We start from the raw sequence: 60,948 nt of genomic DNA, 5'->3' as shown, positions 1-60,948 counted from the left end.
GTGTGCATGAATCCTTAGAACATGAAAAATACTGAAGCAACAAGTCATCCACTGCCATCCACTTCTGCGGATCAGTTGCTAGGTAACCCAATCACGTGACACTCCAATGGGTTGAGACAAGCTAGTGACATAATTTACAAGCCTTATGATTTTTTTTGCATATTTGCAAAAACAGATGACACGTGGACCGATTTTGCATAGATTCTCATAGTCAAGTGTGAAGTGACATTTTACATTGTGTATATAGTTTTTATTCATTTAAAGTAAACCTGTTGTGAGTGGGTCAAGATGACCCAATTTATTATAGTACTATGTGCCAAAAAAATACAATCTGCTCTAAAGAAAACACACAAATTAAACACAAAAAACATACATAAAGAAATACAGATCCAAATCTCTGATTCAGTCCATTTAACATTAAAGTCGGTGCTTGCTCACATGCTTAAATTATTGTTGTCATTGATATAAAACGTCTTCTTCCCTTTTATGGTTACTTTGGTTATTTCATTTCAAATGTGCTGGAGAAGGTGATGTAGTCATAGTAAAAATTATTTGATAATGGTGATCTGCTCAACAGAAAGCTCAAAAAGCTTAATAGAGTCTTCATGATTTTCTTTTACATTTTTCTACGAGGCTCCTAGGTACTGATGGAAGTACAAGCCAAACAGGCTAGTGACAATTTGACACACTGAGACCCACCAGGTCAGAAAACCAAAAAGCCCACGAAAGAAAATAGACGAGAAGATGTTTCGAAAAGCACCCAGTGCCCCTATTATCTGCTCGACGGCAATCTGAACATCCTCAGAGTCTTCCTCTTCTTCAGAAGATGCAATGGGCGGTGCAGTAGTGGGCTCTACCACTGGGGTAAAGCCAACTGGCTCTGGGAACAGACCCCAAGAATAATCACCTGCAAATATACACATAATTATAAAACACTTACACTTTGTAACATGAAAGACAATCCTTTACAATACCCAAATTAAAATATTTTTTTGTTACTCAATCCCTCTTACTCAAGCACAAAACAGTGGAAAAATAAACACATTATGCTACAGAGAATTATACACAATCCTAAATGTGTATAAGAAGAGCAGTATGACCCGCAGAGAGCGTAGTATACTGCTCAACGATTCACAAAGAAAAATCTATGAAAAAATGTACTAGACATTTAATAAAGTCATCAGCTAAAAAGCCAGAGGACTACCATATGTAAGTGACCAGAAGAGAGTAAAGGGGAAGAAAAAAAAGAGAAAAAGGTAGAGACAGAAAGAAGAAGAAGAAGAAAAAAAGGGGGGGATTATATATAACCCTTCGTGTTCATATGGTTTACTGTATTAGCACTGTACTAATTATTATAGCACTGAATTGTGGTAATGAACCATGCAAATGCCCTGTGATCTAGTTTTTAGAAGTCATAAACACACAGTGAACTACCTTCGGAAGGTACAGTATATGTATGAGATATGCACTAAACCTAACACTATGGCTTGGACATAGCAAGTGAGCATAGTGCAGTTGCTTTGTCAGATTCTACTCTTGAAAAGTGAACGCTGCACTGCGAGTGGATACTATGGGCCATTTCAAAACTCTGATCCTATACATCCATGCAGCAGGTTCACCACTATGTATGACTATCGGAAAGCTCTAAAGCACTTGATAACATTCACTGATTGATCATTTCCCTCAATTACTTTTTAGATCAAAGTTGTTATATCCATGGCAAAATGATGTAAAAATTTTGGGCTGCTACTCAGTGGACCTATCTGATGTAACATATGTACAATGTAACATTGAGGTTACCTAATCTAACATATTTTACAACTGTTGTAGTTTCTGGTGCATTAGCAACTGATCAGTAAAGGGGTCCGTGGGATTTGGCTCCCAAGATCTAATAGATGTCCTGTCTTTAGGGTCAGGCAGCGCACAGTGGAAGACTAAAATCCTTCTCTCCTGGTGACCAAGGGAACAGCTCACGTGAAAGTGTAGACATCCAAGCATCACAGCACATAATAAATGGCTTTACCTGCACATACATATACATATATAATGTTCAGAATCATTTAGAATGTGACCTACCCATAGATTTCAGCAGAAGAACACAGTGAAGGGTAAAAATAATTGGAGCCAGGTACTGCAGGGCCACCACTGTAAGGTAACAAAAGATGCGGGAAATCTGTGCAAGAACAAAAGCAACAGAATGAAGTCACATTTATTAAAATTCACATTTTTCAGATGCTACATTGGGTGCAAATCAATCTTCAGTCAGTAATTACAGACCTCAAAAGAGTATGCTCTTCCTAAGGAAGTAATATAGGCTACTGTTCATGCCCAATGGAGAGATTTAGCCTTTGTTCTAAGGTCCCCAATAGCAAATTTATATTCACTTTCTTCTGGTTGTCTGTTGGCTACTTACTTTACGCTGAATCTCCAACATGGAAATCCGCCCAGCCTCCCTTTTCATTTGCTCAACCCAACGACTGGCTATTCCTAGATATGCTTGTAAATGGAAGCGGGTCAGGGAGAGGCGAAGGAGACATAAAATTACAATGATCCAGAGACGGAAAGTATTGTACGTGGAATGTGACATACTGGAAACATAAAAGACAGAATTTTTATTGTTAGTTATAAGCCTAAAAGAAAAGAACAAAATTTAGTGCACCGGCCATTATTTAATTCATCATTAGGCCTCATTCACACATGAAGGGATTTATAAAGATTTCATAGTAAACAAAATTGAAATTAAAAAAAATTTAAGCGAATCACAGGAATAAGAAAAGTCAGATTACTTTTTTGTGACTTATATTGCTGCGTTTGGGGGTACAGTTTAAGTTGTGTAATGCAAGGTGGGTGAAGAATCTGCATTAAGAAATCTCAGCCATAACAGACCTGTCATGGATTCAAAACCTGCAACATTAAAGGGATATTCCAGGAATCAGTATAATTCATATACAAATGGGTCCTTAAAATATAACCTAATATGTAATAAGTTGTTATTTAAAATTGTGCTCCCCTTAGCAGAAAAATGCTGCTGACATAGACTGTAATGAAGAATTAAAATGCTACTGGCCCTTTAATCAGTCCGTTAATTTCCTCCGCGCGGTCCGTTAAAGAGCAGACACAGGACAGAAGATGGCCGCTGGTCACATGTCTACATCACATGTCCTGCACCTGCCTGGGCAGGTCATGTGATCACCACTACGTTTGGCTGTAGTCGGTTGGTTGCAGTGCATCCAGTATGGCCAGTGTTGTGGTGATGGCAGTTACACATCATTACTATGGTAACAGTGCAAGAAAACCTGTTAGATCATCACTGGGAGCAGTTCATAAGAGGGAGGAGGAGTTACTGAGGACTAAAGGATCTTGGGACTTGTAGTTTCCAATGGCGGCCATCTTGGTGATAACTTTGGAGAGAGGCCATAAAATTTTGTGAATCATAAAATCAAACTATTTAAGCTCAATTTTGTGACTAATGACATTAAGTTTTGTTATAGACATGTATTTATAGCATCATGGGTTTTTGTATCAGATGTTCATATTCCCTGAATACCCCTTTAACATTTTAAGCTGCAGTTATTTTATGCAGTGTGTGGATGGGTTTTGCTCAAATCCCATCCACTATTCTGTGACTGTAACCTGTTGCCATTACGGCGTGTTAGAAAACGTATCATCGAACCAAAGTTCTCAGAAAAGCTGCAGATGCCAAAAAAGTGTTTAGAGAAAGAAAGAGCATTAAGAGCATGCAACATTTGTTTAATAAAAATTACAAAAAAACTGTAGCAGAAGGGGATTTTGGAAACCCTTTTCCTGCTGTAACTAGACAACACAGAACCACGTGTGAATGTAACCCAAATGTATACTATAAAGTAAAGGTGTGAAGGATATCATATATAAGTTGACAAAATTATATTACAAATGGATATCAGATAAGCAGTCACTCGGTCTTAAAATTTAGTGAAAAGGAAAAACAAAACTAACACACTTTAGTTTAACTCTGAGCACTTTTAGATTTGTGTTTACTTACAGCTGAACGGTGTCTTTACCCATTGGTGCATTCAAAAGGAAGTCTCTGGTGATTGGGCGGATCCACAATACCACCACTATGACAGGGGGCAGAAAACTGGCATGAAGTAGAAGCCTGCATAAAATAGGTCATATCACATGTCAATAATGAATTTTCTACTGTATTCAGACACATTTTCCAACATTTCCATAACATAGCAGCTGTGTATATACTATATTAGCATAATCCTGCACATTTTTACTATTTGTCTGGACATTCCAGTAATTGTTTATAGCCATGTAAGAATAAGACCCCTCCATTCTCCTCCAGCTTACAGTATTTACCGCATATACTCGAGTATAAGCCGACCCGAGTATAAGCCGAGACCCCTAATTTTACCATCAAAAACCGGGAAAACCTATTGACTCGAGTATAAGCCGAGGTAGGGAAATGCATTGGTCACAGACCCCCCAGTATGTAGCCAGCCTGCCCCCAGTAGTATACAGCACAGCCCCCAGTAGTATACAGCACAGCCCAGCCTGCCCCCAGTAGTATACAGCCTGCCCAGCATTAAAAAAAAACAAAAAAAACTAAACTTATATACTCACCCTCCGGTGGCCCCGACGTGCAGCATTGCTCCCTGATGTCCGAGCGGGTCCTTTTCTGGCTTCCGCGCCCGTCTTCTTGCTTCTCTAACTTCGTGCTGGGCGCCACCATTGTTCTCCCCCGGACGGCGCCTAGTATGACGCGCCACTGCTGACGTCATACTAGGCGCCGCCTGGAAGAAAAACATGGCGGCGCCCGGCACGAAGTTAGAGAAGCAAGAATACGGGCGCGGAAGCCAGAAGAGGACCCGAGCGGACATCGGGGGAGCAGCGCTGCACGTCGGGGCCATCAGAGGGTGAGTATATAAGTTTATTATTTTTAAAATATTTTTTAAGTATATATATTAAGTATAGGGGACGTTTTTCAGCACATTTTTTGTGCTGAAAAACACGGCTTATACACGAGTATATACGGTACCTTCCATAGCAGGACATAATTTAACTACAGAATGGATATATAGAGATATATATATATATATATATATACATACACACACACACACACACAGGATGGAAAATATATCTAATATAATGAAATATACTTACTGGAGCATTGGCCTATCTGCTGCCATCTTGAGAGCATCCAGGTGAGTCTGAGCCAAACGTAGGCCAGGAAATGTCAGACAAGCCCCAAGGAATGAGCATAGTGCCACAAGTGCAATTTTGAAACCCAGTTTAATAAAGGGAACTCTACAAAAATAACACACAAGGACATGATACACAACTTACATACTTATTGAAAATTAACATACAATAAAAAAAACAAATGATTTAATATTAAATGTAAAGGGACTGGAGTTCAGTTTTTTGTAAGATACATAACAGAGGTGCAATGGAGCTTCTGGGACCCAATGCAAAATCTGTAGCAGCCCTCCTTCAGACTATAGTATATAGTTATAGCACTGGTCTGTTTATATGGGGAAAAAAACAGTAGTCAACCCCCAAGGTTCTTGAGCCTGCACCTACTCAACTTATACCCCAAAGAGAGAAAATTTCGTAGGGAAACCTATGACCTACTGACATTTCACTTGTTTTGTTGTAGATTTGAGGTACTTTCTAAAAAGTTTTAGAATTAAATAGGATTAGGGTTTTGTTTCTGTAGAATCTGTGCAACTTTTTTACATGTCGGCCAGGGGCGTCGCTAAGTCAAAAGATCTGGGGCTTGAGGCCCGGATCTTTTGGCAGAAGCCTCAAATCTCTGCAGGTCAGCATGACATCTGCCCCGCTGCCCGGCACAGATCATGATGAGAACGTGTGCACTCATTGCTCTTCCCTGCTGGTCCTAGCCTCTGGGAGAAATTAGAATAATACTCCCTGATTCACAAAGAAAAATCTATGGAAAAATGTACTAGAAATGTAATAAAGTCCTCAGCTAAAAAGGACCTGCAGGACCTGTGACGATGTCATGATCACATGACCGGCATGGTGAACGTAATGCACAGTTGCACACCAGTGAGGTAAAGAGGAAATGTAATAGCAGCTACGGGAAGGGGGAGAACATGGGGGGCTGTGTGGGGCACATTACTCACTGGGGGCAGCTGTGTGGGGCACATTACTCACTGGGGGTAGCTATGTGGGGCACATTACTCACTGGGGGAAAACTGTGTGGGGTGCGTTCCAATATGGCACTAGGACGGGCCTCGGTTGGATCTCATTTGGGTTTCCAGTGAAACATGTGTGATCGGTAACAAGCACCTGGTTTTGTTTTGGGCCTGGGAACCGAGAGGAACATAAGACGTGGTGATGGCTAATGGAGAAGATGGAGGACACGTCACCTGTATAGGGATTTCTCCTGTAGCTGTATATCCCCTCAATAAATATGTTATTGGCACAACCACATGTGAGGGGGTTAAGTACAGGGGGAATTACACATGCATTGGGGCCCGTGCCCCGGACCTTTTAAGACCCTAGCAACGCCCCTGGCGGCCAGACACAGTGTATTTCCAACATGTCCCACAAGAAAAATCTGAAAATTGGAGCAGGTTGTACACTGCATACCATAAGAAATGGAAACTGTTAATCTTCTAAACTGTTGTAATCATTGCCATGTGCAATATGTGGAAACTGAAAAACCTGTTGTATCCAGGTGTTATATATAAATAGAAAGATTATTTTCTGGAGGGAAAACATACATATAATAGATCTAACATATCATGAGAAAGTCTCAGCCAATTACTGCTAAAGTCTAAAAGTGTAGAGAAAAGATGGTTATGTCGACAAATATTATCATGCCATTTTATATTGGGCTGATACAACTTCCTCCATTAGTAATGGATATGTCATCATTGAAAACTGTGAAGTGAAGATAAGCCTTATAATGTTCCCAAGATTTCACAGCTCTTGAAAACTGTGCATTTTAAACATACTGCAAAGTATGTTAATAAAATATAGTAAGAAAATGGTAAAACAAAATAACTTACGATAACTGCCAGCCTTGCTGTTTTAGTAAAATGTCCAAATTGTGGCAGATGCTATTGATACCTGAAAAATGATACACAATGAGAGTGGGCTTTGCTCCGTCTTCATTATTGTGCATTTAAAAGGACATGGCTGTTATCTTATGAAAGACATGAAACAACTAAGGAAAGTTAGATAAAAAGATACAACACAAAACAATAAGATACAATGGTGAACACAAATGTACTATTTAGGCAGCAGTGTTAAGTAAGCGTAGACTACAGGAGATAAATGAATGTGCTACCTGGTTCCAGCCCAAACTCCAGATACTCTTCTCTTATGATCATCACTATCATGGCAATGAGCATGAAGAAAAAGGCAAAAGTCAAGCAGACAGAGCGCTCTCCCCCCTCTTCTGAACGGAAGTAGTGCTTCATCATGGTAAAGAGGATTTTGCTATGGTGTTTTTTCACTAAGGAAATTTAAATCTTAAAGATGCAAATCCCATTACATAAATTACTGTACAAAGCTCCCTTAGTAGTCAAGATCCCATTCCCCAAACCCTCTTCATTACCCCTTAAAGGATACATAGAGAAAATGACAGTCATCAGACACCACAGAACACCAATGTTGATTTCATTCTGGGCATCCACTAAACAGTAGTAGCCTTCGGTGAACAGGTAGATGATAGTTGAATATAATGAAAAGTCTATGAACCACTGGTATTCCAGGAAATATCGTAGAACTGCAAAATAAAATAACAAATTTGATGCCATTATATACTTGGAGGATGTATATAATACTAACAACCTGTCACTCAATATTACTATGACATTTTAGTGAGTGAAATGCTATCATAAGAGAACTTCTGTAACACTTCCCAAACAGCTTTCACCACAGCTGATGTAATAACCAATGCAGGTTTCGAAAGGGACAGAAGTACTAGGGATAAATAAGTTTGGATTAATGACAACCACACATGAGGACAATAAAATGTCTCACTTATCATGTAGTATGATAATGTTAGTGGATGCCTCTCTTAACCTGCAAACTTATACCTGATCAACAAAATTGTGGAGAAGTGTCTGATAGCAAGAGGTCTATATTTTAGGATCCCCAGGTATTAGGAGACCTAGGACCAACAAGAGAATGGTAATGTTCTGTATGAATTGAGTGCTAGTGAGCGTGCCTAAACCATTAACTTCTATGGGAAAGCAGTTTGGGAAGCCCCACACAAGAAAATGGAGCACTGGCCAAGCATGCACATCAGCGCTCCATTTATATGTTGCACCCGAAGACCTGGATTTTCCTGCCTGCAGCAGACGGAGCCTAAGGAATTACTTTTTTCCCATCATCCGAACAAGGTATGTGTCTAAATAGTGGGAAAACCCTGATAAGGGTGTCCCCAACAGCTAGTTATCAGACAATACATATGCATTATGTACCCACCTTTCCTGTGTAAAAGAAATCCCATTAGCGTTCACCACACATTATACAGTAGGACAAAACCAGTATTTTGTACAACCTGCCTAAACATACTAAAAGCCATTGTGGCACAGTACAAGTGACTTCAATTATATTGCATGGGAAAGGCTGGTAATCCATTCCTTCTGGACACACGTCATGAGTACCTTAAATGATGGGACAGGGGCTTTTGATCCTACATCACTAGAAATGTCAACAAAATGGGGCAGGTTTTACACTGTTTGAGATTCAGGTAACATAAATTAGATCTAAAAAGGTGCCAGTGGCTGATGCTGGAGAATGTGGCACATCTTTCAACTGTCTATTCCAATGTCTTGTTTATCCCACCTATTTGTTTGATTACTTTGTGGCACAATTTCGACACACATTATTGTATCCCCAGTGATTCCCTTTCCAGATAGGTCACACCGGTGTCCTTCCAATCACGATGCCTCCCTGCTTCTCTATAGACAAATACTTGGCACATTAGGGGACTTTTGATCCCATAGTCTGCCAAGTGCTGAGGGTCCCAGAGGTTGGATCCCAATAACAGAAACTTATCCACCATCACATAATTAATGGATCAATGTCTTTAGCAGCACAACCACTTTAATAAATGTGGTGCCAGGCATGTATACCACTCTCCAGACATTCTTATGTGCAATTTCCTCAGTTATGTTGCAATGTACGGGTTGGTCCGCAACATCTACCATGGATCATTTTATTGTTGGTTTTGTAATGCTGCTTTGGTCTACATTTTTATCTTTATTTTTTTTCTGATTAGAACCAAACAAGATTTGAGAGGGGAAAATAATGCAATAGACAAATAACACATCCAAATAATGATACTTTAGAAAAGAGAGGGAAAGTGGATGTGCAAACAAGATAAATTTTATTATTTCATCAATATACAAAGATAAAAACATTTAAAAACCCAAGAAATGGGAAAAAGAACACAATGGTCTCTCCTCAGAAATATTTCATATATGTACAACCAACAATGGATAACAAAGCTGCTAAATATAAAGGTGTAAAAATATGCACAAAATCACATGTAATAATAAGGTGCAAAGTGCCTAGACTGAATACATACAACGGTTCTTGGACTGTGTGCTGTGTGGTGTACAAGACAAGTAGAGACAGTGTCTCAATGCAAGGTGTTTACATATTATGAGATCAAAAAACGAAACAAAACATGGATAAAGTGCTGCGTGCAAAAAATAGCAGCTAGTGGTGTAGATACACAATTCAAGTAGATACAATAAAGCAGTACATCACATTATATTACCTAATGTAGAGCATGAAGAGGAGAGACCACAAACGCCCCACGCGTATCGCCCGTCTGGCGGGCTTCCTCAGGGGATAAGGAAAGGGAAATCAACCCAGCTATTTAAATCATCCAGTCCCGCCCCCCAGCGGTGTATGGATGTCCTACCATACCGCCCCTTTTAGTGTTAGAACACATCAAAGTATGATTCATAATTCATGGTGAGTCTAAAAAGGTACTGTATCAGAGGGTTTCCCCTGCCGATTTGTAAGTTTGTTAGGTTAATCTGATGTGTGAGCCAGGTTCCAAGCCATAGCAGTGCGGCATAAACTACTTCCGGGTCAAGGAGGTCAGAGATCCTGAGTCAAGTATGCATGTGTTGCCAAGCAACGGGGACAGACCCCGTGCTAAGTTTGAAGATCCGATCCGTACAACAGAAAAAAAGGAAGATATGACTCAGATGGAGTTGTAACGATCGAACAGAGTGTGTATATAAATGAACTATAGACACATAGACGCATGATCGTAGCAAAGTCTAACACTTGCGCTGTCTAGAAGATACCAAGGCAGCGTAATGCATATAATGCCAAACTGTATGTATAATCTAGAGTACAAAGATGACGGCGAGAGATCCAGATATGTGTCAATTGCGGCGGCGCACAGAGCTCTGGCAATCAACCGGGCGACACAATGTCTGCAATATCAAATTATGAATACATGCAATCTATGGTATAGAGGTAGCAGGAAAAAAAAAAAAGAAAAAAAAAAGTAAAACAAAAAAGTAAACAAAAAAGTAAACAAAAAAGTAAACAAAAATGTAAACAAAAAAATTTAGCATGTGTCAATTTATAAATGCGAAAGTTAATTGAAGCGGCGCATAATACAAACAAAAAATAAGGAAATGTAAAAATGAAACGGCGCACAGTGCATATACATATGGTACGGCGCAAAATTCAAATACATGTAATGCGGCGCAAATACAAATATGAATGATGCAAAGAAGGCAAAAATTGGCATACGTAAGAACACAATTATCGATATCTATCTATTAAGTAGAGTGCAGACTGCAAATGCGGCGTATCGCCTATTGGACTAATCTTTGCAGGTATCTATATATACAATCAAAATGGTGTAGAAGAACCCAGTATTGGATGTCTGTCCATTAATTAAGGTACAGATTGGAATTGCAATTGGATGTCGCCGATTAGACCTATCGTTGTAGATAACTGCGTATGTAGTCCAAATAGTGCGCGCTGGAAATACATTATCTGAGAATCATCAAAGTAGCATCGTGTATAAAGTATACCGCTATCCATACAGTCCTTAGATATATATACATGAATATATGATGCAAGTCACTAAGGACAAACCAAGCAGCGCTACACAGTATATAGAAAGTAAGTAATCTAGTACAAGAACTGTAGTGTGGGCAGTAGCAGGACCTAAAGGTAAGTATCACTAGTCTCAGGACGCTATCCTGGTAGGGGGCGGTATGGCAAGGACATCCACCACAGGGTGGGGTGAGGGGGAGAAGGAGAGTGGAAAAATATTCAACAATTATCAGCTAGTAATATAGTACACAATTATCAATTTTTATCCTTATTATATATCAAGGTCACCAAATGGATGAATATTAGGCAGCAAGAGATGGTAGCGGGCAGGAATGATGCATAACAGACTGTTATATGCAGCAGTACATTGATATAAGGGCTAAAGAAAAATAGGAGTCCAACTTGTGGGAGTATACAGACATTGATTAGAGCGAAGGGATCGGATCCAATAGCACCTGTGGGTGCATCGATAGCATATCTTGAAAGAGTATTGGTTATGGTCCCTCTATTGGAGCAGCAGACTGTGAATCTGAGAGTTAGGCAGATAAAAGTGATCTCATCATGCGTGCTGTGAAAAAAGGTTAACACCTATATAAAAAAGAAAAGGCAAAACGCAAATTAGTGATACAATGCAAGTGAGAGTATTAGGGGGCCCAAATACAAACTAGACTTTAAGGGGTCCAGGACAGTGACCAAACCAGTGAGAGACTGGATAAAGAGCTAGAAATAGCTGAGTGAAATACACCGAAAAGGTGAAGAAATAAGGAATGCTGTGTCCAACTGATAGAAGAAGGGATAACCAAACAAGATAGAAATAAGGTGATAAAAAAGGCATATAAAGAATGGAATGGTGTTCCAACTATTTTTTATAATGACCTGTAAACAGTAGTTCTTCGTTCAGGCCTTGTGGAGCAACAGTATCCAAGATATAGATCCATCTCGATTCGCTTCGGAGAAGTTGTGGCACTAGGCTTCCACCTCGAACATTTTGTGAGATTTTCTCAAGACCCAAGACACGCAGATCCTGTGTTCGACATCTATGAAAGTGGAGAAAATGGGCCGCTACTGAAGTGAGGGTCTTTCCTTTTTGTAAATCGGAGGCCGCTGTATTGATGGTGGACAGATGTTGTTGGCATCTCCTACGCAATTCTTGTGTGGTTTGACCCACATAGAGTTTTGGACAGGGACAGAGTAGTACATAGACCACTCCCTTGGTTTTACAATGTATGTAATCCCGAATTTTAAAGTTTCCATGATGCGTGGGGTCCTGAAATACAGAGGTTTGTATTATGTGTGGACATATCGAGCAGCCCCCGCATGGAGATGATCCTGTGAAACGGACTCCCCTCCCCAATGTGGTAGTGGGGCGCTGGAAATGACTGTTTGTGAGAGTGTCCCTCAAGTTGCGAGCACGTCGAGCCGTAAGTAACGGTTTGTCCGTGAGGAATGGGGCCAATCTCACGTCACTTTTTAAAATCCCCCAGTTTTTGTTCAGGATGTCATACAGGTCACCCCATTGGTTGTTGAATGTAGTGACTAACCTTGGTCTAGAGTCCATTGTCCGAGACTTGGTTTGAAGGAGGTCCTTTCGCTCACTCAATTTAGCTCTGGTAAAGGCTCCGGAGATTATTTTCCGAGGATATCCGCGTTCTTGGAATCTGTGGGTCAACTCCTGTGCGTGCCTCCTAAAATCTGATTGGTCGCTGCAGTTTCGCTTGAGTCTAAGAAATTGTCCCGTGGGGATTCCGTTCTTGAGGTGTCGAGGATGGAAGCTAGAAAAATGCAACAAGTTGTTAGTCGCAGTTTGTTTGCGAAAGAGGGAGGTAGTCAGAGTCGGATGGTTATAGGAAATGGAGATATCTAAGAAGTCGACTGTCGTTGTGGATAGGGTGGATGTTAACTTGATGTTCCAGGGGTTGTTGTTTAATTCTGATATAAATCCAACACAATCCTCTGAGGAGCCGGTCCAAAGGAGGAGAATGTCGTCAATGTATCGAAACCAGCCCGACACCTTGGTCTTGTAGGCGTCCAGGCGGTAGACGACATTCTCCTCCCACCATCCTAAAAATAAATTGGCATAAGAAGGGGCACATTTTGCCCCCATAGCCGTGCCTGATGTTTGTTTGAAATACGTCCGGTCAAAGATAAAGTAATTCTGGTGTAACACCAGATACAGAAGATCCAGCAAAAAGGAATCATGCCTTCTGTCCGAAGACCACTGTTTATCAAGAAAGAAAGTTACTGCTTCAAGACCTACCTTGTGGTCTATGATGGTATATAAAGCTTCCACATCCAATGTGACAAGTAGAGTAGGCGTAGAAGATCTGAAGTTTTCCAATTGCTGGATCAGATGTGTTGTGTCACGGACGTAAGATTCCAACCTAAAAACCAAGGGTTGCAGGTAAAAGTCGAGGTAGGAACATAGCTTCTCATTGAGGCCACCTATACCTGAGACAATGGGTCGTCCCGGTGGCTTCTCCAAAGATTTATGGACTTTGGGAAGCATATAAAAGGTGGGGATTATAGGTTTTTCAGTTGTAAGAAATTTTCGCTCACCCTTGTTGATGATACCTACCCGAAATGCCGCTGTTAGGAGTCGATCTATTTTATCTTTGAAAATTTGGGTGGGGTCCGAAGGTAAGGTGGTATAGAAGTTCGGGTTACTGAGTTGCCTTCGTGCTTCCTCCAGGTAGAGCTCAACCGGCCAAATTACAATATTGCCCCCTTTATCCGCCTCCTTGATCAAAAACTCTTTTTGTTTCTTCAAATTTGCAAGAGCAGAGCGTTCTGTCGGGGAAAGATTTTCTCCTTTGTTATTGTCAATTTGTAATGTCTTAATGTCACGCAGAGTAAGTTCATAGAAAATGTTCAGTGCAGGGAACAGTCTGAAGCTGGGAGTGCTTTGTGACGGGGTACGTGTGGTGAACTTTCTCTTACCTGAGTCATTAGACGCTTCCTCAAGTAGGTCCAATAAATCCCTAAAAGTTTGTCGGTCACCCTCTGGGAGAGAATCGACCAAGTCCGGTTGGTGATATAACAGCTTGAAAGCTAGTTGCCTGCAAAATAAATAAACATCTTTGGTGACCTCGAATTTATTAAGTTTATTCATGGGTGAGAAAGAAAGGCCCTTTCGTAGAACTGAAAGTTCAATGTCAGAAAGATTGTACGATGACAAATTGATAACTTGTAGGCCAGTTGACTCACCCTCTCTGGACTCCTTCTTTCCTCGTCTCGTTTTCTCGCGTTTGTAACTGGGGGACCAATCTCGGTGTCTGGGACCTCTCTTTCTAGCATTGTGACTTGATGTAGAGGCATCATCCTGTGAATTCTCAGATTCACTATTTTCAGAGGACTGCGTGTCAATCAGGTTGGTCCCCCCTATGGCATGGCTGCGTGGTGCTGGCGGGTAGTGGCGTCTCTTGTTGCCCCTGTGGGTCCAATGGTAGGCCCTCCCTCTTTCATAGTCCTTCTTGTCCCTTTGTAGTTTATTCTGTTTTGTGAGTATGATGTTTTTCTCGTATCCCTCGATCATTTCCTTCAGTTTTTTGCGAAAGGGTTCTACTAGGGAGGTTGTATCAAAGGAGATTAGGCGAGATTCCAGTTTTTTGATGAGCTCGCGTTGCTGATTTAATAGACCACGATCATGGTCCAGGAGCATGTTTACCAGTATAAGTGAGCATTGAGAGAGGCCCCTTTCCCAATTACTCTTCTCGTCCAAGTCCACCTCCCAGGAAGGGAAAATCTGTGTTCTGAGCCCCCTGGGGAAAATCTTCAACCTGAGATATTCTTCAAGGCTTCGGATATTCCACCAGAGTCTAGTGATTGATTTGTGTGCATTAATCAATTCACTGGAGAGTTTAGAAAAATCGTCATTGGCGATCGAGTCGTTTGAATCGCTGAAAATACTTGTAAATTGGCTGTTCCAAGCCATCTCGCGTGCCTGTAGGTCCATTCCTGACCCCTTGTTCCCAGTCCTGCTGCCTATAATACAGATCTAGAGAATATATATGTGACCCAACAAAAAATGATAACAATAATGAACCCCAGGAAATACAGAGTAAGGATAGAGCTCTGTAAGAAGATTTGAACCAAACAAGATTTGAGAGGGGAAAATAATGCAATAGACAAATAACACATCCAAATAATGATACTTTAGAAAAGAGAGGGAAAGTGGATGTGCAAACAAGATAAATTTTATTATTTCATCAATATACAAAGATAAAAACATTTAAAAACCCAAGAAATGGGAAAAAGAACACAATGGTCTCTCCTCAGAAATATTTCATATATGTACAACCAACAATGGATAACAAAGCTGCTAAATATAAAGGTGTAAAAATATGCACAAAATCACATGTAATAATAAGGTGCAAAGTGCCTAGACTGAATACATACAACGGTTCTTGGACTGTGTGCTGTGTGGTGTACAAGACAAGTAGAGACAGTGTCTCAATGCAAGGTGTTTACATATTATGAGATCAAAAAACGAAACAAAACATGGATAAAGTGCTGCGTGCAAAAAATAGCAGCTAGTGGTGTAGATACACAATTCAAGTAGATACAATAAAGCAGTACATCACATTATATTACCTAATGTAGAGCATGAAGAGGAGAGACCACAAACGCCCCACGCGTATCGCCCGTCTGGCGGGCTTCCTCAGGGGATAAGGAAAGGGAAATCAACCCAGCTATTTAAATCATCCAGTCCCGCCCCCCAGCGGTGTATGGATGTCCTACCATACCGCCCCTTTTAGTGTTAGAACACATCAAAGTATGATTCATAATTCATGGTGAGTCTAAAAAGGTACTGTATCAGAGGGTTTCCCCTGCCGATTTGTAAGTTTGTTAGGTTAATCTGATGTGTGAGCCAGGTTCCAAGCCATAGCAGTGCGGCATAAACTACTTCCGGGTCAAGGAGGTCAGAGATCCTGAGTCAAGTATGCATGTGTTGCCAAGCAACGGGGACAGACCCCGTGCTAAGTTTGAAGATCCGATCCGTACAACAGAAAAAAAGGAAGATATGACTCAGATGGAGTTGTAACGATCGAACAGAGTGTGTATATAAATGAACTATAGACACATAGACGCATGATCGTAGCAAAGTCTAACACTTGCGCTGTCTAGAAGATACCAAGGCAGCGTAATGCATATAATGCCAAACTGTATGTATAATCTAGAGTACAAAGATGACGGCGAGAGATCCAGATATGTGTCAATTGCGGCGGCGCACAGAGCTCTGGCAATCAACCGGGCGACACAATGTCTGCAATATCAAATTATGAATACATGCAATCTATGGTATAGAGGTAGCAGGAAAAAAAAAAAAGAAAAAAAAAAAGTAAAACAAAAAAGTAAACAAAAAAGTAAACAAAAAAGTAAACAAAAATGTAAACAAAAAAATTTAGCATGTGTCAATTTATAAATGCGAAAGTTAATTGAAGCGGCGCATAATACAAACAAAAAATAAGGAAATGTAAAAATGAAACGGCGCACAGTGCATATACATATGGTACGGCGCAAAATTCAAATACATGTAATGCGGCGCAAATACAAATATGAATGATGCAAAGAAGGCAAAAATTGGCATACGTAAGAACACAATTATCGATATCTATCTATTAAGTAGAGTGCAGACTGCAAATGCGGCGTATCGCCTATTGGACTAATCTTTGCAGGTATCTATATATACAATCAAAATGGTGTAGAAGAACCCAGTATTGGATGTCTGTCCATTAATTAAGGTACAGATTGGAATTGCAATTGGATGTCGCCGATTAGACCTATCGTTGTAGATAACTGCGTATGTAGTCCAAATAGTGCGCGCTGGAAATACATTATCTGAGAATCATCAAAGTAGCATCGTGTATAAAGTATACCGCTATCCATACAGTCCTTAGATATATATACATGAATATATGATGCAAGTCACTAAGGACAAACCAAGCAGCGCTACACAGTATATAGAAAGTAAGTAATCTAGTACAAGAACTGTAGTGTGGGCAGTAGCAGGACCTAAAGGTAAGTATCACTAGTCTCAGGACGCTATCCTGGTAGGGGGCGGTATGGCAAGGACATCCACCACAGGGTGGGGTGAGGGGGAGAAGGAGAGTGGAAAAATATTCAACAATTATCAGCTAGTAATATAGTACACAATTATCAATTTTTATCCTTATTATATATCAAGGTCACCAAATGGATGAATATTAGGCAGCAAGAGATGGTAGCGGGCAGGAATGATGCATAACAGACTGTTATATGCAGCAGTACATTGATATAAGGGCTAAAGAAAAATAGGAGTCCAACTTGTGGGAGTATACAGACATTGATTAGAGCGAAGGGATCGGATCCAATAGCACCTGTGGGTGCATCGATAGCATATCTTGAAAGAGTATTGGTTATGGTCCCTCTATTGGAGCAGCAGACTGTGAATCTGAGAGTTAGGCAGATAAAAGTGATCTCATCATGCGTGCTGTGAAAAAAGGTTAACACCTATATAAAAAAGAAAAGGCAAAACGCAAATTAGTGATACAATGCAAGTGAGAGTATTAGGGGGCCCAAATACAAACTAGACTTTAAGGGGTCCAGGACAGTGACCAAACCAGTGAGAGACTGGATAAAGAGCTAGAAATAGCTGAGTGAAATACACCGAAAAGGTGAAGAAATAAGGAATGCTGTGTCCAACTGATAGAAGAAGGGATAACCAAACAAGATAGAAATAAGGTGATAAAAAAGGCATATAAAGAATGGAATGGTGTTCCAACTATTTTTTATAATGACCTGTAAACAGTAGTTCTTCGTTCAGGCCTTGTGGAGCAACAGTATCCAAGATATAGATCCATCTCGATTCGCTTCGGAGAAGTTGTGGCACTAGGCTTCCACCTCGAACATTTTGTGAGATTTTCTCAAGACCCAAGACACGCAGATCCTGTGTTCGACATCTATGAAAGTGGAGAAAATGGGCCGCTACTGAAGTGAGGGTCTTTCCTTTTTGTAAATCGGAGGCCGCTGTATTGATGGTGGACAGATGTTGTTGGCATCTCCTACGCAATTCTTGTGTGGTTTGACCCACATAGAGTTTTGGACAGGGACAGAGTAGTACATAGACCACTCCCTTGGTTTTACAATGTATGTAATCCCGAATTTTAAAGTTTCCATGATGCGTGGGGTCCTGAAATACAGAGGTTTGTATTATGTGTGGACATATCGAGCAGCCCCCGCATGGAGATGATCCTGTGAAACGGACTCCCCTCCCCAATGTGGTAGTGGGGCGCTGGAAATGACTGTTTGTGAGAGTGTCCCTCAAGTTGCGAGCACGTCGAGCCGTAAGTAACGGTTTGTCCGTGAGGAATGGGGCCAATCTCACGTCACTTTTTAAAATCCCCCAGTTTTTGTTCAGGATGTCATACAGGTCACCCCATTGGTTGTTGAATGTAGTGACTAACCTTGGTCTAGAGTCCATTGTCCGAGACTTGGTTTGAAGGAGGTCCTTTCGCTCACTCAATTTAGCTCTGGTAAAGGCTCCGGAGATTATTTTCCGAGGATATCCGCGTTCTTGGAATCTGTGGGTCAACTCCTGTGCGTGCCTCCTAAAATCTGATTGGTCGCTGCAGTTTCGCTTGAGTCTAAGAAATTGTCCCGTGGGGATTCCGTTCTTGAGGTGTCGAGGATGGAAGCTAGAAAAATGCAACAAGTTGTTAGTCGCAGTTTGTTTGCGAAAGAGGGAGGTAGTCAGAGTCGGATGGTTATAGGAAATGGAGATATCTAAGAAGTCGACTGTCGTTGTGGATAGGGTGGATGTTAACTTGATGTTCCAGGGGTTGTTGTTTAATTCTGATATAAATCCAACACAATCCTCTGAGGAGCCGGTCCAAAGGAGGAGAATGTCGTCAATGTATCGAAACCAGCCCGACACCTTGGTCTTGTAGGCGTCCAGGCGGTAGACGACATTCTCCTCCCACCATCCTAAAAATAAATTGGCATAAGAAGGGGCACATTTTGCCCCCATAGCCGTGCCTGATGTTTGTTTGAAATACGTCCGGTCAAAGATAAAGTAATTCTGGTGTAACACCAGATACAGAAGATCCAGCAAAAAGGAATCATGCCTTCTGTCCGAAGACCACTGTTTATCAAGAAAGAAAGTTACTGCTTCAAGACCTACCTTGTGGTCTATGATGGTATATAAAGCTTCCACATCCAATGTGACAAGTAGAGTAGGCGTAGAAGATCTGAAGTTTTCCAATTGCTGGATCAGATGTGTTGTGTCACGGACGTAAGATTCCAACCTAAAAACCAAGGGTTGCAGGTAAAAGTCGAGGTAGGAACATAGCTTCTCATTGAGGCCACCTATACCTGAGACAATGGGTCGTCCCGGTGGCTTCTCCAAAGATTTATGGACTTTGGGAAGCATATAAAAGGTGGGGATTATAGGTTTTTCAGTTGTAAGAAATTTTCGCTCACCCTTGTTGATGATACCTACCCGAAATGCCGCTGTTAGGAGTCGATCTATTTTATCTTTGAAAATTTGGGTGGGGTCCGAAGGTAAGGTGGTATAGAAGTTCGGGTTACTGAGTTGCCTTCGTGCTTCCTCCAGGTAGAGCTCAACCGGCCAAATTACAATATTGCCCCCTTTATCCGCCTCCTTGATCAAAAACTCTTTTTGTTTCTTCAAATTTGCAAGAGCAGAGCGTTCTGTCGGGGAAAGATTTTCTCCTTTGTTATTGTCAATTTGTAATGTCTTAATGTCACGCAGAGTAAGTTCATAGAAAATGTTCAGTGCAGGGAACAGTCTGAAGCTGGGAGTGCTTTGTGACGGGGTACGTGTGGTGAACTTTCTCTTACCTGAGTCATTAGACGCTTCCTCAAGTAGGTCCAATAAATCCCTAAAAGTTTGTCGGTCACCCTCTGGGAGAGAATCGACCAAGTCCGGTTGGTGATATAACAGCTTGAAAGCTAGTTGCCTGCAAAATAAATAAACATCTTTGGTGACCTCGAATTTATTAAGTTTATTCATGGGTGAGAAAGAAAGGCCCTTTCGTAGAACTGAAAGTTCAATGTCAGAAAGATTGTACGATGACAAATTGATAACTTGTAGGCCAGTTGACTCACCCTCTCTGGACTCCTTCTTTCCTCGTCTCGTTTTCTCGCGTTTGTAACTGGGGGACCAATCTCGGTGTCTGGGACCTCTCTTTCTAGCATTGTGACTTGATGTAGAGGCATCATCCTGTGAATTCTCAGATTCACTATTTTCAGAGGACTGCGTGTCAATCAGGTTGGTCCCCCCTATGGCATGGCTGCGTGGTGCTGGCGGGTAGTGGCGTCTCTTGTTGCCCCTGTGGGTCCAATGGTAGGCCCTCCCTCTTTCATAGTCCTTCTTGTCCCTTTGTAGTTTATTCTGTTTTGTGAGTATGATGTTTTTCTCGTATCCCTCGATCATTTCCTTCAGTTTTTTGCGAAAGGGTTCTACTAGGGAGGTTGTATCAAAGGAGATTAGGCGAGATTCCAGTTTTTTGATGAGCTCGCGTTGCTGATTTAATAGACCACGATCATGGTCCAGGAGCATGTTTACCAGTATAAGTGAGCATTGAGAGAGGCCCCTTTCCCAATTACTCTTCTCGTCCAAGTCCACCTCCCAGGAAGGGAAAATCTGTGTTCTGAGCCCCCTGGGGAAAATCTTCAACCTGAGATATTCTTCAAGGCTTCGGATATTCCACCAGAGTCTAGTGATTGATTTGTGTGCATTAATCAATTCACTGGAGAGTTTAGAAAAATCGTCATTGGCGATCGAGTCGTTTGAATCGCTGAAAATACTTGTAAATTGGCTGTTCCAAGCCATCTCGCGTGCCTGTAGGTCCATTCCTGACCCCTTGTTCCCAGTCCTGCTGCCTATAATACAGATCTAGAGAATATATATGTGACCCAACAAAAAATGATAACAATAATGAACCCCAGGAAATACAGAGTAAGGATAGAGCTCTGTAAGAAGATTTGAACCAAACAAGATTTGAGAGGGGAAAATAATGCAATAGACAAATAACACATCCAAATAATGATACTTTAGAAAAGAGAGGGAAAGTGGATGCGTCCTGAGACTAGTGATACTTACCTTTAGGTCCTGCTACTGCCCACACTACAGTTCTTGTACTAGATTACTTACTTTCTATATACTGTGTAGCGCTGCTTGGTTTGTCCTTAGTGACTTGCATCATATATTCATGTATATATATCTAAGGACTGTATGGATAGCGGTATACTTTATACACGATGCTACTTTGATGATTCTCAGATAATGTATTTCCAGCGCGCACTATTTGGACTACATACGCAGTTATCTACAACGATAGGTCTAATCGGCGACATCCAATTGCAATTCCAATCTGTACCTTAATTAATGGACAGACATCCAATACTGGGTTCTTCTACACCATTTTGATTGTATATATAGATACCTGCAAAGATTAGTCCAATAGGCGATACGCCGCATTTGCAGTCTGCACTCTACTTAATAGATAGATATCGATAATTGTGTTCTTACGTATGCCAATTTTTGCCTTCTTTGCATCATTCATATTTGTATTTGCGCCGCATTACATGTATTTGAATTTTGCGCCGTACCATATGTATATGCACTGTGCGCCGTTTCATTTTTACATTTCCTTATTTTTTGTTTGTATTATGCGCCGCTTCAATTAACTTTCGCATTTATAAATTGACACATGCTAAATTTTTTTGTTTACATTTTTGTTTACTTTTTTGTTTACTTTTTTGTTTACTTTTTTGTTTTACTTTTTTTTTTTCTTTTTTTTTTTCCTGCTACCTCTATACCATAGATTGCATGTATTCATAATTTGATATTGCAGACATTGTGTCGCCCGGTTGATTGCCAGAGCTCTGTGCGCCGCCGCAATTGACACATATCTGGATCTCTCGCCGTCATCTTTGTACTCTAGATTATACATACAGTTTGGCATTATATGCATTACGCTGCCTTGGTATCTTCTAGACAGCGCAAGTGTTAGACTTTGCTACGATCATGCGTCTATGTGTCTATAGTTCATTTATATACACACTCTGTTCGATCGTTACAACTCCATCTGAGTCATATCTTCCTTTTTTTCTGTTGTACGGATCGGATCTTCAAACTTAGCACGGGGTCTGTCCCCGTTGCTTGGCAACACATGCATACTTGACTCAGGATCTCTGACCTCCTTGACCCGGAAGTAGTTTATGCCGCACTGCTATGGCTTGGAACCTGGCTCACACATCAGATTAACCTAACAAACTTACAAATCGGCAGGGGAAACCCTCTGATACAGTACCTTTTTAGACTCACCATGAATTATGAATCATACTTTGATGTGTTCTAACACTAAAAGGGGCGGTATGGTAGGACATCCATACACCGCTGGGGGGCGGGACTGGATGATTTAAATAGCTGGGTTGATTTCCCTTTCCTTATCCCCTGAGGAAGCCCGCCAGACGGGCGATACGCGTGGGGCGTTTGTGGTCTCTCCTCTTCATGCTCTACATTAGGTAATATAATGTGATGTACTGCTTTATTGTATCTACTTGAATTGTGTATCTACACCACTAGCTGCTATTTTTTGCACGCAGCACTTTATCCATGTTTTGTTTCGTTTTTTGATCTCATAATATGTAAACACCTTGCATTGAGACACTGTCTCTACTTGTCTTGTACACCACACAGCACACAGTCCAAGAACCGTTGTATGTATTCAGTCTAGGCACTTTGCACCTTATTATTATATGTGATTTTGTGCATATTTTTACACCTTTATATTTAGCAGCTTTGTTATCCATTGTTGGTTGTACATATATGAAATATTTCTGAGGAGAGACCATTGTGTTCTTTTTCCCATTTCTTGGGTTTTTAAATGTTTTTATCTTTGTATATTGATGAAATAATAAAATTTATCTTGTTTGCACATCCACTTTCCCTCTCTTTTCTAAAGTATCATTATTTGGATGTGTTATTTGTCTATTGCATTATTTTCCCCTCTCAAATCTTGTTTGGTTCAAATCTTCTTACAGAGCTCTATCCTTACTCTGTATTTCCTGGGGTTCATTATTGTTATCATTTTTTGTTGGGTCACATATATATTCTCTAGATCTGTATTATAGGCAGCAGGACTGGGAACAAGGGGTCAGGAATGGACCTACAGGCACGCGAGATGGCTTGGAACAGCCAATTTACAAGTATTTTCAGCGATTCAAACGACTCGATCGCCAATGACGATTTTTCTAAACTCTCCAGTGAATTGATTAATGCACACAAATCAATCACTAGACTCTGGTGGAATATCCGAAGCCTTGAAGAATATCTCAGGTTGAAGATTTTCCCCAGGGGGCTCAGAACACAGATTTTCCCTTCCTGGGAGGTGGACTTGGACGAGAAGAGTAATTGGGAAAGGGGCCTCTCTCAATGCTCACTTATACTGGTAAACATGCTCCTGGACCATGATCGTGGTCTATTAAATCAGCAACGCGAGCTCATCAAAAAACTGGAATCTCGCCTAATCTCCTTTGATACAACCTCCCTAGTAGAACCCTTTCGCAAAAAACTGAAGGAAATGATCGAGGGATACGAGAAAAACATCATACTCACAAAACAGAATAAACTACAAAGGGACAAGAAGGACTATGAAAGAGGGAGGGCCTACCATTGGACCCACAGGGGCAACAAGAGACGCCACTACCCGCCAGCACCACGCAGCCATGCCATAGGGGGGACCAACCTGATTGACACGCAGTCCTCTGAAAATAGTGAATCTGAGAATTCACAGGATGATGCCTCTACATCAAGTCACAATGCTAGAAAGAGAGGTCCCAGACACCGAGATTGGTCCCCCAGTTACAAACGCGAGAAAACGAGACGAGGAAAGAAGGAGTCCAGAGAGGGTGAGTCAACTGGCCTACAAGTTATCAATTTGTCATCGTACAATCTTTCTGACATTGAACTTTCAGTTCTACGAAAGGGCCTTTCTTTCTCACCCATGAATAAACTTAATAAATTCGAGGTCACCAAAGATGTTTATTTATTTTGCAGGCAACTAGCTTTCAAGCTGTTATATCACCAACCGGACTTGGTCGATTCTCTCCCAGAGGGTGACCGACAAACTTTTAGGGATTTATTGGACCTACTTGAGGAAGCGTCTAATGACTCAGGTAAGAGAAAGTTCACCACACGTACCCCGTCACAAAGCACTCCCAGCTTCAGACTGTTCCCTGCACTGAACATTTTCTATGAACTTACTCTGCGTGACATTAAGACATTACAAATTGACAATAACAAAGGAGAAAATCTTTCCCCGACAGAACGCTCTGCTCTTGCAAATTTGAAGAAACAAAAAGAGTTTTTGATCAAGGAGGCGGATAAAGGGGGCAATATTGTAATTTGGCCGGTTGAGCTCTACCTGGAGGAAGCACGAAGGCAACTCAGTAACCCGAACTTCTATACCACCTTACCTTCGGACCCCACCCAAATTTTCAAAGATAAAATAGATCGACTCCTAACAGCGGCATTTCGGGTAGGTATCATCAACAAGGGTGAGCGAAAATTTCTTACAACTGAAAAACCTATAATCCCCACCTTTTATATGCTTCCCAAAGTCCATAAATCTTTGGAGAAGCCACCGGGACGACCCATTGTCTCAGGTATAGGTGGCCTCAATGAGAAGCTATGTTCCTACCTCGACTTTTACCTGCAACCCTTGGTTTTTAGGTTGGAATCTTACGTCCGTGACACAACACATCTGATCCAGCAATTGGAAAACTTCAGATCTTCTACGCCTACTCTACTTGTCACATTGGATGTGGAAGCTTTATATACCATCATAGACCACAAGGTAGGTCTTGAAGCAGTAACTTTCTTTCTTGATAAACAGTGGTCTTCGGACAGAAGGCATGATTCCTTTTTGCTGGATCTTCTGTATCTGGTGTTACACCAGAATTACTTTATCTTTGACCGGACGTATTTCAAACAAACATCAGGCACGGCTATGGGGGCAAAATGTGCCCCTTCTTATGCCAATTTATTTTTAGGATGGTGGGAGGAGAATGTCGTCTACCGCCTGGACGCCTACAAGACCAAGGTGTCGGGCTGGTTTCGATACATTGACGACATTCTCCTCCTTTGGACCGGCTCCTCAGAGGATTGTGTTGGATTTATATCAGAATTAAACAACAACCCCTGGAACATCAAGTTAACATCCACCCTATCCACAACGACAGTCGACTTCTTAGATATCTCCATTTCCTATAACCATCCGACTCTGACTACCTCCCTCTTTCGCAAACAAACTGCGACTAACAACTTGTTGCATTTTTCTAGCTTCCATCCTCGACACCTCAAGAACGGAATCCCCACGGGACAATTTCTTAGACTCAAGCGAAACTGCAGCGACCAATCAGATTTTAGGAGGCACGCACAGGAGTTGACCCACAGATTCCAAGAACGCGGATATCCTCGGAAAATAATCTCCGGAGCCTTTACCAGAGCTAAATTGAGTGAGCGAAAGGACCTCCTTCAAACCAAGTCTCGGACAATGGACTCTAGACCAAGGTTAGTCACTACATTCAACAACCAATGGGGTGACCTGTATGACATCCTGAACAAAAACTGGGGGATTTTAAAAAGTGACGTGAGATTGGCCCCATTCCTCACGGACAAACCGTTACTTACGGCTCGACGTGCTCGCAACTTGAGGGACACTCTCACAAACAGTCATTTCCAGCGCCCCACTACCACATTGGGGAGGGGAGTCCGTTTCACAGGATCATCTCCATGCGGGGGCTGCTCGATATGTCCACACATAATACAAACCTCTGTATTTCAGGACCCCACGCATCATGGAAACTTTAAAATTCGGGATTACATACATTGTAAAACCAAGGGAGTGGTCTATGTACTACTCTGTCCCTGTCCAAAACTCTATGTGGGTCAAACCACACAAGAATTGCGTAGGAGATGCCAACAACATCTGTCCACCATCAATACAGCGGCCTCCGATTTACAAAAAGGAAAGACCCTCACTTCAGTAGCGGCCCATTTTCTCCACTTTCATAGATGTCGAACACAGGATCTGCGTGTCTTGGGTCTTGAGAAAATCTCACAAAATGTTCGAGGTGGAAGCCTAGTGCCACAACTTCTCCGAAGCGAATCGAGATGGATCTATATCTTGGATACTGTTGCTCCACAAGGCCTGAACGAAGAACTACTGTTTACAGGTCATTATAAAAAATAGTTGGAACACCATTCCATTCTTTATATGCCTTTTTTATCACCTTATTTCTATCTTGTTTGGTTATCCCTTCTTCTATCAGTTGGACACAGCATTCCTTATTTCTTCACCTTTTCGGTGTATTTCACTCAGCTATTTCTAGCTCTTTATCCAGTCTCTCACTGGTTTGGTCACTGTCCTGGACCCCTTAAAGTCTAGTTTGTATTTGGGCCCCCTAATACTCTCACTTGCATTGTATCACTAATTTGCGTTTTGCCTTTTCTTTTTTATATAGGTGTTAACCTTTTTTCACAGCACGCATGATGAGATCACTTTTATCTGCCTAACTCTCAGATTCACAGTCTGCTGCTCCAATAGAGGGACCATAACCAATACTCTTTCAAGATATGCTATCGATGCACCCACAGGTGCTATTGGATCCGATCCCTTCGCTCTAATCAATGTCTGTATACTCCCACAAGTTGGACTCCTATTTTTCTTTAGCCCTTATATCAATGTACTGCTGCATATAACAGTCTGTTATGCATCATTCCTGCCCGCTACCATCTCTTGCTGCCTAATATTCATCCATTTGGTGACCTTGATATATAATAAGGATAAAAATTGATAATTGTGTACTATATTACTAGCTGATAATTGTTGAATATTTTTCCACTCTCCTTCTCCCCCTCACCCCACCCTGTGGTGGATGTCCTTGCCATACCGCCCCCTACCAGGATAGCGTCCTGAGACTAGTGATACTTACCTTTAGGTCCTGCTACTGCCCACACTACAGTTCTTGTACTAGATTACTTACTTTCTATATACTGTGTAGCGCTGCTTGGTTTGTCCTTAGTGACTTGCATCATATATTCATGTATATATATCTAAGGACTGTATGGATAGCGGTATACTTTATACACGATGCTACTTTGATGATTCTCAGATAATGTATTTCCAGCGCGCACTATTTGGACTACATACGCAGTTATCTACAACGATAGGTCTAATCGGCGACATCCAATTGCAATTCCAATCTGTACCTTAATTAATGGACAGACATCCAATACTGGGTTCTTCTACACCATTTTGATTGTATATATAGATACCTGCAAAGATTAGTCCAATAGGCGATACGCCGCATTTGCAGTCTGCACTCTACTTAATAGATAGATATCGATAATTGTGTTCTTACGTATGCCAATTTTTGCCTTCTTTGCATCATTCATATTTGTATTTGCGCCGCATTACATGTATTTGAATTTTGCGCCGTACCATATGTATATGCACTGTGCGCCGTTTCATTTTTACATTTCCTTATTTTTTGTTTGTATTATGCGCCGCTTCAATTAACTTTCGCATTTATAAATTGACACATGCTAAATTTTTTTGTTTACATTTTTGTTTACTTTTTTGTTTACTTTTTTGTTTACTTTTTTGTTTTACTTTTTTTTTTTTTTTTTTCTTTTTTTTTTTTTCCTGCTACCTCTATACCATAGATTGCATGTATTCATAATTTGATATTGCAGACATTGTGTCGCCCGGTTGATTGCCAGAGCTCTGTGCGCCGCCGCAATTGACACATATCTGGATCTCTCGCCGTCATCTTTGTACTCTAGATTATACATACAGTTTGGCATTATATGCATTACGCTGCCTTGGTATCTTCTAGACAGCGCAAGTGTTAGACTTTGCTACGATCATGCGTCTATGTGTCTATAGTTCATTTATATACACACTCTGTTCGATCGTTACAACTCCATCTGAGTCATATCTTCCTTTTTTTCTGTTGTACGGATCGGATCTTCAAACTTAGCACGGGGTCTGTCCCCGTTGCTTGGCAACACATGCATACTTGACTCAGGATCTCTGACCTCCTTGACCCGGAAGTAGTTTATGCCGCACTGCTATGGCTTGGAACCTGGCTCACACATCAGATTAACCTAACAAACTTACAAATCGGCAGGGGAAACCCTCTGATACAGTACCTTTTTAGACTCACCATGAATTATGAATCATACTTTGATGTGTTCTAACACTAAAAGGGGCGGTATGGTAGGACATCCATACACCGCTGGGGGGCGGGACTGGATGATTTAAATAGCTGGGTTGATTTCCCTTTCCTTATCCCCTGAGGAAGCCCGCCAGACGGGCGATACGCGTGGGGCGTTTGTGGTCTCTCCTCTTCATGCTCTACATTAGGTAATATAATGTGATGTACTGCTTTATTGTATCTACTTGAATTGTGTATCTACACCACTAGCTGCTATTTTTTGCACGCAGCACTTTATCCATGTTTTGTTTCGTTTTTTGATCTCATAATATGTAAACACCTTGCATTGAGACACTGTCTCTACTTGTCTTGTACACCACACAGCACACAGTCCAAGAACCGTTGTATGTATTCAGTCTAGGCACTTTGCACCTTATTATTACATGTGATTTTGTGCATATTTTTACACCTTTATATTTAGCAGCTTTGTTATCCATTGTTGGTTGTACATATATGAAATATTTCTGAGGAGAGACCATTGTGTTCTTTTTCCCATTTCTTGGGTTTTTAAATGTTTTTATCTTTGTATATTGATGAAATAATAAAATTTATCTTGTTTGCACATCCACTTTCCCTCTCTTTTCTAAAGTTTTTTTCTGATTACACGCAAAAAAAACCTTGATTGATTATAAACGTATGAGTTTCCAATGTGAAGTGTAGCAAATGTGGAGCACATAGTGCACCATCAGTCTCCATTTATTATTATAGAAGTATATTTATTAGTGTTTTGATTTTTCATTTATGTGTTTTTTTTGTTTTGAAAGGATGTTTATTGGGTAGAAGAAGTTTTATTCATGTGTTTAATAAATCAACAGATTAATGAAATTGGTTAAAAAATTAACCGGTTACCAAGAGCGTCAACAGCGGTGATTGGTGTAGCCTCTAAATGTAGATCAATGTCTCTTGGGACTGTAAGGGGTTTTTCTTCTGTGATTCCATTCATTCTCCTAAAAGAAAATCAAAGGTGAGCACCAATATGTACATTTGATTTTCTCATCTGAACTTTCAGACTTCATGCTATTTTTGAAGATAGATAATATTTATTTCTGTGATAAAAGAGCTACAAGCTTTACAGCCTAATCATAAGCACTAGACCCTCTACTCCACAGACCAACCACCATCTTCATGGATATGATCCACCACTGATTTATCTAGGTGCCGTTGTGGACCACCTATAATAGTTTCATCTAACTGTGATGCTTACAAGAGAGATATCTGGAAAAACATTGTTTCTACCGAGACATTTGGGAGTAAAACGAATGCCAGAAACAAAACCAACACTGTAGAAAACAACAAGTTCTGGTGTAGAGGGCCCAACATGTGTGTATAAGATAAGAACCCAAACCCGCAATAAGCTATAATGGCTTAGTGCGCAGTGCCACCCATGCTTTATAAATATTCACATTATGGTATTTAAAGATCCAAAATCATGTAAAACATTTATCCTCCAATTATTTCCCAGTACCAACTCCCAGTCTTACCGCTCTTTCTTGGCTTTCGGTTTTGGTTTACCAGAGAGTGTTCTTAATTCATCCTCTGTAGGATGTTTATAGCGGAACAAGCTGGTAAAAAGAGAAGATATGAGGTTAAATATGACAATTTTGGATACTATATGGCATTGTATGACAATATTAGCATTGCATATTGCCTAAAATTACTCTGATCGACAAACAAGCAATCTACCTTACATGGAAACACCAGGACACATATTATACCAACCTTTGTAGGGCCAATTTGGAAATTGGAGGTAGGTAACTGTATTAAATATCCAGTTACATTTCCTGTGGCATATATATCTTGGATAAAGACAAGAAGGACTTGACTGTGGCCAGTGCATGAATGGTGGACCGTGCGGATATCACAGACCATATGACATTTGGCGTCATATTTGACACCAAATGCATCATAAGTTACAGTCCAACCCCATGTAAAAATCACAGTTCTACCTTTCAAAACAGGGATAGAGTCTACAGATGTAAGTAAACCTCTTTTGCTACCTTAGAATAAAAATGTTAACCCTGTAATACAGCCATTAACCCTCTATTTCACCACTGTCTACCAGGATAAAAATATAAATACCCCTTATATATTCTATGTAACCAAGTATAAACTAGGGAACCGGTTGTATTCACATTCTTATAAACACAGACGTCCAGGACACGTAAAATGGATCTATTACTTCAGACTACTACTTTCTTTTTCACATTCCTGTCATTTTTTCTGAAAGACGACCCACAAAAGGAATATAGTTTTAGGGTTTGTGAGAAAATAAAATGTTACATCCTGCTTTTTGTTCGGAGACATTAATGTACAAGATGCAGTGCAGATAGATAATACCTGGGAGTAACAGAGCTCCAGGGAATACAATGCATAGGCAATACCAGAAAGCAACAATATTAGTTACAATAAGTAAACTTACCTGCCATTGCATAAAAGCCATCGTGCAAGTGAACAGTGAGGGGACACTCTCTGCATGATACTGGCCACCAATAAGGTAACCACCATCTGCACCCCCATTACAGCCTATAGAGAAGAAGAACAATTGTATATTAGTAATAGAAGCTGAAGCATACCAATATAGATAAGTGAGCTCTATACATTACACGTACATACTATACAAACATTGTATACAAGTAAATACATTCTTAAGGACCTCATCCAACCTGATCATACTTTTCCTAAAAAAAAAAAATCAGGGGAAGATAAAGACTGGGCTGTATGAAGATTGTAGCCCTACAGGTCTGGAATTCAATTCCTACATATGGCACTAGAATTAGGAAAAAAAAAATTAGAGCAGCACAGCGGGCAAAAGGGTGCAGACTTCACCAAACCCGGCTCAAGGCAATGTGTATAAATCCCCAAAGAACACAAAAGGAAGCAGAACTCCTTAAAAGTGTATAAATTTATTCACCTAAGGGCAAGATGCAATGTTTCAGCTCCCAAATGGAGCTATTTTCAAGCATGCTTAAAACGTTGCTTCTTGCCATTGGGTGAATAAAACTTCACGGTATTCAGGAATGCTTAAAGGAAACCTACCATTTCAAATGGTCGGTGTAAGCTGTAAACACCGAGCACCAGCTCAGGGTGAGCTGGTGCCGGTGCTTAGCTTCGTTAGTGTTATAAACCGCGTTATCGCGGTTTTAACACTTTTTAAACTTTATAGCAGAAGCTTCTTCGGCGCTGCGTGCGACCGTTCGTGCACACGCAGCGCCGAAGCAGTTTCTGCTATAAGGTTTAAAAAGTGTTAGAACCGCAATACCGCGGCACCAGCTTACACCGACCATTTGAAATGGTAGGTTTCCTTTAAGAAGCTTAAACCTATGTGTTCTTTGTGGTACTAAAATTAAAAGGAAATCTACCATTTGTTTTTAAGTGTTGTGAACCAAACATGCCTTGAGAATGCTGTAGCTACACTGATGCAGAAACATATCTTGTTTAATCCCTGAGCTGAGTGGTTTTGCTCAACAAACAATTCTAAAATTCAGGACCTTGGGAATGCTGGGTGCAGTACATAAACACATTACTTCCACATACATAGGAACTGTCTGAACTGTACAGACAGGACTAATCAACCTGAGCTGGATGACTCAAACAGCAGTTGGGGGATGGTGCAGCGATTATTACTTCTACCTGTCAGGGGCAACACAGTGATTACATACCGTATTTACTCGTGTATAAGCAGAGTTTTTAAGCACAAAAATGTGCTGAAAAACCTCACCTCTGCTTATACACGGGTCAATTAAAAAATAAAAAAAACTTAATACTCGCCCTCTGGTGCCCGGATCCTTGGCGCAGCTCCCGATCCTCTTCTCTCTTCTTTCCTCTCTTGCCGGCAGAGTTGCGTCCATGCGATCTGCCGGTGGGCGCACACTATGGTGCGGCTGTGTCGTAGCTAATGACGTCATCAGCGGCGACACCGCTGCATCATAGTGTGCGTCCGCCGGCAGCTTGCATGGATGTGACTCTGCCAGCTAGAGAGGAAAGAAGAGGAGCCGCTGGGACCACGCCGAGGACCAGGAGCCGCGCCGAGCATCCGGGGTGAGTATTACGTTTATTGTTTTTATGCGCTTGGCAGGGGGCTGGCTGGCTCTATACTACAGTTTTTGGTGGTAAAATTAGGGGTCTCGGCTTATACTGAAGTATATACCGTAATTCTCTGGAGCAGTGCATAATTGGGGTAAGAGGAGAAGCACCAAGCCAGGCACAGGAGCCACAGAGCGTCATTATCATAAATTTTATCCCATTGAGGGATTAAACAAGATATGTTTCTGCAACAGTGTAGCTACAGCATTCTCAAGGTATGTCTGGTTTATATTGCATAAAAGCAAATGGTAGGTTTCCTTTAAGCTTCTGGGAAAAGGATGATGTGTCGTTTCTGCAGTAGCCAGAGCAGAGGCTACACGCATGCACAGTAGCTCCGGCTTTGGAACCGAGATCGCACAGCCACTAGCCTCTGTTCTGCGCACTGAAGATGTCTGGGTAGGAAGATTAAAGAGGCTACAGGTGCATGGAGTAGTCGCGCCATGAAGCCTCAGCTCTAGCTACTCCGCGCCCCAGTAGCCTCTAGAATATTTGCATATTACCCTGATTAAAGATTAGAAAAGATAGAGGGGATTAAAGGATTAGCCCTAAAAAGGGTTATCCTTACATACATCAGATGCACCTACAACCAGATCCACCTTAATAGGATCCGTAGTTTTAGGTTTCCTTTAACCCCTTAAGGACCAGGCCCTTTTTCGTTTTTGCGTCTTTATTTTTCACACCCCACCTTCAAAAATCTATAACTTTTTTATTTTTCCATGTAGAGAGCTGTGTGATGGCTTGTTTTCTGTGTAACAAATTGCACTTCATAGTGATGGCATTTAATTGTCTATGCCATATACTGGGAAGCTGGAAAAAAATTCTGAATGCAGTGAAAATGGTGAAAAAACGCATTTGCGCCGTTTTCTTGTGGGCGGGGATTTTACGCCTTTCACTGTGCGCTCCAAATGACATGTCTAATTTATTCATTGGGTCAATACGATCACATGGATACCAAATTTGTATAGGCTGTATAATGTTTTCATACATTTACAAAAATTAAAACCTCCTGTACAAAAAAAAAATTCTTCATTTTGCCGTCTTCTTGCGCTAATAACTTTTTCATACTTTGGTGTATGGAGCTGTGGGTGGTGTCATTTTTTGCGACTTTTGATGACGTTTTCAATGCTTTTATTTTTAGAATTGTATGACCTTTTGATCACTTTTTATATTTTTCAAAATGGCAAAAAAATGCCATTTGCGACTTTGGGCACTGTTTTCCGTTACGGGGTTAAACGCAGTAAAAAAACATTCTTATATTTTGATAGATCGGGCATTTTCGGACACGCTGATACCTAAAGTGTTTATGATTTTTACTGTTTATTTATATTTATATCAGTTCTAGGGAAAGGGGGGTGATTTGAATTTTTAGGTTTTTTTAATATAATTTTTTATTTTTTATTTTTTTTTATTAAAATTTTTTACTATTTTTCAGACTCCCTAGGGTACTTTAACCCTAGGTTGTCTGATTGATCCTACCATATACTGCCATACTACAGTATGGCAGTACCGTATTTTTCGGCCTATAAGGCGCACCAAAAATCCATTCATTTTCTCAGAAATCATAGGTGCGCCTTATAGGCCAGTGCGCCTTATACATGAACTTATACAGAAATGTACTACAGACAAGATGTACTGTACATTTACCAGTGTTTAATAGCTCCATCCTGCACCTTCCCACACTGTACACAGGGTCCCTGGCTCCTGAAGTGCCCTGGCACCACAACTAACATTGTGCCCATCCTGCCCTCCCCTAGCACGGAGAGACCGGAGCTGCCATAGTGCCGACCAATCCCCCATACCTGCCAGCCCTGTAACAGGGGAAAGAGAAGGAACCACAGGGAACCCCACAGGAATAACACCCTGGCTGAGGAGGGAAGGAGAAGGGGCAGAGGGAGACCGCTTAACCCCTGCTGCATCACCCTGCATTAACCCCCAGCAGCCCATACCTCTGAGATCGGAGCTCTGTCACACGCTGAAGACAAGTTTCCCGGGAAGTGTAGCTGGCTAGAACTGTGCACAGGTCTGCCACCTGCTGGTCATTTTTAGGTACTGCATTTGATCCTGCGCCTTATACTCCAGTGCGCCTTATATATGAACCTAGATGTCTTAGCAGGCATTTATTAGAGGTGCGCCTTATAGTCCGGTGCGCCTTATAGGCCGAAAAATACGGTATACAGGCAGTCCCCGGGTTACATACAAGATAGGGTCTGGAGGTTTGTTCTTAAGTTGAATTTGTATGTAAGTCGAAACTGTATATTTTATAATGGAAGTTCTAGACAATTTTTTTTCTTTTGCCCCAGTGACAATTGGAGTTTCAAAATTTTTGGTGTAATTGGACCAAGAATTATCAATAAAGCTTCATTACAGGCATCTTACAGCTGATCATTGCAGTCTGGGACTATAGTAAAGCATCCAGAGAGCTTCACCAGAGGTCACAGTGGGCAGAGGGGTCCGTCTGTAACTATGGGTTGTCTGTAAGTCGGGTGTCCTTAAGTAGGGGACCGCCTGTATAGGGATTTTGCACACCATCTATTACAATGTGCAGATCGCACATTGTAATAGATGGCCTAAAACATGATAGCCTCGGATCACTGTGTGATCCGAGGCTGTCATGGCAACGGATCGCCGCTCCCTGATGACGTCACGGCGAGCGGCGATCGGAGCCAAGATGGCGGCGCCCACGCGCCGCCGGCTCGTTAATGCCGCCGGCAGCTTTGCCGGCGGCAATGAAAGGGTTAACACCCGCGATCGGTACAAGCACCGATCGCGGGTGTTAGCGACGGGTGCTTGCTTCATTGTGAAGCAAGCACCCGGCGTGTATGAAGAGGGCTCAGTCCGTGAACCCTCTTCATACTACCCCATGCGCAATAAAACGTACAGGTACGTCTTATTGCGCTATGGGGTTAAAGGCCCTCAAATGGCTCTTGTGTACATGTGTAGTAAGAGTTTGAACAGATATAATGGGATTCCATGGGTGATGCCCCTTCTCAGTCTGAAATTTAGTGTGCGGTTTGGGTGGCCGTGGGCCCCCTAGAAAGCCTGAATCCTGAGCTGCCGCCCAAAGCACCTATTATATTTATGATCATAATATCATAATGCACTACTGGGCACACCCAGAGGTCACACTAACATTTTTCCAGAAGGGAAATAGTACTCCTCTTACCATTTTTGAGGAGTACTTTTATCCAAGGGGGAGTATGAAATTCAGTAATACAAATAAACTCCTAAGGCCTATATAGTGTTAATAGACAGCTATTATTATGCAAGAATATTATTACAGACAATGTTTTATGTGCCTAAATAGCCAATCAAGACAATTATAGTAATGTTAAATAAAGAGTGCAAAAAACCCTTTTTTTGTCTCATCTGAAATTTCAACTACAGAGCAGACTATGGCTGATTTTACAGACCCTCCTGTCCTGCCCAGACTATGGCTGATACAGCAGACGTCGCAGATCAGACTACTCTGGCCCAGATATATCAAAATTGAGGCAAACTGCACTAAAAAGCACCCTGGCACACCCTGCTCTGCTCTGGAAGTGTGCACTATTTTTGCACCTTTTTTTTTGTTTAACTGTATTTCTATTTTTGCACCTTTAATATAAAGCATGTGACAATTCTGTTTAGTCACTGTATTAAATGTGTCACAAACTCTGACTAAGCACTAACATGCCCATTCAAATGCAAAATGTCTTGCGGGACACAGTACAGCCATGACACAACACTGGTGTACAAACTTCATAAATACATGTCCAAACAGATTGCACATTCTTTCTAATGGAAAGTCAGACAGAAAACTGGCGCAGCCATAAGACATGTGGTCCTATGGCCGATACTTTTTATTTAATTTATTTTTATTTGGGAGTTGGATCACTGTTATCAGTGATCTGTATACAGACGTGCAGAAGACATGTCATCTTCTCTGCATGTCTATTAAACCACTCTTCTCCAGGAATACCCCTGCAGGCACAGCTTTCACTTTGAACTTTGTATTTGGGGGGCTGCTGTGTCAGGGGCCTCATTATATAAGTGCCCTGTCACAGTGCAGGATCGGGCTGACACACTGACAGCTCCATCCTGCCGACAGCATTGGGTGTTGGAGGGTACACTGCCATGGGGTGGGCAAAACACATCGTCCCGGTCATTGCAGAAAGTCATGTAACTAGAGTTGAACAGCGTAGGCTAATGTCGTGTGCTTGCCCCGGGCTACACGGCAGCATGCTGGAGAGGAGGAGGGGTGGTCCTCTCCATAAAGATACAAGGCACCAAGCAGTAAACAAGGAAAAAGATAGAGCATGCTTTATCTTTTTCCTCTACACAGTATGGTACCGTGCCACATCTGTGTGGTCTCCATACCGCCAACGATCGCCATAGCCATCTATGGGGACATATTTCTGGCCACCACGCTCCCAGTAGGGCAGTGTAAAAGGGGTCCCATACTGAATAACTGGGCCACAAGCTTCTTGGTTGTGGGCCAAAACATGTAGCCTGTATCTATAAAGATTTGATGATGACCTTTTGAATTATGACTGGGGTCAAGTAAATAGTCCTTTAAAGTGCCAGATATCTCTTCTCATTCTCTCTGGGTTGGAAACACACACTAATGCTGACACCAGAGGTCGCACTAACATTTTTCCAGAAGGGTAATAATACTCCTCTCACAATTTTTGAGGAGTATTTTTAACCCAGGAGGAGTACGAAATTTTCACTAATAAATGTATAACTCCCAGGCGTATATATAGTGTTAAGAGACATCTATTAATACAAGGAAAAAGTTACAGCTCCTGTTTTCTGTGCTTAAAAGGGTTTTCCCACAAATTCAAGTTAGACCCTATCCACGGGATAGGGTCTAATTTGAATTTGTGGGAAAACCCCTTTAGGGAGCATGCACACGTTTTTTATGCGTTTTTGACGCATCCAAAGGCTTCACATGTTGAAGTAACACTGCGTGGAGTAACACAAATGCAATGGAAACGCAATGTTACTTTAACATGTGATCAAGGTTGAAGCCTTTGGAATGCGTCAAAAAACGCAACGCATCGTGTGAATGCTCCTTCAAATAGCAGGTATGTATTAAACGAGTGGTGCACAACATTTTTATGGTGTGTTCACACATGGCGTTTTCAAACAAGAACAGCTGAGAAGAGATTTGCATAATTACATTGCTGTCAATATTGTGTTAACAAAACACATGCATCAACGCAATGTGGACAGCAATATAATTAGGCAAATCTCTTCTCAGCTGTTGTGATGCGTTTGAAAACGTATGTAATAACCTCACCCTTAGGGCGCTGTCCCACGTTGCGTTTGCAAACGCAGACAAAACCGTGCCCACCGGGGCGGTCCGCGGTCCGATCGCATCGACGTTTCTGTGGAAACGTCTGCGATCGGGTACGAGCCGCCTGTGTTTTGCGTTAAATTAATGCAATACACCGGCGGCTCGTTCCCGATCGCAGGCGTTTCCATAGAAACGCCGATGCTATCGGACCGCTGACCGCCCCGGTGGGCGCGGTTTTGTCTGTGTTTGCAAACGCAACGTGGTACAGCGCCCTCAGGCTACATTCACACTACCGTATGGGGGCGTATGTAAAACCACAAGCTTGTGGCTGTACATATGTCCCCAATAGATGGCCACACAGAGTGATACCGCTCAGTACACGGGAAAATGACATGTCTTTCCCCGTGTTACGGCCAGTACCCAATGCATTTCAATGGAGAGGGTCGGGGTCACCTCCTCCTCCTCTCCATGGTGCAGAACGTACGCCTGCCTGGCGGGCACACGTTTGTGTATGTCTACCCAGCGGACTATGGCTGACGGCGGCCCCCAGACCAGTCCGGGGCTGATGCTGCTGAAATTTTATTTAATTAGGTTTCTGCGGTTTGGGAACATAACCCTTTTTTTTTTTTTTTTTTTTTTATACAGGGGCACATTTAGGGAGGAACACATAATATATGTGTTCCCTGCTTTTCTTTTATATAGATGACAGATAACAGTGATCTAATGGTAAGAGCCCATTGGATCACTGTCATCAGTGATCTGTATACAGAGACATGCAGAGAGGATGCATAGCACCTTCCCTGCAGCCTCTCACTGTATACAGGGGCTGCTGTGACAGGGGACCGATTATTATCAGTCCCCTGTCACATTACACGATCGGGCTGTCACATAGACAGCACGATCCTGTTACTGGCTGTGTGCACGATCGCACACAGATCAGGAGCACAGCCCCGGCAACAGAAAACCCTCCTCTACCCCTCGCTTGGCTCCTCCATCTCTCACCACTCGCTCGGCTCCGCCCCCACCACTCGCTCGGCTCCGCCCCCACCACTCGCTCGGCTCCGCCCCCACCACTCGCTCGGCTCCGCCCCCACCACTCGCTCGGCTCCGCCCCCACCACTCGCTCGGCTCCGCCCCCACCACTCGCTCGGCTCCCCGCGGGAGAGGCACGGACGGTGAGCTGGAAGTCCCTCCCTGTCCTGCCTCCAGCCACTCAGCGCTGCGATCCTGCAGAGAATATCTTGCAGGATCGCAGCCGGCAGCGTCACCGCTTGGAAGCGGCAGCTCACAGGAAAATCACCAAGCGTATTAATACGCTTGGTGATTTTTTGGGGGAGTAAATCAGCCTCTAAACGCGTCTATGACGCGTGTAGAGGCGTTATCGCGACCTCTGGCTGACACAGTGTTTTTATCTTCTGAAACAAAAATCCATTCACTTCCATTCCCACCTGTTTCCCCTTGGTACAAGAAAGGCAGATTTCTTTACCCAGCTGTCCTCATCCTTCACTTTACATGTAATTTCAGGAAAAAATAATAATTTGTGAATGTGCAGCTGACATCTGAAATCCATTCATACAAGCACATAGTCTAGAAATGTCCTTTGACCTTCTGCAATCCATCCATACACATAGTCTAGAACCATTCTTGGACCTTCAGCAACCCATCCATACATGCACATACATTTGAACTGTCCTTGGACCATCTTCAATCCATCCATACATAGTCTAGAACCGTGCTTGGATTCTCTGCAATCTATACATACATACATGCATATAGTTTAGAACCATCCTTGGACCATCTGCAATCCATACATACATGCACATAGTCTATAACCGTGCTTGAATCTTGTGCAATCCATACATACATGCACATAGTCTAGAACCGTGCTTGGATTCTCTGCAATCCACATAGTCTAGAACCGTGCATGGATTCTCTGCAATCCATACATACATACATATAGTTTAGAACCATCCTTGGACCATCTGCAATCCATACATACATGCACATAGTCTATAAACGTGCTTGAATCTTGTGCAATCCATCCATACATGCACATAGTCTAGAACCGTGCTTGGATCTTCTGCAATCCACCCATACATTCACATAGTCTAGAACCGTACTTGGATCTTCTGCAATCCATCCATACATGCACATAGTCTAGAACCATGCTTGAATCTTGTGCAATCCATCCATACATGCACATAGTCTAGAACCGTGCTTGGATTTTCCGCAATCCACCCATACATTCACATAGTCTAGAACCGTACTTGGATCTTCTGCAATCCATCCATACATGCACATAGTCTAGAAGCGTCATCAGGCTATCTGCAATCCATGTCTAAATGAACATTGCCTACAACCATCCTTGGACCATCTGCAATCCATTTATACACAAAATAAAAATAAATTCGACAGAATAATGTAGGATGTGAATGTCCACTGCAGTCTCCATACATTCTTGGCAGTCCTATCTCTGTTGGGATCGTAGCTCCGTTATGATAACTGTAGACCTAAAAGTGTGGCAAATCCACAGCATAATGCAATCCTGTACACACATAGTGGAAAAAAGCAGCAGTGTTTGTGTTCTTTTTTTGTGCAAAACTGGAAAACCAAATAAAATATTTTATAAAAAAAAAAAAAAAAAAAAAAAGCAACAGTGTAAACGTCTTTCCACTGTACAAGTTTGATCGACATCAGACAGTGACATGTCACATAATGGGGCAGATCCTGAAGCAATGCAAAGTATGAGGTCTGACGACCGGCAAAATTTGCGGCAGCTTTTGAGACTAGTTTTGGATTCCGAAGGGATTACCACTGGGGTAAATCCAGCAGCCATTCTGCAATATATACAAATGCCCTTACAAAAACAGAACAATCTTAGTAGAAGGAAATCTTTCATAAGAGGGGCCCTTTCATATCTAATAGAAACCCAGGAGATCCATTGCTTTTTAAATTTGTATTGCACCAATTATTTTATGATATAAATTAGTGGAGCAAAAGTGCTGAAGCTTCTGAGAGAAGTAAGTACCAAGAAATATAAACTGAGCAGTTGCCTATAACAACCAGATCCCATCTCTAATTTTCAGCGATATGATTGGTTGCTACAGGCATTACTGCACTGAATGGGCAAGGTATCACTATCTACTGCTAGAAAGTTACAGAACTTCCCTTAGACAATGATGTGTCCCATTCACAGCATTAAGCTGTAGAGCTAGAAACGACACTAAACAACTTCTAACATCCCCCCAAGAAGCTGGGGAAGTAAACCATGCTAGCTCACCATGTTGAAGTTCTGCTCCAAATGTTCTTCCAGGGGTAATTTACATTTCTCCAGCCATGTGGTGACAGAACAGCTGCAGGAAGGGCACTGCACAGTCCCTTTAAGGAAGTTAAAACCAGTCGTCGCTGATAAACCAATCAGAACACCAGCGCGCTTTGATTGACAGATAACACACCAATCGGCTGTGAAAACTTGCGCCTTAGGGGCGGTAACATTGTTATTTATATTCCATCAATGTATCCGGGTACGGCGGGGTCGTGCGCGGTGCATGTTGGGAGTTGTAGGAACAGGGAAGCTGGCGTGCAGTAGGTGCAGTGCGCTTACGGTAGTTTGTGAAACATGATGAATGTGACTATAAGACCGTCCGGCTCATAGAGGGCGGAGGATGCAGGGGAAGCATTGCCCTGATTTTCTCGTTTGGTTACTATGCTGTGTTTAGAACTGGGTGTAGAGAGTTGTTCTTTTTTTCTATCACAATCTATCTATACACATAAAGCCCCTCTTTTTTTTCAGAAACCACGCCCGTTGCGCCACCCGAAAACATAGTATAATATAGGAAAACATAGTATAAGCGATTGTCCTACGAAACAAGTTAAGCCCTATCCACTGACCACACGAACGGGGGTCCGATGTACCATGTGAGAACCCTAGTACATCCTCCAGATGAGTGGTGCAGCGCGTTTATCTCCCATCTCCCCTCCTGTCCTCCTCCATTTCCCCTCATATAGTGGTCTCCTGTCCTCCTCCATCTCCCCTCATATAGTGGTCTCCTGTCCTCCTCCATCTCCCCTCATATAGTGGTCTCCTGTAGTCCTCCATCTCCCCTCATATAGTGGTCTCCTGTCCTCCTCCATCTCCCCTCGTATAGTGGTCTCCTGTCCTCCTCCATCTCCCCTCATATAATGGCCTTCTGTCCTCCTCCATCTCCCCTCATATAGTGGTCTCCTGTCCTCCTCCATCTCCCCTCATATAGTGGTCTCCTGTCCTCCCCCATCTCCCCTCATATAGTGGTCTCCTGTAGTCCTCCATCTCCCCTCATATAGTGACCTCTACTCCTCCATCTCCCCTCATATAGTGGTCTCCTGTACTCCTCCATCTTCCCTCATATAATGGCCTTCTGTCGTCCTCCATCTCCCCTCATATAGTGGTCTCCTGTCCTCCTCCATCTCCCCTCATATAGTAGTCTCCTGTCCTCCTCCATCTCCCCTCATATAGTTGCCTCATGTCCTTTTCCATCTCCCCTCATATGGTGGCCTACTGTACTCCTTCATCTCCCCTCATATAGTGGTCTCCTGTCCTCCTCCATCTCCCCTCATTTAGTGGTCTTCTGTCCTCCTCCATCTCCCCTCATATAGTGGTCTCCTGTAGTCCTCCATCTCCCCTCATATAGTGACCTCCACTACTCCTCTATCTCCCCTCATATAGTGGTCTCCTGTCCTCCTCCATTTCCCCTCATATAGTGGTCTCCTGTCCTCCTCCATCTCCCCTCATATAGTGGTCTCCTGTCCTCCTCCATCTCCCCTCATATAGTGGTCTCCTGTCCTCCTCCATCTCCCCTCATATGGTGGCCTACTGTACTCCTTCATCTCCCCTCATATAGTGGTCTCCTGTCCTCCTCCATCTCCCCTCATATAGTGGTCTTCTGTCCTCCTCCATCTCCCCTCATATAGTGGTCTCCTGTAGTCCTCCATCTCCCCTCATATAGTGGTCTCCTGTCCTCCTCCATCTCCCCTCATATAGTGGTCTCCTGTCCTCCTCCATCTCCCCTCATATAGTTGCCTCATGTCCTTTTCCATCTCCCCTCATATGGTGGCCTACTGTACTACTTCATCTCCCCTCATATAGTGGTCTCCTGTCCTCCTCCATCTCCCCTCATATAGTGGTCTTCTGTCCTCCTCCATCTCCCCTCATATAGTGGTCTCCTGTAGTCCTCCATCTCCCCTCATATAGTGACCTCCACTACTCCTCTATCTCCCCTCATATAGTGGTCTCCTGTCCTCCTCCATTTCCCCTCATATAGTGGTCTCCTGTCCTCCTCCATCTCCCCTCATATAGTGGTCTCCTGTCCTCCTCCATCTCCCCTCATATAGTGGTCTCCTGTCCTCCTCCATCTCCCCTCATATAGTGATCTCCTGTACTCCTCCATCTCCCCTCATATGGTGGCCTACTGTACTCCTTCATCTCCCCTCATATAGTGGTCTCCTGTCCTCCTCCATCTCCCCTCATATAGTGGTCTTCTGTCCTCCTCCATTTCCCCTCATATAGTGGTCTCCTGTAGTCCTCCATCTCCCCTCATATAGTGACCTCCACTACTCCTCCATCTCCCCTCATATAGTGGTCTCCTGTACTCCTCCATCTCCCCTCATATAATGGCCTTCTGTCCTCCTCCATCTCCCCTCATATAGTGGCCTCCTGTCCTCCTCCATCTCCCCTCATATAGTGGCCACCTGTCCTCCTCCATCACCCCTCATATAGTGGTCTCCTGTCCTCCTCCATCTCCCCTCATATAGTGGTCTCCTGTCCTCCTCCATCTTCCCTCATATAATGGCCTTCTGTCCTCCTCCATCTCCCCTCATATAGTGGTCTCCTGTCCTCCTCCATCACCCCTCATATGGTGGCCTACTGTACTCCTTCATCTCCCCTCATATAGTGGTCTCCTGTCCTCCTCCATCTCCCCTCATATAGTGGTCTCCTGTCCTCCTCCATCTCCCCTCATATAGTGGTCTCCTGTACTCCTCCATCTCCCCTCATATAGTGACCTCTTCTACTCCTCCATCTCCCCTCATATAGTGGTCTCCTGTACTCCTCCATCTTCCCTCATATAATGGCCTTCTGACCTCCTCCATCTCCCCTCATATAGTGGTCTCCTGTCCTCCTCCATCACCCCTCATATGGTGGCCAAATGTACTCCTTCATCTCCCCTCATATGGTGGTCTCCTGTCCTCCTCCATCTCCCCTCATATAGTGGTCTTCTGTCCTCCTCCATCTCCCCTCATATAGTGGTCTCCTGTAGTCCTCCATCTCCCCTCATATAGTGGTCTCCTGTAGTCCTCCATCTCCCCTCATATAATGACCTTCTGTCCTCCTCCATCTCCCCTCATATAGTGGTCTCCTGTCCTCCTCCATCTCCCATCATATAGTGGTCTCCTGTCCTCCTCCATCTCCCCTCATATAGTGGCCACCTGTCCTCCTCCATCACCCCTCATATAGTGGCCTCCTGTCCTCCTCCATCTCCCCTCATATAGTTGCCTCATGTCCTTTTCCATCTCCCATCTCCCCTCATATAGTGGCCTCTTGTCCTCTTCCATCTCCCCTCGTATATTGGCCTCCCCTCCTCCTCCATCACCCCTTATATTGTGGGCTTTTGTGCCACCTCCATCTCCCCTAATATAGTGGCCACCCATCCTCCTCCATCTCCCCTCATATAGTGGCCTTCTGTCCTCCCCATCTCCCCTCATATTGTGGCCCACTGTGGTCCTCCATGTCCCCTCATATAGTGACCTCCTGTCCTCATCTCCCCTCATATGGTGGCCTCCTTCATCTCCCCTCATCACTGCTGTAGAGCATAGCAAAGATGTGTGAAGGAACCAGAAGTTGATCCGGGCTCCTGGGCCCTGTTCTGCAGCTCCAGTCAGTTACTGCAGGGACCAGGAGGCAGAACAAGATGCGACATTCTCATAACCGCCCGGGACGGGGGATAGCGCCCAAAAACCTGCAACTGCCCCGCCAAAAGTTTTTCCTTGTTTCTTAGGAAACTAGCTGTGGGATAGTCTTATCCACAAACATTTCCATTACCATATAGTGGGTGGGAATTGTAGAGATCCCTTCTGAAGATGAAAACTGATCTGCAACATGTGGATTCTCGTCTGTGATTCAACCTTTGGCCACAGTCGCAGGCAATTCAAAGGCTGTGGGGAGGGGCTTGGCTTGATTGCAGATGCATTTCCATGGAAATGTGACCCTTACGTAGTGTCCCCCTTGCCAATCATGGCTTTGGCTTGTTGCAAGTGGCATTCATTTGTCGAATTGAGTGTTTGCCAATACGACAATACATCCAGATCACATGACCGAACCCGAACTGAGACTACAGTACAGGTCTGCTCATTTCTATTGATCAGGTTTTCATCATCAATCCTAATGATAGGTTCCCACAGAAGTCTTCATATGGTGTCCCATGCATTATTTCCAAAATCCGTGGCTCAGATCTAGCCAAAATCAATTTAAAAAAAGTTGCTGACATCTTTTGAGGAGACTCAAGTCATAAGATGCTTGTTTTCTATTAGTGCAGCTCCCTCATTCCTCCTTCAGGAATGAGGAAGGTATTGTATGTGTGATATGGTGAAGAGAATTCCTGAAGGAGGGGGTATGAGGGAGTGGAGAGACATGGCTGCGTGTGACTCACTGAATAGAATTGCTGAGGGAGGTAGGAACGAACAAGTCAGCTTTTTCAAGTGAACGACAGTAGTCAGGTCTTGAGCTGACGGCAGACTAAACTACGACCCCAATGATCCAGCTCTCTAAGAAGAGCTGGACTGTCCATCACTAGGGGGAATGAGGGATTTGAGAGAGACATTGGCTGTGTGTGATTTACTGAAGAGAAATAAGCTCTGTTATGTTGTAGGTGAAGTTGTGGAGCAGTATGTACCAATACTCCTGCACACACAAGAGCTCACAAGCTGAGCCTTCTTCATACAGACATGGGGTTTGCTAAATATTGTAACCAGGGCCGGATTAAAGGAGGGGCTCATGGGGCTCGAGCCCCAGGGCCCCCACCACTTTCACTTTTTAAGGGGCCCCCACCAGTTTCGGACAGTCAGCGACTTAGCTCAGCTGTGTCTCTGTGCACAATGCGCAGCTGCCGGTGGCCGCTCGCAATGCACATAAGGGTCTAGGATGACAGCTGTGACAGTGAGACACAGCTGCCTTCGCTGGGGGAGATCACCAAGATCGCCATTTTCTACAGGGGACTGGCGGCTATAGTCTACAGGGGGCTGGAGGCTTTATACTACAGGGGTCTGGTGGCTTTATACTACAGGGGGCTGGCAGGCTATATACTACAGGGGGCTGGCAGGCTATATACTACAGGGGGCTGGCAGGCTATATACTACAGGAGGCTGGCAGGCTATATACTACAGGTAGGCTGTCAGGCTATATACTACAGGTAGGCTGTCAGGCTATATACTACAGGTAGGCTGTCAGGCTATACACTACAGGGGGGCTGGCAGGCTATATACTACAGGGGGGCTGGCAGGCTACTAACCTCCAAAATCATTGTTGGAAGGGCCCCCACCAGTTTGCGCCCAGGGGCCCCCACCACCCTTAATCCGGCCCTGATTGTAACACCCATTGCTAACTTCTGCGGTCAATGTTAGCAAAGACAACGACGTTTCTTTGTTGAGATCGCTGCTCCCTCTGATGTCACCAGAGCCCGCCGCTAAGCAGGATGGTCTTGCTGCGGCAGGGTACCACCAGGTCGTTCCACAGGTGCGAATAGCCCGCGATGGCAGCCAAGGTAGCAATACAGGAGACAGTCCGTACCCGGGGTGACAGCGGGAGAACAACACAGGAAGGCACACTAGGACTCACGTCAGGAATAAAGAAGCTGGCACACAGATCAGGAACACAGGAACGGAACAGCACACAGGAATGCTGGAGACACACAGGAACACTTGGATACACAGGAGGGCTTTCTCTTCAGAGGAATGGCTTGAAGATCCGGCGGGGATTGATGGGAGCCTCCGGATTAAATGCAAACCCGGAAGTGACCTGCGCCAATCACCTGTGCGCTGGCACTTTAATCTTGAATTACTGCGGAGCGGAAACCTGGAGAGGTAAGTCCACAGGAGCGGGGCCGGGGCACGTTTGCATCCACGATATGGATCGTGTGGGTGCTCATGACAGTTCCCCCCCTTGGCTTCCCCCTCTTCTTATTGGTCCCAAGAAACCTCGGGAGGAGAGTCCGATCAAAAATGTTCTCTTCAGGCTCCCAGGATCTCTCTTCAGGCCCAATCCTTTTCCAGTCTATAAGGAAGAACCGCTTACCCCTCACAATCTTTGTGTCTAGAACCTCCTTAACTGTGCACCACATTGTGGCACATGCGCTGTATCGATGTGTGGAATCTAAAATACAGGGGAAATAAATCTTAAGTCCACATCACATCTGGTTGAGGTGTCAAGCGTCACTTCCAGATGTGCTCGGAATGTGTAAGGTGTCTACAGATTCCGAGCATGCGCGTTAACAGTGAATGATCAAAGCATTTGGTTGCCAGGAAACAATGAGTAATCAGACCATTTGGTTGTCAGGGAACAAATATAGTTAGTTTTAAGTGTATTGTAAACATTATTAGTACTTTGGCGAGCGTTGTAAACAATAAATTGACATTAAAAATATCTTGTATATATTATATAACATACAATTCATACATTAGAATAGTAAATAGCAATGTGAATCAATGTATGTAAAATAGCATAAGACAGTGTTTTTAGCATATATAAAGTGAGATATTAATATTAATGAAAACATACATTAAATATTAAATAATATATTCAGAAAAATATGTACAGTGATGTATAACCAGGTTGTGGGTAACCAGTAAGAGAAAGGTGGAAGTGAGAATTGTGAGGACAGTGAGGGAAGTGAAAGAATTATTAATAAAAAATTAATAATAAATTGAGTGGAATAATCTTATTGCTATAGAACCTACGACATTAGCACAATAAATATTGGACCTAAACATGCAAAATTGTATTACAGTCCTTTAAATAAATATAATGAATATCTAGATATATATATATATATATATATATATATAAATAAATATATAAATAGCAGCAACAGAAGTTCCTCCGGATACTTAAAGAATATATCATGTATGAATTGGATGAGCAAAATATGGAACAGGTAAACGCGATACGCCAAAGACATTATGTGGCTCAGAATCTAGGTTGTAAAAAGCAGATAAATAAAATCAAAGACATTACAAGATTGAAAAGGCAGACTAAAAAGAGGACCCAGGGTAAGAGGCCAGTGAAGTGTGACAACATGGTAAACATGGAATTTGTATGGTATTATAAGAACAGTACAAAGCTAAGTGTTCCGTTCAATCCTTTGGGTTGGAGTGTGTTTAATGTCTATATCCAGCGAGCTTCCTGTTGGGCCAATTGTTTTTGTATGGAACCACCTCTTATATTATTAATAATTCGATTCATTAGCCCTCGAGAATCTGAATTATGGTGTATTTTGAAATATTGGGCTACAGGTTGAAATCCTCATTTTTTGGAGTTGATATCCCTAGTGGGCGTATCATAAGGCCCACATATATCATGTTACACGGGCAAGTTGCATAATATACAACTGCCCGTGTATTACATGAGATTGTGTGTGTGATCTTATATTCTTTGGTTCCAGTGGAATCACTGAAATTTTTTGTACATGTTATATCAGGTGGTTTAGCTGAAAAAATGTTTTTTGGTTTATCTGCTTCATCTGTGAATGAAAATTTGTAATAAACCTTACCTTGGCTGTATCTGAAGTTTTTGGTGCTGGATGTAGAAGCAATTGACGTGGTGTGGCTTTGGCTCTGAAATATGCTTTTTCTTATTGCTCTATTGCTGTAACCGCGTTGTCAAAATCGTGTTTTGAGTTTGTCTGCTTGTATCTCAAATTCTGCATTGGTGGAACAGATCCTGCGTATCCAAAGGAATTTTCCAATGGGTACAGCTTGAATGGTTTGTGGAGGGTGGAAAGATGAGGCGTGTAGGAACGCAATAACTGCAGTTTCCTTTCTGAATACCTTTGTCTATAAAAAAATCTTTAGTTAGTTTAACATCCAGAAAGGTCATGGTAGTTTCATGTGCTCGTAAGTTAATTCAATGTTATAAGGATTCTGATTCAGATAACAAAAAAAGTTCTTTAAATCCTGCTTCATAATGATTTGGGTGTGGATTGATATATTTGCTGATTGTGGGGTTATATTGTAAAATTGGCCAATATTTCGTCAAGATGTCCTTCATAGTTTGCCATTGTGAATGAAAATTTGTAATAAACCTTACCTTGGCTGTATCTGAAGTTTTTGGTGCTGGATGTAGAAGCAATTGACGTGGTGTGGCTTTGGCTCTGAAATATGCTTTTTCTTATTGCTCTATTGCTGTAACCGCGTTGTCAAAATCGTGTTTTGAGTTTGTCTGCTTGTATCTCAAATTCTGCATTGGTGGAACAGATCCTGCGTATCCAAAGGAATTTTCCAATGGGTACAGCTTGAATGGTTTGTGGAGGGTGGAAAGATGAGGTGTGTAGGAACGCAATAACTGCAGTTTCCTTTCTGAATACCTTTGTCTGTAAAAAAATCTTTAGTTAGTTTAACATCCAGAAAGGTCATGGTAGTTTCATGTGCTCTTAAGTTAATTCAATGTTATAAGGATTCTGATTCAGATAACAAAAAAAGTTCTTTAAATCCTCTAAATCTCCTCTCCAGACGATCAGGATGTCATCAATGTACCAGGTCCAAAAAATGACCCGGTCCATCGATGGCATCCAGTCATCAGTCAACAGGTCCCTCTCCCACAGCCCCAGGAATAGGTTTGCATATGAGGGTGCGCATGCCGTCCCCATAGCAGTACCCTGGAGTTCCAGGAAGAAGGACCCATGGAACACAAAAAAATTGTGGAGTAAAATAAATTCCTGGAGTTCCACCAAAAAATTAAAAAAATTGGAGATAAATTCTCCATAGTCAAAAAATACCATGCTGCCCGTAATCCGTCCTCATGTTTAATGCAAGTATACAACGATTCGACATCGCAGGTTACCAGTAGCATATTGTCGTCAATATGTAACCCGTCTATTTTGCACAATAAATCTGTTGTGTCTTTGGTATATGAAGGTAAACATTCCACAATGGTTTTTAAGTAGTGATCCACAAACTTACTTATATTTTCTGTTAGGCTCTCTTGCCTAGATATTATGGGTCGTCCTGGTGGCTGTGTTGAATGTTTATGAATCTTTGGTAAAAGATACAATGTGGTGGTCACTGGATTGGGTACCTCAAGGCAAGTAGACAGATCTTTACTAATGATACCATTTTCCACAGCTGATGTCAAGATTTTATGTAATTCATTTGTAAATTTGATTGATGGATTATAGGTCAAGCGCTTATAGCACAGTGTGTCACTGAGCTGACGGTAAGCCTCCTTTTCATACATTTTTTGTGGCCAAATTACCAAGTTACACCCCTTATCCCCTGTTTTATCACAATGGTTTTATCTTTTTTAAGCTTATTGGTTAGATAAATTGTCAAAACTCACCTGTTGTTGAACGTGTGAAAATTCATTGGAAACCACTTTTACATACAGGTCAACTGCTGGACAGGAATTCAATGGGGGGAAATGTGATCTTTTCTTTATACATTGTGGGATATTTTCTTGTGTGATATTTTCATTTTGCAATTCCTTCAGTATTCTCACTGCTTCTAATGCTTCAGTGTTAAAAATTTTCTTTGGATCTGCCACGTGAAACCATTTTTAAATAGTAGAGATCTTCCAAAGATGTGGAGATCCTTTATCGCTGTAAAAATATCAAAATTGGCACAGGGTGAAAATGTTAAACCTCTCTCTAAAACATCAATTTCTGCCTGCGACAAAATACGATGATCCGATGCAGATCCGGATGAGATTGTAAGCACCACGGAGATCCAGCTTGGAGAGCACCCTGGAACCGCGCAGGCGATCAAAGAGTTCCGTAATCAATGGCAGGGGGTAGTGAGTTTTAACTGTGATCTTGTTCAGCACATGATAATCTATACAGGGACATAAGGTGCCGTCCCTCTTGGAGATAAAGACGAAACCTGCGCCAGCCGGAGAGGAGGACTTGCGTATGAAACCCCTCTGCAGGTTCTCCTTGATGTATTCAGACATGGCAGCCGTCCTTGGAATAGAAAGCGGATAGACACGACATCTGGAAAGAGTTGCACCCGGAAGGAGATCCACAGGGCAATCATAGGGACGATGCGGTGGCAAATTCTCTGCTTGTCTCTTAGAAAAAACATCTGCAAAGTCCCGGTAACAAGCTGGCAGACCCTCTAGCAATCCGCGATATGGATCGAGGGGGTGCCCATGACACAACCTTTCTCCATCAGTCCTGGTGTTAACAATTTGGTTGTCCCTGGATCTGACCATATGGTCGATAGATTCCTCGAGCTACTTGGCCGTTTCTTGGCGGACGCATCTGCTGAATGTATTAGATTCCCAGGACAAGAGGGTCAAATGCTGCGAGTAGAGATGAGCGAGCACTAAAATGCTTGAGTGCTCGTTACTCGAGTCATACTTTTTCCGATACTCGAGTGCTCGTTTCGAGTAACAAACCCCATTGAAGTCATTTTTCATGTGTCATTTTATTGAGAAATAAGGAAGTAAGTCCTGTTTCTTTGTTTTTTTTATTCAATGGAATATTTGTGGAACTTCAAAAAGGAGAATGACCCGTGTTAAACATCTGCAATGTGTTCTTCACACATATTGTTCTTCACATACTATTGTGAAGAACACCTTTCTGCACTAATGTTTTCTGATAAGCTAGCAGATGTATGGAAACATCTGCAATGTGTTCTTCACTGTGTTCACTGTGTTCTTCACTGTGTTCTTCACTTAAATGATGCTTAATGATCATTAAATGATCCTGTGTTCACTGTGTTCTTCACTTAAACGCACAAGCTCGGACGAGTATGCTCGCTCATCTCTAGCTGTGAGGCGTGCTTTGTGGCTAACACAGTGGTCCGGAGACATCCGTCCCAGTTTTAAATTGTGCAGTATCTCATTTTCTGGAGAATTTTTATTCGGACCCCAACTTGACTCAATACTTGAGAAAGCAGCCAACAGAAAAAGGGATTTTATTAACATAAAGCAAAACCCAAAGAATTTTCCTTTCGTATCAAAAGAAACCAGAAGGATTCCTACAGCTAGAAAGGTAAAGGTCACTGAAGGTATCCCAAAGCAGGGAGAGAAAAGGGGTTTATCACGGACTCCAAAAACCCCAGAGGGCAGAGAAAAAAATGACGATTTAGTAGGCGGAAGATTACTTAATTTTTCAAACCAATGGCGACCAATAATTTCAAATCCCTGGGTTTTGAACACTGTATCCCACGGTTACAGGATAGAATTTCTTCATCTTCCCCTACAAAGATTCATGCTAACAAATCGCTAAATTTGAGCAGTCATACAGTGTGGAGCTAAATGTCTTGCGAGATAATTTACATAGAATTGAGGCTAGAATGATCATTGTAGAGGAAGCACAAAATGGCCTGAGGGTAAGTCTTGACACCCATGATACTATTCTTCATGAGCATGCTTATCAACTACAATTTCTGGCTGATCAAATGCAAAAGCTCGTAGAGGAGGAAAGGAGATTCGGACCGTCGCTTGGACATTCAAAGAAGCGTAGGAGCCTTGTGGAGATTTTGTTTCTTTATTGAAGGGTTGCGATGCGTTTCAGCTCCGGACCGGAGCTTTCATCAGGCATAGTAAAAACATGTAAAATCACCCTATATAAACACTGAAGGATACCGGAAGGCTGGAAATCACGGTGTAGTCACGTGGGTTCCCGGGGGTCAGAGTTCACATTGAAAGTAACATGAAACATATAATCGTAATAAACATAATAAAACTGCATATTAAAATGGTCAATTATAGTGCCTTACATGAAAACCGCAGAAAGATTGTATGTGTAAAAAAAATATCGTTAAAAAGATTTAAAAAATCTTCCTTGGACTTATACTCATTATACGATTGCACTATGATCCTGATTACATTTTATTGTGTGGAAAAATATTACAAACTGTTACGAGAGGACAGTATGGGGCTACAGTGATGGTCTGTCTGATGCCTGATCGGGTACTGGGATCAAGGTTTATGCTAAGATGTTATGGAAGAATGTTATGCGCTGTCATGGCTACGGATCACGCCGAGGGTCAAAAAGAAATCTGATTCGGCAAAGATGACTGTGGAGCTCGTCCAGAGGAGACTGGCATGGGGAGATAACAGCTGGTCGGATGCTGCAGAGGATCCTGCTGAAATGGATCTCGCTTGTGAACAGGTGAGTGGATGTCAGTGGGGAAGTCTCAGATTGACTCGATGGCCTCATTAAGACCATTATATAGATCCAGTAGCACTCTCTCTTATTGAGAGTCCCAACTCAATCTGATAGTCCCTGGGGTATCTGCTCAATCGGGGTTACTTTGATGGCATCAAAGTGTCCACTATGTTCTATGGTCTAGTGCTTTGAAAGGTTTTGCTTCAGGAAGACAATTTTAGTTTTAAAGCAGTTTGTGATTGCATTTGGTCACCCCAGCGGAAGTGTTGTTTGGTCCCCAGTTCCCCAGTCCCCAGTTGGTTCTTTAGGGCCAGTGAGTAGCCCAGTTTTGGTTGGTTTGTTCTTGGGGATCCCACCCTCCTTTGGTGGGACTCCGCACCTTATTCTTTCATGCTTCCTCACTGGACATTCATTACACCCACTCTGGGTGAGCACACACATACACCTGGTCTGGTGGTCCCCCTTTGGGGCTTAATTTGGGCACTTGGTTCCCACCACTTGGGTGAAATATGCACGATCCTTTAGTACATCTTAGTACATTTTGCCTTACACAATCCCTTAGTACATCTTCTATATTTATGCAGATGATCCATATATATCACCTTTTTCTAGATCCAATATTTACTGCAGTATACTTGCCTCATTGTGTTGCCCCCTCCATCTTTTTATATTCGATGCCTATTTTGACCCTCTGGATGGTGCCTTTAATCCTTGATGCCTCCGCCTTTACCCACAAGCATAATGAATATACTTGAATCCAATGTACCTGACGATACATGCTGGACTTCTTGCATTCTCTAATCTGTCTCCACTTGATCTGATACAAGCATTACTGGATATGATATATTAACTTAATTAATAATATGATTCGATTTTTTTCATTTATATACTATATAGGACAGTGGTGGCGAACCTATGGCACGGGTGCCAGAGGTGGCACTCAGAGCCCTCTCTGTGGATACCCAGGCCATCACCCAGCACAAAGGTCACCATTCAGGACTCACTACATTCTCATGCAGTCACAGGCAGCCCAGGACGTGCCACATTCTGCGCTATTTTAAAGTGACTAGAAGTGCTGGAGGAGCAAGGAGGTGCTGACAGAGATGGATTATCATTGCAGACCCTTCTCTGGACTTGTGATTCATCCTGTTTAGGGACCTTAGAGGGAAACTACAATAATAATCTGAAATTCTTCCTTTCTACTGCAAAGATGCAAATACGTTTGAAACCTGTGAGTTACTTTAGTTACTTTAAATTGGCATTTGGCACTTTGTGAAAAATATGTGGCTTTTGCTTGTAGTTTTGGCGGTCAGCCCCTAAAAGGTTTGCCATCACTGATATAGGATATTCTATACTGTAGCCCATTTTATTTGGATGTCCTTGGTCTCGGATGGCTAGCTTGTACTTTGTTGCGAGACTAATATATATCATTTGCACTTTCGTCATAAATGTATGCTTTTGTGTATGTCTGCTCAAGGGCCCATGAAAGGATGTATTTGTGTGAGAGTGGTTCACATGTGGAATTGTGGGAGTTTACACATTGGTTGCTCTAGGTACCTCACAATATGTTTTTTATAATATTTTTTCTACATCATTTTATATATACTGTTGGATGCATTTCCATTAAGCATATATTGACCTATGCTGATTGTATCGGTGTTTAATATATTGACCTTATATATTGACTCTTTGTGATAACTGATGTGCACTTACGTTGGTTTATGCCAACGTGACCCGGGCTCTCACTGTTTTGGATATATACCACAGGTTTTCACATATATTTTTATCTATTTCATTTGATTAATACAGCAACCGCTTTTTAGGTACCAATAGGATGCATACTGGTTAGTAACATAACATTATCGGGCATGTTAGACTAGCATGCGCCCAATATCATTATTCTGGCGCAGGCTTACGCATGCGTGCGACAGATTATACTATTGTGGAAACAGTGATAAACCGGCACAACACGATAGACTTCACATGGGTACGATGCCAATGCTTTTCTCCTTTATTGATTAAAACGCCATATACATGAGGATACAGGTAGGTTGACGCGTTTCGACGGGGAACCGTCTTAATCTTAACCTGTCTACTAACATACCACGCTCACCTTTAAAGCTAATCAGCTAGGTGGTTCAAAGTAGGGAACGCCCTCCTTGCTAAGTGGTCACCTGATCCGGGCCGCGCCTCCACGATCACATGACCTACTCACACTAAGTCACATGACCGGGAGCGAAGTCCGGAACAAAGTAACAGGAGGTGAGTGTGGGTTTAAAAAACAAAAACACAACTGTGTGAATAAAATATGTCTAAGCCCATTGTGATAACACTGTACAACAATATTGTGCGTTGGCTAGACATAAGTTGCTGTACTATGGAACTATACAACCATGTTTTAGTGAATTACGAATTGTACATATGCATGTGCCATCAAAAATTCCAGATTATTAAATATTGAATATAACATCTGTGAAAAAGAGCGAGAGAAACACAATGCCATACATTATCAGAAAGGCAGCAATGCCTCAAAAATTAAGCAAAATACATTTTGTAGCACATCGGTCAATACTGAGGAATCATTAAAGATCTCAACAATATATACAAAATAAGCAAAAAGCCATACATCAAACTAAATGGATGGAAGAGGGGGGGGAAATATATATATATATATATATCTTTCTGATACAGATATGTGTATGAACTGTATTTTCTCTTAATACGTCAATATGATGTCCTGTCTCTTGTTCATGTCCTGTGGTACTCTGCTTTCCATTACAAAAATCCAGTAACTTTCCCTATTCAGTAACTTCCTTTTCATATTGCCCCCCCTAATTGGATGCGTCACCTTCTCAAACCCAGTCCATGTAAAATGACATGCAGATTTGCCATGTATTTCTCTAAAATGTCTCGACGCCGCAGAGATGCCTACTGACTCGTTGGTAATGTCCGATAAATGACGGCGGATCCTAATTTTGAGGGGACCTGTAGTATGACCTATATATTGTACATTACACTTGGTGCATTTAATCGAGTAAATGGCATTGCTGGTGTTGCAGTTAAGATATGACCGAATGGGATAACTCCTGTTGGTGGTGCAAGATGTTATATTAGTATCCACTGTAATATAACTACATGCTTTGCACTGTATATGGCCACATCTATAACAGCCTTTGGTGTTTAGCCAAGTCGTATTGGTTTTTTTGGCTTTTAAACAGACTAGGTGAGAGAGCACTCCCTATCGTGGGAGCTCTTTTCGCCACACACTTGATACCATTATTTAACAAAGTGTGCAAGGTGGGATCTTGTAGTAAAATTGGAACATATTTTTGGACTATTTTGGTGATTTCCTTAAATTGCCTACTGTATGTTGTGGTGAATATTATAGAAGTTTTTAATTCTTGTGTTGCAGGACTAACCCCTCTTCCTCTATGTTTCGATTTGTCTATTAATAAATCTTGTTGCTTCAAATTGCATACCCTACTTGACGCTTTGTCAACTACGGATTTGTGATACCCTCTCTGGTTGAGTCTAACTTTGAGGCTCATTTTCTCCTTTTCATAGTCATCGTCATCGGAGCAGTTCCTCCTAAGACGTATTAGTTCCCCATATGGTATGTTTTGTGTAACGTGGGGGGGATGACATGAGGATGCTAGCAGGGTGGTGTTTATACTATTGTGTCGTAGGACCGATCATACACACACAGGACCATATCCTTAAGCATACATGTTGCAATCGTAGCACCTTATCTAGCACACAACATACTTCCGGTCTTTACCGGAAGTCATTAGCTGTTAGCAAACAGCTGCACATGGGACACCATCCTTTTAAATGAGCACAGCACTACACTACAGCACCCCTGAGGAAGCCAGTTGCTTGGCGATACGTGTGGGGATTCATCCCCAGTTCCCCCTCATCCCCCCCTTTCTTGTTTCATCAGTTGCCATTGCAGGTAGCTATAATTGGGATTCATGTCCTTTTATTGACTTTATACTATTCATCTACTATATTGTCTGTTTCTTTTGCTGCCTGATGTTGAGCTTGGGTTATCACTGTTTCATCTTATTATACTATCTATTTACATGAGGGGGTCTTTTCCAGCAGGGGGAGCTGGTGTTTCCTTGGACGACCAGCATTATCATATGCAAGGTCCCGGCAGGGAATGCTGGGAGAGACCGGCATTTATTCTAAACCAGGAAATGGCCAGCGCCAATCAGCAGTGCCTGGCCCTTTAAATCTAAAAGTGCCGGTGTGCACGAGTAGGAGCATGGAGAGGTAAGTGAACCCGGGGTGAGCGGGCGCCACAGAGAGGGTCACGGGTGCGCCTGCGACCCAGGACGTGGGTCGCAGGAGCACCCGTGACACAGTATGCATAAACAGGAGACTCATTTTAAATTTTCTAATATACCACAGATGCAAGATCACAATTATCCCTATTGGATACATAGCAATAACCCAGACACCCGCTCTAGATGGGTCTCAGTGGCGTTACATAGGTCTTTACCACAATAGTTCTTCCTAAAGGTAAAGGTATTTGGATACGTATTTACTTTCGCAACTTGGTACCTGCCTCCCCTTAATCCAGTTCCCGCTTGCAGATCCCTGTTGACAGAATTTCATTTTAATTTGATTTTAATTTCCCTTTGGAGCCTGTCCATGATACATCTAGCGTCCGGGGCTCAGTTCCATTGCATCAAATTCGCTCTCTTAAAAAGACTTGCTAGCCATCTGGCATGTTTTACACCCCAGTGATAGGGATTACTCCTACTTCTCACCTGCGCATAGCTCATACAGTAGAATAGATTTCTTTATACTTAGTCATACTGCCCTTTCCTGGAACCTGGTCGCAACAATAGGGAACTATCAGACCATGCTCCGGTTTTGCTGACATTCTCGCAGAAGATCCATCGTCCATGGACATGGCATCTAAACAACAATTTACTTAGGGATTCCATTTGTGCAACTAAGTTTCAGCAGGTGATAGTAGTGTTCCTGGGGCGAGATAATAACAATGATGCCTCTACATTGCCTCTACTGTGGGTGTCCCTTAAAATGAAGATAAGGGGAGTTTTTATTAGACATCGCGCTCGCTTGAAACGTGAGAACTCTGCTTGCATCTTAGAATTGACATCACAGATACATAAAACCTTACAAATCTCAGAAGTGCTAGCTGACCTTTGAGAAAAATATTACGCTCACTCACAGACCAGAAATATCTTCAATATCGCACCTGCTTTCAGAGTTATTTATAAGACCATGCAGACAAATGTGGTCGCCCCATATCCCGACTTCCCATTCCCTGACGACATATATACCGGAGATTAAGAACTCCAAGGCCAAGGATGTGTACCAACCCACGGAAATGTGTTACAACTTTTACATCTATAAGACATAAGGGGTTCCTAGGCGCCTACTCTCCCACAATCATTGATAGACCACATAGACTCTTACATCTGTGACTAGCCTGCCCCCTGAAGAGTGAGGAACGTCACTGCACTTGAGCGGGAAATTGATGATTAGGAGATATTCTCGTCCCTTAAAAGCCCAGGCCCTGATTTAAAGGGGTATTCCCATCTGGGCATTTACATTTAAATGAATTCATTTGCCATATGTAAACATTACTTCAATTGGATGTTAATAAAAAAATGTTCCTGTGTGAAGATAATTTCTCATAAATGTAGTCATGTTGTCCCTTAGAAACGAGATGGCTTCCTCGGATACGGCCACCTCTGCTGGAGGGATTGCACAAAGAAACATAAGGTTTTTGTATATAAAATGTCCTGGAGTAACTGCATGACCCACAGCCGTCCTGTGGTAATAATCACTGAAGCCAAATGGTCAGGTAGGACTCGATAGCACATGTCTGGCCACCACTGCCAAAATGTGAGGTGGTCATATCCGAGGAAGCCATCTCGTTTCTAAGGGACAACATGGCTACATTTATGAGAAATTATCTTCACACAGGAACATTTTTTTTATTAACATCCAATTGAAGAAATGTTTACATATGGCATATGAATTCAATTAAATGTAAATGCCCAGATCGGAATACCCCTTTATCTACTGGTTTTTATAAGTAATTTGAGAAACTGTTATTTCCCCTCCTCTCTAGGGTTTTTTGTGCAATTCCTACTGATGCCCTTTTTCGTCAACAAGTTCTGGGAGCTCACATTAGTTTCCTCCCTAAACTAGTTATTGCCCTATCCAATTACTTAATGTGGATTTTGTACTCTAAAATTCTGAGAGAATGGGGCACATTTACTTAACCATCCCTGGACAGCCAGGTTACTGGCTGTTCAGGGATAAAGAGTGCATTGCGATGTGTCGTGCCGGGAAAGATAACTGTAAACATTTCCTATTTAGGGACATTCTTTTAAATGCTGCAGTTACGCTCTGTTCTAATAGTAAAGTGCCAGCTGCGGGCAGGGAACCAGTTAGGAAAATTGCCACCTCTGTACCCCCTCAAGTTACACCCCTCGGCACAATTGAACCCAACTGTGGCACTTATATGGCACTGTTTCATGGGTGTATTACTATATATTGGATGACCGATCAGACTCTCTATTATTCAAGCTCCTTAACGGGGTCTAAGAAAAATGATACAAAATAATTTTAAAAAGCATACAATTCTAATTACCCCACTTTCCCTGTGATGCACATAAAGAAACGCAATCATAAACATTCTAGGTATTCCTGTCTCTCAAATTGCCTGGTATTGATATGTCTCTGCACCATTAATGGTATGATGTGAATTACACAGTCCGTCAGAATGATACAGATGGCCACTAGGTGTCAGTCCTTGCCATTAGACTATCATGTTAGGTGATTGTTAGGTTCTGATGACATGCTTTATTTTATTGATACATTCTTTAAAAAAAAAAAAAATAATAATAAATTACATTTTTAACTGTAATCTAGTCTTTCTATTAAATAGCCACATTTTATACTTTCAGTTAACAACACAAATCCCATGAATACCTTTCTAAGTAAGAGCTTTAGACCCTTTAGGGAGAATGCCTCACAGCCCACATAATCCACCGTTTTTTGTGTGGAAAATCACTGGTGTAATACATTTTCTTAAAAAGAAAATGAGTTTTTATTAATAATTTTTTTTTATCTGATATGTGTCAATTTTGTACTCAATTCTGTTTCAATTATGTTCAGAAGTTCCACAATTCCTTCTATGGGATTTTTTATACACATTTTTCACTCAACAGTGCCACTCCATGAACTATAGCGCCATTGGGCTTTCCTTTCAACCTGATTTTTTGGAAGGTCCCCTTTTGAGTTATTTCTGCCATTTCTCTCATGTTTGATTTCTGTGGTGTAACACTCTTGTGATCCAGCTGTGATAGAGCAGAATGATTGCTGAAATGTATTGCAATAAATAGATTTTTGCTTGTACAAATCTAGAACAGACAAATGAATAAAATCTCTAGACTGTGAGCCAATATGTGAGCCAAAATCAGCCATGGGAAAATTGAAAGATTTACAAAGAACAGGGGACTTATATGGTATGATTTTTGGAGATATCCATCAAAATTGTATCCCTGTCACCTGTCATATTTCTATTGCCTCTGTGGCAGTCCATATCTTGAGTTTCCCAGGGAATGCTTACCATGAGACATGGTTAAATGACATCAAAGCTTATAGATAGGGGGCACATGTGCTATCATCAAAGTGTTCACTGGGGGTTGGGTGGGAATTGGCCATGAGAATTATCACTGTCACACATTCCCTTCTAATAAAACTTTATTGATATATCATTTTAATGTTCATCATTTACCTCCCCCATCATAACATGTATTACTGGATCATGGTATTAATATTCAGTTCAGATTCTCTTCTGTCCCCTACATGAAAGAGGTCTCAGACAGT

The 60,948-nt window shown here is 42.2% G+C and overlaps 3 protein-coding genes and 1 long non-coding RNA gene across 6 annotated transcripts; 1 reads left to right on the top strand and 3 right to left on the bottom strand.

Annotated features, from left to right (window-relative positions):
* Window positions 1-272: 272 nt before the first annotated feature.
* TMEM161A (transmembrane protein 161A) lies at window positions 273-41,139 on the bottom strand. Its single transcript, XM_072156056.1, has 12 exons — window positions 40,995-41,139; window positions 30,773-30,876; window positions 29,835-29,915; window positions 29,203-29,300; window positions 7,591-7,747; window positions 7,307-7,458; window positions 7,026-7,086; window positions 5,152-5,295; window positions 4,022-4,135; window positions 2,414-2,588; window positions 2,077-2,173; window positions 273-907 (listed from the first exon to the last, which is right to left on the bottom strand). The coding sequence occupies exons 1-12, from the start codon at window positions 40,995-40,997 to the stop codon at window positions 627-629; spliced, it is 1,467 nt and encodes a 488-aa protein (XP_072012157.1). The 5' UTR covers window positions 40,998-41,139; the 3' UTR covers window positions 273-626.
* On the bottom strand, window positions 12,750-14,900 carry LOC140135071 (uncharacterized). 2 transcript variants are annotated; one of them, XM_072156104.1, is made up of 5 exons: window positions 14,269-14,900; window positions 14,002-14,120; window positions 13,640-13,897; window positions 13,322-13,445; window positions 12,750-12,836 (listed from the first exon to the last, which is right to left on the bottom strand). In XM_072156104.1, the coding sequence occupies exons 1-2, from the start codon at window positions 14,720-14,722 to the stop codon at window positions 14,113-14,115; spliced, it is 462 nt and encodes a 153-aa protein (XP_072012205.1). In that variant the 5' UTR covers window positions 14,723-14,900; the 3' UTR covers window positions 12,750-12,836; window positions 13,322-13,445; window positions 13,640-13,897; window positions 14,002-14,112. The 2 variants fall into 2 exon arrangements, with proteins under 2 accessions (XP_072012205.1, XP_072012194.1); XM_072156093.1 differs by having other exon boundaries at window positions 14,002-14,900.
* Window positions 18,651-20,801, bottom strand: LOC140135064 (uncharacterized). 2 transcript variants are annotated; one of them, XM_072156079.1, is made up of 5 exons: window positions 20,170-20,801; window positions 19,903-20,021; window positions 19,541-19,798; window positions 19,223-19,346; window positions 18,651-18,737 (listed from the first exon to the last, which is right to left on the bottom strand). In XM_072156079.1, the coding sequence occupies exons 1-2, from the start codon at window positions 20,621-20,623 to the stop codon at window positions 20,014-20,016; spliced, it is 462 nt and encodes a 153-aa protein (XP_072012180.1). In that variant the 5' UTR covers window positions 20,624-20,801; the 3' UTR covers window positions 18,651-18,737; window positions 19,223-19,346; window positions 19,541-19,798; window positions 19,903-20,013. The 2 variants fall into 2 exon arrangements, with proteins under 2 accessions (XP_072012180.1, XP_072012170.1); XM_072156069.1 differs by having other exon boundaries at window positions 19,903-20,801.
* Window positions 24,461-25,498, top strand: LOC140135088 (uncharacterized). The gene is made up of 3 exons (XR_011856453.1): window positions 24,461-24,608; window positions 24,803-24,926; window positions 25,412-25,498. It is a non-coding gene; the product is annotated as an uncharacterized lncRNA (long non-coding RNA).
* Window positions 41,140-60,948: the final 19,809 nt, after the last annotated feature.

Source organism: Engystomops pustulosus, chromosome 1 (assembly GCF_040894005.1).
Source record: "Engystomops pustulosus chromosome 1, aEngPut4.maternal, whole genome shotgun sequence".
Classification (NCBI taxonomy): Eukaryota; Metazoa; Chordata; class Amphibia; order Anura; family Leptodactylidae; genus Engystomops; species Engystomops pustulosus.
The sequence above is the reverse complement of the archived record's forward strand: the minus strand, read 5'-3'. Positions and strand labels throughout refer to the sequence as shown.

What these genes read in the sequence shown, in the direction of transcription:
- TMEM161A (XM_072156056.1), bottom strand. An exon ending in ATGACTGTCATTTTCTCTAT is followed by an intron (nt 7,459 to 7,590) that starts GTATCCTTTAAG and finishes AAAACACCATAG; the next exon opens with CAAAATCCTCTTTACCATGA. An exon ending in CAGCAAGGCTGGCAGTTATC is followed by an intron (nt 5,296 to 7,025) that starts GTAAGTTATTTT and finishes TTATTTTTGTAG; the next exon opens with AGTTCCCTTTATTAAACTGG.
- LOC140135071 (XM_072156093.1), bottom strand. Translation starts at nt 14,722, where the DNA reads ATGCTCCTGGACCATGATCGTGGTCTATTAAATCAGCAACGCGAGCTC.
- LOC140135064 (XM_072156069.1), bottom strand. Translation starts at nt 20,623, where the DNA reads ATGCTCCTGGACCATGATCGTGGTCTATTAAATCAGCAACGCGAGCTC.